Source organism: Pinus tabuliformis, chromosome 8 (genome assembly GCF_031772625.1).
Source record: "Pinus tabuliformis cultivar Carrire ecotype Pingquan chromosome 8, CPIR1, whole genome shotgun sequence".
In the NCBI taxonomy this organism is placed as follows: Eukaryota; Viridiplantae; Streptophyta; class Pinopsida; order Pinales; family Pinaceae; genus Pinus; species Pinus tabuliformis.
This window is the reverse complement of record NC_142294.1, coordinates 66,491,054-66,563,142: the sequence shown is the minus strand read 5'-3', so window position 1 is coordinate 66,563,142 and position 72,089 is coordinate 66,491,054. Positions and strand designations below refer to the sequence as shown.

The 72,089-nt window shown below is 39.0% G+C and overlaps 2 protein-coding genes across 3 annotated transcripts; one reads left to right on the top strand and one right to left on the bottom strand.

The window, feature by feature from the left end:
• Nucleotides 1–17,974: 17,974 nt before the first annotated feature.
• On the bottom strand, nucleotides 17,975–23,315 carry LOC149234187 (small ribosomal subunit protein uS17z-like). 2 transcript variants are annotated; one of them, XM_089371788.1, is made up of 6 exons: nucleotides 23,211–23,315; nucleotides 21,113–21,153; nucleotides 20,922–21,022; nucleotides 18,647–18,791; nucleotides 18,468–18,557; nucleotides 17,975–18,374 (listed from the first exon to the last, which is right to left on the bottom strand). In XM_089371788.1, exons 1-6 carry the CDS (start codon nucleotides 23,220–23,222, stop codon nucleotides 18,281–18,283), a joined length of 483 nt encoding a protein of 160 aa, XP_089227914.1. In that variant the 5' UTR covers nucleotides 23,223–23,315; the 3' UTR covers nucleotides 17,975–18,280. The 2 variants fall into 2 exon arrangements, 1 of the variants encoding a protein (XP_089227914.1); XR_016246081.1 differs by lacking the exons at nucleotides 17,975–18,374; nucleotides 18,468–18,557; nucleotides 21,113–21,153; nucleotides 23,211–23,315 and adding an exon at nucleotides 22,113–22,933 and having other exon boundaries at nucleotides 18,705–18,791.
• A 15,247-nt stretch (nucleotides 23,316–38,562) lies between these two features.
• Nucleotides 38,563–41,651, top strand: LOC149234186 (protein NRT1/ PTR FAMILY 8.3-like). Its single transcript, XM_089371787.1, has 5 exons — nucleotides 38,563–38,785; nucleotides 38,957–39,062; nucleotides 39,223–39,440; nucleotides 39,894–40,450; nucleotides 40,665–41,651. Exons 1-5 carry the CDS (start codon nucleotides 38,708–38,710, stop codon nucleotides 41,494–41,496), a joined length of 1,791 nt encoding a protein of 596 aa, XP_089227913.1. The 5' UTR covers nucleotides 38,563–38,707; the 3' UTR covers nucleotides 41,497–41,651.
• The last annotated feature ends 30,438 nt before the right edge of the window (nucleotides 41,652–72,089 follow it).

Below are 72,089 nucleotides of genomic sequence, written 5' to 3'. Positions count from 1 at the left end.
TCATTAGATAGTGTAGGCATCGCCTCGGCCCATTTCATGAAATAATCAATGGCAACAATGATATACCCATGCCCCCCAGCCGAGCGAGGTTTACAGGTCATATAATCAATGCCCCATTTGGAAAAAGGGTCGACGGTAATGACAGGGTGCAAAGGAGCAGGGGGCACACGCATCTTCCATTGGTAGATTTGGCACACATGACAAGAGCGGACGACGAGAATGCAATCCTTGAAAATAGATGGCTAAAAATAACCATCACGGAGGATGTTTTGAGCAATAGCATATCCGGACATATGACCTCCACAGGCACCAGAGTGGCAGTCATTCAAGACTCATTTGACCTCCTTGAATGTCAAACAACGGCGGAGAACAGAGTCAGCACCGACCCAGTACAGGGTGTCCCCAATAATGCAATAGGGTTGATAATGATGGCAAATACGTCGCTGGGCATCCTTAGATAAATCAGAACAAAAGGAGGACGTCTGAAGGTAAACAATAATATCCCCGTACCATGGATCGAGGGTGCTAATCAAAAATAGAGACTCGTCCAGAATATGGTCCTCTGATCAAGAAGGCGTAGATGCAGATGGTAGGGAGTAGAGCAACTCAGCAAAAACGAGGGATTTCTTAGACTTGGCTGTAGTGAACTCCAAGTCAAACTCTTGAAGGATGACAATCCATTTTGAGTATTTGTCCCCCAGTAACTGGCGCGACAAGATGTACGTCATCGGGTTGCAATCAGAAATCATTGTCGTAGTGTGCAACAATATATAGTGACGGAAATGTTGGATGGCATGAACGGCAGCCAAGGCCAACTTCTCGACATAGGCGTATCGAGTTTCCATATCGAGTAGATTGCAGTTGAGATAGTAGACAACGTGCTCAGTACCATCATCATCGTCTTGGACCAGAACCATGCCGATAGTAGTATCGGCGGCGGCTAAATAAAGAGTATAGTCACAGTGATAATTAGGCAGACGTAACAATGAAGCAGAAACAAGGAGTGCCTTGAGCTGCTCAAATGACTCTTGTGTAACAGCATTGCAAACAAAAGGGGTATCCCATTTTAATAACCATGTATAGCCTTTGGCTACTTTAGCATAGTTTGGAATAAAATGGCGTAGAAAATTAGCTTTACCCTGCAAACTCTGCAACTGCTGTAAAGAAGCAGGGGGAGGAAGATTCAAGATGGCTTTGACCTTAAGAGGATCCAAGCAGATACCCTCTTTGGAGACGACAAACCCAAGAAGTCTGTCGGATTCAACGCAGAAGACACATTTATGTGGATTAAGGCGAATACGATAGTGCCGACAGCGAAGAAATATTTCACGAAGGTGTTTTGGATGGTCCTGACGCTTTGCTGAATGAGCCGAAAGGTCATCCAGGTAAGGTTGTACAATGTGCCGGATATCGTGAAATGCATAAGACATTGCACGTTAGAAGGTAGCACTGGCATTTTTTAGACCGAAAGGGAGTTTCTTACAGGTGAAAGTACGCCACGGACAGATAAAGGCTATCTTGTGTTGATTTGCAGGCGATATATTGATCTGGTTGTAACCAGAGAAACCGTCCATAAATGAATAAATCTCACTCCAACACACTCATCAATGAGTTGGTCAATGAAAGGTGTAGGGAAATTATCTTTGGGACAAGCACGATTAATGTCACGATAATCAACACATACCCTAATAGTGCCCTGTTTATTGGTCACAGGGACAATATTAGAAACCCAATCCATAAGCGAGATAGGGTAAATAAAACCAGCTTTAAGAAACTTTTCAACTTCCGCTTTGATAATTGCGGCCTTTCGGGGTGCACGGGGAGTAGACGCTGTCGAACAGGTTTAGCACACGGATATGTAGGTATTTCATGCACCACGATGCTAGGATCGATGCTGGGCATCTCTTCATATGACCAAGAAAAAAAATCTCGAAATTCTCGAAAAATATCAGTGTAAAGTTGAATCTCCTCCGGAGTACAGGTTACTCCGACGTGAATATGCTCGACAACCCCTAGATTAACAGAGATGTCAATAGGTTGAGTTTGCGTAATGTTCCCCATATTGCCTTCAGAGAAAACTTGATGGACCTGTATAGGTGTCTGAAGGGGTTGGAAAGGGAGACAGGAAGCAAACCGCTCAAGACAAGTAAGCATATCCCCATGGGTAGGGAGAAACGAGGAACGATGATAATGATCAAACCAAGGGGGTTCCTTAGAAGACATAGTCTCAATAATCACTTCATTAGAAGGAAAGGTTTCCTGTAAGGGGTCCAAAGAAGCTCCATCTCCAAACCAAGGGGGTTGGGCATACGAGTCGAGAGCCCTACTTGAAGCAGTAGGTTCAGAAAATGAAGCCGATGCAGAAACAATTTCAACGTAGTTGAGCTCGGCAGGACTCAACGGCATAACATCACCCCAAGATTCTATTTGATCAATGGGAGGAAGAACCCATGGATCAGAATGAATTGAAATCATATTGATGGGAGCGAAGTTTGAAGGTGGGAGTGAAAAAACACCCATAAGGGCAGGATCTTTAAAAAGTCCAGCACCCACACTCTCATACGGAATGGAGGTATGATCCATGAAAGGCACGTTGCCATCAGAAGAAGAAGAGGTGAAGAAGGACAGCTGGTCTATTGTGATAATCTTCCCTTGATGGGGAAAATGAAGGACACGAAATAGAGATGAGGCCATGGCTCGCATGGCATAGGTCCAGCTTCGCCCTAAAAGGAGGTTGTAAGTCAAATTGGCATCAACGACTTCGACCTCAACTTCAACCATCTTCCCTTCCAGAGTAATAGGAAAACATGGGAGTATACCGTAAGGGCAAGAATCTCTCCCATCGAAACCTTCCAAGGTATTGGGAGACTGGCTCAAGGTTGGAGAACCAATAGCCTTCCAACAAGCAACAGACATAATGCAAGTAGAAGCGCCTTCATCAATAACAGTACGGTGAATAGTCTTAGAATTGATGATGACTTGAATAAGAAAGGCTATTTGGTGAGGCAGTCTCGGTACATGATTTTCCAGGTCAAAAGTGATCAATTCCGAGTCAGTCGGGTCAATGCCACCGATGGCCGATAGCAACGACTTCCTCTGGGAGGGACAACTCTGGAGGACTTCTAATGCGGACATAGCCGAAGGAGCTTGGGCTAAGTCCTCAACGATGCTATAATGCTGAGCAGCACGAGCATTAGGGTTGTAAGAAGACTTCTGGAGTACTCCTTTAGGAGGAGGTTGAATGACCGTCTCAATACTAGGTCGCTCAATATGGAGCGGACCCGAACTGGGCGGAGGAACACTAGAGGGGACCTCAGTTTCCTTCCTGGAGAGTGAAGGATACTCTTTTGACCATGCACTGATATGGACGGGGATCGTCCCAGCCATAAAAACTTGAGAGTCGAAGGGAGAAGAGGATTGAGAAGGATCAGCGACCATTTGAGTCTGCTGGGAGGGAAAAGGCCCTTTGAGCATAGCAGGAGTCCCAGGGGCACCTTTTAACAAACGACTAACCTCAGAACGCCTCGGGCAGTCCTTAGTATAGTGATCCTCGTCGCAAATAAGGCAAGGATACTTAGGTTTGCGCTTGGCACCTTCCTCGATCGGAGGCTTAGGGGGATCTTGCTTAGGTTGATCAGCTTTATTCTTTCCTTTTCCCTTCTTCTTACCTTTCGAGGTTTTGTCCACTGAGGTGGACTGAACGGTGTTAACCTCGGAAGTCTTACTAGAATTAGACGAAGCCTGGGAAGCATTTTCATTTGGAGCATTAGATTTTTGCTTCGCAGGGTTGGCAGGAGCTTTTCGAGAGGATGCGTTAACGGAACCTATGACACCATCAACAGATGGTGTTGATGGAGCTTGGGAAGTTCCAGGTCGCAGAGCATCCGGAAAAATATCATATAACGTACCAGACTGGGAGTAAACCAAGTCAAGGTACTAAGCACGCGCAATGGCCTGCTCTTCAGTTACACTTGCCCCCATAACAATGTCACGGGCTATCAGAGCAAAAAACGAGGTCATAAACCAGTCGGTTAGAAGCTGGTAGGGGATCTAGAACTTAATTAAATGACGACGACGTCTCCATTCATGAATGTGATCGAAGATATGCGTAGCCGTGTTTTGTTTCAAAGATTTTAGGAGGTGTGTACCCGTTTCATATCGAATCAGCAACTGAAAATGAGTTAAAAATTCCATAGCTAGTGAGTTAAAGTCCTGAAAAGTTCCACGAGCCAACTCAATATACCATTTGGCAGCAGAGCCAGTGAGATTCCGTTGAAATAGGCAGAGCCAGATTGAATCATCAAGCCATGAATTCGATGAACACCATAGGTGATAGGTCATGACATGAGCTTGGGGATCTTCTCCAGCTTTACCATCGAATTTGGGACAATCACCAGGAATCTTAGTTGGAACCGGTGGCCAATACGGATTATGAAGAATAGGATCATTAGTCAGTTTGGACACGTCCGGTAATTCCAATGTCTCCAAAAAGGGTAATTGAGGGTTGAAGGACATCTAAGGCCGTAGATAAGAAACAACACCAGAGTTCCATCTAGTTCCCTATTGCCCCCATTGATTTTTTCCAGACGGATTTGGCTCATGGAGATTTTGTCTATAGGGGTTATAGCTATAACTGGATGGTTGACCCTCGATTTGACCTCCTGCATTCCACTGATTACCAACCTGACCCACAGGAGCAACATATGGCTGCTGAAAATTCTGATAAGGGTTCACCTATGGTTGTTGATAATTTTGGTATGGGGCAAATTGACTTTACCCTTGGGGTTATTGAAAACTATAAGGCGGCTAGGCTCCAAACTGGGACTGGGAGCCAGGCTGCGCTTGATAAACAGGTTGGGTCTGGGGCCCAACTTGAGTTTGAAGACCGGATTGGATCTGGAGCCCAGTCTAGGGCTGAAAACAAGGTGGGGCTTGAGAAGCAATGAGCGTTTGAGTGCCCGGTTGAGCAGTCCCAGATGGATGTCCTTGGGATAACTGAGGCTGAGCCATCTGGCTAGAAGGTTGACCTAGTTGAGATTGAGGTTGACCCATTTGCCCAGAAGGTTGAGCTTGCTGGGTATTGGGTTGACCTTGCACAACTGAGGGTTGTCCTGACTGACCAAATGGTTGAGGAGACTGGACAGTTGGTTGGCCTGGTTGGATTTGAGGCTAACCAATTTGTCCAGATGGTTGACTAGGCTGGATAGTGGGTTGGCCTTGCTGAACATGAGGTTGACCGACTTGCCCAGAAGGGTAGCCTTGCTAGATACCGGGTTGGCCTTGTTGTATGTAAGGTTGTCCCAAATTACCAGAAGGTTGCCGGAAGTAGGTAAAAGATGAACCCCCAAACACCGTAGGTTGTCCCTAGAAGGGTTGTCCTTATGGGCTGCCAGGCTTCGCTGGGTAAGGTTGTCCGTAATACAGCTATCCATGAGGGGGCTGCCCGTAAGACAACTGACCTTGATAGGGTGGTCCTTGAAGATTTGAAGGTTGTGCTTGGCCACCATGATAAGCGGTGGTGCCCCAAGCAACAGACAACGGAACTGAGACCTCAACTGCAGGTTGAGATGGCATAGGTCCGGGGTAATAAATATGAGCTCCTTGAGAATCATAATAATGAAACGGATTTTGTGGATCCAGATTCTGAAGAGCTTGTAAATATTGATCATATGCCCCCCCTGCTGGAATGGAACCAGAAGAAGGTGGGGCACTTAGGGTAGGATTAACAACTCCAGATGTAGATGCCGATGGACCACTATTTGCAGGTCCAGGTGAAGGTCCAGCAATAGTGGTCACAACTGAAGATGCAGTGATAGCACTAACAACAGGGGCTGAAGAAGCCACACAAACGGTTGGAATAGTCAGAACTGAGGTGACAGACACATTGTGAATCTGGGGGGTAAAAGGCCCCGAAGTCAGAGTGACGGTACGAGACCACATGGAACTCGTAAGGGGAGATCTAGGACCCATAATATTCGCCAAAGCATTGTAGCATAAAGGCAATGTGACACCAAGAGGGGTGACACGGAAGGGTGAAGTTTCTGGCGATACAGGGATTTCACCACTGGCCATGAGGGTTTCTTCGCCCGGGATGGGGTTCATCTCATCCATGTCGGAAGAAGACATTGAGACCAAAACACTAGGAGGATAACGGGAATATCTTCTTCGGAAGGCTCCCAAATGGGGTTCCAACGAATGTTGTAAGACCGTTATGAACATGGGAACATCGCGTATATTAAGGGTTTACTCGCGACGAGGCAGAAAATTAGGGAATGAGGGTCAATTTGTAGCAACAGAGAGCATTTGCTTTAATCTTCTTGCACAGTGAGAAGATATGAACATGTTGACTTGACACATGACACAGTATAAGGACTGAAATGAGGACAATGACAAATTACTGTGTAACACTTGTTGACCGCGCGATATGCACGACAGCCATTAGATCTGGCGGGAATGATCTAATAGTGATGATTGATCGAGCATGTAACATTGGTCGAGTGAAGTGTGGGCTGTCGAATCTACGGGAAGATCAATGGTGGGGAATACAGAGGTACGGGATGTCCTCGAGAAATGTGCAAAGGGCGTGTATGGGCAGAAAGGTAAGGTGTTTGGGGCAAAAATGGGTTAATTTACGTAGGGCCAAGGCGAAAGTGGGTTTTTTTAGGATGTGGGGGTTGGGTTAGGATATGAGCGAATGAGAATGGGAGTGGAAGGGTGAGGAGAGTGGGGTGATGGACCATGTGGGGACCTTTCCATGACAGCAAAAGAGACCATTTCCTTCCTTTAGCCTTCAAAATAGCAGCGCTACACCTTAGGGTTAACACTAGCTCCTTATGGGGATGAAAGCCTCCCTGTGAGGTTTCAAGAACTACAGACTACTGCCTTTCCAGTAACAACCAAAACAAACTCATCTCCTAGTGTTCCATTGGGCATGGAGTTTATTTTCATAAAAACAAAAACTGAAAAACCTATTACAATATTAAGGCCTTAAAGCCTCATATAAAGTAAAGTTTCAAAAACCACCCATTGACTAAGCCATCAAAGACACCTCCCCCCTCCAAATTGTGTAGAATGAAAGTATTGTTCATCTGAACTTGAGCAAAGACAAATGGTCCAATCCATAAGGCATCAAATTTAACATGGTTGCCCTTCTTTTCCTTCAATGCATCCCATTTGAGAACCCAATCACCAACCTGAAAACTGTCCATTTTTGCCTTTTTATCAAAGGCTTCTTTGATCTTCTTTTGATGAATTCTTGAATTCTCAACCAGTTTTTCTTTGATCTGTTTTTATTTAACCAAGTTATTCATCCTCCTTTCCATGTCATTCTCTTCATCCTACTCTTCTTGCAAGAATTTGGCCACAGGGAGAATCAGCTGGATAGGAAAAACAGCATCAGTGCCATAAACCAGCTTGAATGGAGAATTTCTTATGGACTTCTTGTTGGTAACCCTGTCAGCCCACAATGCAAACTTCAACTTGGAATCCCAGCTCTTTTTGTTATCCTCCAACAATTTTTTGATTATCCTTACAAGACTCTTGTTAGATGATTCTGCCAAGCCATTGCCTTGAGGATAATATGAGGTAGAATGCACCAACTGAATGCCCATGGATTCACACATGTCTACCAATTCTTTTGCCCTGAAAGCTACTGCATTATCAATGACTAGTTTGGTTGGGCAACCAAATCTAGTGAAAATATTCTCATTCAAGAATTTCATGACAACCTGATGATTAACATTCTTTGTGGGTATAGCCTCAATCCACTTGGTGAAATAATCAGTGGCTACCAAGATCCATTTATGCTGGCCACTGGAATGTGGATTAATCTCACCTATGAAGTCCAAGCCCCACTGCTGGAAGGGACCATTGGCATGTACTAGCTTCAAGGGCCCATATTTTAGTTGTTGTCTTCCTGCAAACCTCTGGCATTTGTCACAAGATGTCACAAAATAAAACACATTAGAGAACAGAGTAGGACAATAATACCCAGCTCTCAGGATCTTGTGGGCTGTGGTTTTCCAATAATGATGCCCTCCACAGATGCTAGAATGGAGTTGGTGCATGACTTCCATAGATTTTCCTTTGTCTAGACATCTTAAAAGGATCCCTAATGGGTCAGGTTTTTAGTAATGCAGAATTTCACTTATCTGAGCTTAATGGCCCGGGCTTGACTTGAGCTATGCCCTGGAGGGACTTCTAGCTTCTGCAAAAAATGAACTATATTGGAATACCATTCACAGGTGGCTAGATTTTTAGCCAAAGACTGATTCTGCTCTTGCTCTTCTGCTGCTTCCTCTATTTGCTCCCCACCTGAATTCGAACCCATGCAATTGATGTCTAGCAAACTGCAATTTTCCTCAGCCATAAGCTTAGCCAAGCCCTGGCCTTTGACAAGCTTGGTGGGCTTCACCTCTATGTTGAACTCTATGAATTTTGCAATCCATTTAGCTCTCTTTCCATCAGTATCTGACTGAGTTAAGACATCTTTTACTGAGGCCGAAGGTACATACACAACCACTTTGTAATGCAGAATATAAATTATGAATGCCTTTAAAGATTTTATGAGAGTATAAGCTTGTTTTTCAATAAGGTCATACCTTAGTTCAGCATCCCTCAGAGTTTTGCTAAAAAAGGCCACAGGGTGCTCTACACCTTCATCATTTTTCTGCAATAGAACTGTTGCAAGTGTATCATAAGAGGCAAAAGAGAAGATATAAAACTCCTTGGTGTAATCTGGGCTAATTAGAGTGGGAGCTTCCATGATAGCTTGTTTGATGGCTTCAAAAGAGCTTCTTGCACCATCTGTCCATTTTATTTCTGATCCTTTCTTTAGCATGGAAGTGATGTGCTTCACTAGCTCTGCAAAGTTTGGAATAAACCTCCTTACAAAGTTAATCTTACCCAGGAAAGATTGGATGTCCCTTTTTGACCTTGGGATGGACAATTTCTGAATTACTTGAACTCTTGCTGGATCAATCTTCACACCTTCAACAGAAACAATATGTCCCAGAAGTTTGCCTTCTTCTAGAGAAAACCGTGACTTCTTTGGGTTCATAGAAATTCCAAACTGTCTACACTTTAGAAACACCTTCTTCAAATGCTGCAAATGGTCCTTGTGACTGCTGGAAAACATTGTTATGTCATCAAGGCAAATAAGGACAAACTTGTCCTTCTCTCCCACAAAGGCTATGTCCATGGCCCTCTAAAAAGTAGCCCCAACATTCATCAGTCCAAAAGGCATCTTGGAGTACATGAAAGTGCCCCAAGGAGTAGTGAAGGCGGTCTTTTCCTGATCTTCTGGATGTAAAACAATCTGATTGTAACCTGAAAATCCATCTAAGAAAGACATGACTCTAGCCCCTGAAACCTTTTGAAGCAAGTGTTCCATCTTAAGCAGGGGGTAGTTGTCTTTTCTAGAGCATTTGTTCAGATTCCTGAAGTCAACACAAAGCCTGATTTCTCCATTCTTATTTCTTACTACCACAAGGTTAGCTATCCACTTTGAATACCTTAGGCGAACTATGATCTTGGCATCCAACAACTTCTTGATTTCCTTTTCAATCAAAAGCAATAAGAGAGGGTTGATAGGTCTTAACTTCTGCTTAAAGGGGATGGTGTTCTTCTCCAGTGGAATCTTATGTTGAATGATGTTGGTGTCATAGGTCTTAAGATCAATGTACTCCCAAGTGAAAATATCAGCAAATTGTTTCATCAGGGTGCAATACTCAGAACTTTGGGCATAAGACAAGTGGGTGGACAGATTTATGTACTTTGGATGGTCTAGGCTCCCTACATTATGTTTATGAATTGCAGACTCATTTTCTTTTTTAGCAGGCTTATAAGGTACATCATTATGATCAAACAACGTCTCTAGAGGTACCAATCCTTTGGGTATATGGTTACTAGGCAGCTGAACAATGTTATCCTGACCAATTTTGTCCTTTAGCTTGGACTAGTTGCCTTCTTCAATGGTTTCGTTTTCTTAGTCAATGTGCATTTTAGAAAATTCATCAATGACTTGTAAAAACCTATTAATTTCATCATCATCTTCAAAAAAATTCCAGTATTTGACATTGTCAGGCAGAGATGGTCTATATTTCACTTGAACTTCATAAGTCAATTTAGGAGGCAAAGGAGGGCTAAACGTGCTAGCAGACACAGCAAGGGAATCAGCAAGCTAATTCTTCATTCTAGGGATGTAAGAAATGTTGAAACTATTAAAAGAACCCTTGAGCTTCCATACCTCATCTCTGTATGCTTTCAGCCTTGGATGCTTTGCTTGGGAATTTTTGTTCACCTGCTAAATGATAAGGTCTGCATCTCCAAACACCTTCAGTCCTTTGATGCCCATTTCTTTAGCAACGTTTAAGCCCAATATCAAAGCTTCGTACTCTGCTATGTTATTTGTGACCTAAAAAGTTAACTTGAAAGATAAATGAATGCATGCTCATGTAGGGGACACAAGGTCTACACCTGCCCCTGCAGCTTCCTTAGAGCAAGCTCCATCAAAGAACATGTCCCAAATTTGTGGGCCTTCTTCCTCTGTGATCTGGAAAACCGGTTTTCTACGCTGCATGGAGGTCAACTGGGATTCTTCAATCTGAAGAATACAGGCTCCAAAATCAATGTCAAAAGCATAGATGGGATGATTAGTGGGATTCTTTTCATCACTGATGATATAAGCCAACTGAGCTTCTCTGTATAATCTCCTACTCTCACCTCCAAAAACTGGGACAGTAGCATAAGACAAATCATTTTTCAATGTTCCACCTAATCTCTTGATCCAACCTCTTGAAAGAAACATGCCAAACTTGGGGGGTACATCTTCTACCACAATATCCATCATCATGCTCTTCATGGGCAGTTGGGACAAGGTGATGGCTAGGTCTTTGATTAATCCCAAACATTTCACTTTTCTAGAGTCAAAAGAAAACAAGTCATGATAAGGCTTGGTAATGTCGAGACCCAACTCCTCCATAACAGCCTTGGGTATTAGATTATGGTTGGCTCCTGTGTCCAGAAGGTAGTTGTGAAGGATTTTGTCATGAATAGTCAAAGAGACATAGAATGATGGGGAGTTGTCATCATAATTTTCAATCATTGGGTTGAAAACAACAGCTGGTTTTTCATCTTGCAGATTTACATAGTCAGTGGAGGCTTGGATGGGATTAGGCTCAAGGGCCTCGAGGATAGATCTCTTGAAGGACTCATTCTTCACTAGTTCAATCAGAGGTATAGGTATCCTTAGCTTCTGAATTTCTGATTGAAAACTGAAAGGAGAAGGAGACTTGTCAAGGCTTCTTACCTCATGAGCTGGAGCTTTGAGGATGATGGGATCAACTGCCGATCATTTTTGCTTATTAGCTGGTTGTATTATAGGGACAGTGGCTCTCTGAATAGGAGTTTCCTTGGCATTATTCATCTTTGATCTTAGATCATATCTGTACCGATCATCAGTTTGCAGAACAGCTTCACCATCCCACTCTAGGCTGATCTGGTCATTGAATAATGACCTTTCATAGGCAGCTAAGGTCAAAAAGGAGGCACTGCCTTTGTCTTCCATACAATGGATCTCATCATCTTCTTCAAACTGCTCTTCTTCCATGACTACATTTTGAAAAGGGGTCTTCACCCTTTGGTCTTCATTGGCATCTTTGCTTCTTTGCAGAATCTGAAACTGCTCATTAGCTCTTCTATATGGATTTGGATTTCTAGGAGCAAAGGTATTAGGAACTCTTCCTTTCCCAAGGTGTTGCTCAACCTTTAATTTGGAGATTTCAGAGGCTAATGACTCTATCATCTTGGTCATTTTATCTATCTTGGGATCTGAAGATGATGAAGGTTCGCCCCTCTGTCTCCTCTCAACATTCCCCTTGAGCTTCTCTGCAGCCATGATGTTTGATTCTACTTCCAAGGCTGCATCCTGCATATCAGCCAAGGTAGCACATCGCCTCTCCCTCAACAGTAGACAGAAGTCAGAGTCAAATGCACTGGCATAGGTGAGTTTAGCAGAGGTAGTGGTGGGTTTTACTTTAGCTGGTATCTTGCTATACATGCAGTTAAACCTCTTATTGAAATCAGACAACAACTCACCATTTTCCCTCTTTAAGTTGCCAAACTCGGTGTGGTAGTAGAGTAGATCTTTCTTATCCCCCCAATGCTTTAGGAATGCATCATCTGAAGCCTCAATATCCGCTACAGACCTTGGGGTCAGTTCTCTGAACCATTTTCTAGCCTCTCCATCTAGGCTTTGGACAAAGACTCTCATCCACACATCATCTTCACTAATGTCCAGGTTATTAGCATAGCTACAGAATGATTCAAGATGTTCCTTAGCTGTAACATTCAGTCTTAGTAAAATTAGGCATATACTTCTGATATTCTCCAGTAGGCATGGCATTTACAGGAGTGGGCAGTACTAAAGGTCCATACCTAGCAGCTATGATTCTTTCCATTTTGGTAGGTGCTTGTGGTCCTGCCATAGCTGTGGTGGTTATAAGGGTACTGGAAGTCTGAATGACAAAGGGTTGAGGAGTGAATGATAAGACTAGAGGGGTATGATGGGTAGTAGGAGAGGTTTCTTTTGGGCTTACAACAAAAGAAGAACCTAAAGAATAAGGAGCTCTATGGATTTCTGAGATTTTTTCTTCACTGCTAGTATTAGATGCTATACTCTCAACATGTATTTGTTCTATTACAGGATTTTCTTGAAGAGATATAGAATATTGTTTAGAACTACCTGAACCTGATGCTCCTTTCTACAACGCCTTTCTTTCTTCGATGATTCTTTCAGGGTCAGGTACTGGGTCAGCTTGTGGCTTCTGAGGATTTCTCTGAGTATGCCTCCCAAACTAAGCCAGAACTATGGAGTGAAGTCGCCAAGAGGTTCATCCTCCAATAGAGTCGCTAAATAGATGATTACAACCCAAATAGTGTCCAGACTTTGTCTATCATCGAAGCTGGATCTGTGTTGTTCCCCAGGGAAGCTGAGCTTCAATCTCCTCTCCCCGGCAACAGCGCAAATTATGTTATCACTCCTAGGTTGTAGCTCGGAGATTCCTGGTAACATATAAATCTTCAATATTGTTCTCTGAACTATTGGAATGGATTAAGGTTTGGATCAAGTCAGATGACTGTTTCAACTCTGTTTTCACTCCAAACATGCATGAACACCCTCAGCTTGACAAGGCTTTAAACCACTAATGCTCAATAGTTTATAGATTGAATGGATAGATGGAGATTACTGATTGTACCAATAGATGCATACATAAACATATATGAATGGCTAGCTACAGAAAGTAAATGAAGCTTGCCAATCTAATTTATCAACGTAGAGATAAGATGACAGTTATCTGGCATTAGACACAGAAGAAAACATGAATGACCTATTCATGTGCAAGCTTAGAACAGAGGAGAAGATGGCAATTAAACATGTAACAACAAAAGAAGCTTGTATTACTAGAATGAAGATGAGATGCTGAGAGGAATAGAGTATCCACAGTCTCCAAAAGTTGAACCCTTGTTTTTTCTAACTTTCAGCCATTTATAGGCTTTTTACAATGCTCTCAAGTTCTCTAGGGCTCGAGATGTCTTAATCTATCCCATCTAGCTTCTAACTACTTGATGCCATAACTAGGCAAACATGAGCTCAGAGGTCTCTTTTCCTAACAAACACAGTGACCCAATTTTGGTAATTTCGCCGCGTTGTCAGGTGGCTCGCTCGTGCCAGCGACGTTCCATGACCATTTCTGTTGGTTCCGCTGCATCGTGCTGTTTTTTCCCCTTTCGACCATGCCTTCCGTTATTTCAGTTCAATTTTTCAACTGTCACAAACACTGACAGAGCCAACAACTTTCCTCCCCAGGTGACTGATGGGAAGTGGGGTATGAGGGCATATGGGCCGTTGGATGGGATGGATCAACAGTCAGGGCGTCATCAGGTGATGGAGGACGAACTGAGGTGATCATGAACGAAGGTCGTTGGATCGAGAAAGATGGACGGAGGAGATCAATCGCCGAAGGCCTAGAGTCGTGGCAGAAGCGGAATAAGTCTGAGCCGTCGGATCTTGGATGGGCAGATCAGAAGGCTATCGGGCGGAGGAGGTGCTCAAAAGATAACGCCCGAGAGCAGTTTCATTTGAGCGGAAATGGTTTCTATTGGGCGGTAAGCGGTAAAGGTCGGAGCCCTCCCAATTCCATTCATCGGGCACCACGTAGCAGCAGAGGAGAGAGAGGAAACTGCCTTTATCAGGCAGGTATCCCTCTCGCTTGTTACCCATGCGATATGCGCGACAACCGTTAGATCTGGTGGGAATGATCTAACGGTGATGATTGATCGAGCATGTAACGTTGGTAGGGTGAAGTGCGAGCCATTGGATCTGCAGGAAGATCGACGCCGAGGGAATACAGAGGTATGGGATGTCCTCGAGAAATGTGCAAAGGGCACGTATGGGCGGAAAGGTAAGTTTTTTGGGGAAAAATGGGTTGATTTACGTAGGGCCAAGGCAAAAGTGGGTTTTGTTAGGATGTGGGGGTTGGGTTAGGATATGAGCGAACAAGAATGGGAGTGGAAGGGTGAGGAGAGTGGGGTGATGGACCGTGTGGGGACCTTTACATGACAACAAAACAAACCATTTCTTTCCTTTAGCCTTCAAAATAGCAGCGCTGCACCTTAGGGCTAACAGGTACTATTGCATCCTGGTGCATATTTTAATATAAATTTTCTCATTTTAATTTTAAAATAATAATAATAATTAATCATTAAATAAAAAAATTAAAACCTTATTTTAAACTATACAACATAAATGCCCCTTGTGTAAGGAAAGTAGTGAATCTATTGATCACCTCTTCGTCTCATGTTCCTTCACTCAACAGATTTGGAATGACTGTAGGGCCCTCTTAGGACTAGAGTGCAAATGGGAGGGGCCAAATTTTGCAGATGCCTAGCACAGTTGGTTACAGGACAGGGTCAACAGATTGATATGTGATCTCCCTCTCATTGTTTCCTAGGGAATATGGTTAGCGAAAAACAAAGAAATCTTTGAGGGTCATCCCTCTTATCCAGGTAGGATTGCTGCTGAGAGCATAGCCATTCTCAACCATTATCCGCAAGTCAAAAGTCAATAAGTTTTAAGAATTGTCACGGAGGAAATGCTTGATAGGTCTATGCCATGGATGTACTTTAGTGGGGCCTCTCAGGAGGAGGGGAAACGGGTTGGAGGGGGTTTCATTCTACATTTGTCTGACATCCATGTCTTTCATGTAAAAATTGGAATGGAGCCTAGAACAAACAACTGGGTCGAGACCCTTGCATGCAGATCATTGTTTGCCTTTAGTCTAGAGAGGGGTTGTGATAAAATACAAGTCTATGGGGATTCCTTGCTGGTGGTAAAATAGGTCAATGTATTTCAACACTGTAGGAGCATACATCTAGTTAATATTGTGGAGGATATTCAAATAATCAGCCTTGATTTTGCACATTTCTCTTGGAGGCACATCTAGAGGGAAAGGAACCACAAAGCCAATAAATTTTCTAAAGAGGGCTCTCTTCTGGACTGGGGTGTCTAGCAGATAAAGGAATATCATGAGGCATGCCATTTTGAGTACTTCCACTGACCATACATGGATGAGGCACGAATATTCTAAGGCTTGGGTTTTCACTAGGCCATCACTACATATTTTAATCAGTTATCCTATGTTATTATTGTTTGTTGCTTGCAACGCTAGTACATGGTGTTTCTTCACTGTTATCTAGGAGACTTTATAGCTCTGCAGAGCTCTACTCTCGTGGCATTACATATTGGTTTTCCCTCTTGGTTATCGTGAAACTGTTTTCTCTATTGATGCTTTTTGGGCATTGTGTGTACTTTATTTTATATGTAGACCTACGTTTTTATGATTTCTAGTGATGGACTCTGATAGTTGATTATAGACATCTCTTTAAGAAATATATTTTTTAAATGTAGATATTAAATGTAATTTTGTTTAAAATACAAATGAAATTTTTTAAATGTAGATATTAAATGTAATTTTGTTTAAAATACAAATGAAATTACCATTTTTTAGAAGAAAAAAAATATATACAACAAATATAAAAAAGCATAGTATATACAACTTGATACTCTTAATACCACAAATCATACTTTTATAAATGGAGTATCTTTAGTGATCATATTATTTCTGAAATTCACCCGAATAATTAATAAATAGCATCTTTAATAATCATAATACCTCTGAAATTAAATTGAAATAACTTTTGTTAAAAAAAATCTATTATTATAATGATTCAATAACATTATAATGAAAATAACTCCAACGTATAATATCAACTAACTTTTCAACGCTACTTATTCACTGACTATATACACAAATGTCATACTTTTATTAATGAAGAATATCTTTAGTGATCATAATACTTCTAAAATTGAATTAAAATATTGGTTATAATTCTAGAATTATTGTGATCCTTCTTATCCAAGTTAGAAAACCTAGGCTAGTAAATATTGTAACTAAAGAATAAATTAACTTTGTTTCACTCTCCATAAGTAGTAACTAAAGAATAAATTAACTTTGTTTCACTCTCCATAAGTAGTTTACAAGAGTGAAAAGACATCAAACCAAAACCACATGTACGGCAACAAAAATATCCACTGTACCACACAGCAGCACTTCTGCTTCAGTCACAGTTGTACCATACACTGGCACACCTGCTGCTTCGGTCACAGCTGGTGAATAATCACATGAAGAATAATGAGTCTAATAAGTTGCTGTTGGCGGAGGCCCCCTTCTTATCAAAAATTGATAAAATCTTATGACGTTTCTATTTTTAAATTGTTTGTCACATGACGTTTAATATATATTTTTATTTTGGGTAATATATTTTTCTTATTAAATTATAATCGATAAAAATGTATATTTTTTATTTTTTAAGACATTTTTTTAATATATAATATTTATATAATAAAAATAAATAAACTAGCATTTGCACCTTATGTTGCAAAGGAAACGCTGTAAGGCATAGAGTGTGGAAGAATAGGTAATCAAATCCATCAAAATTAAGATTAAATTGATCTATTAATTTTTCATTTACATACACTGAAATCGTATGCAGCGTGGGATAAGAATCTCAAGAATCTCAAGTTATCATTTAGATAAATTTCTATAGTCCATGTTCTATTTTAAATATTTTACTCTTTTGTCATAACTGGAAGAATCTCAAGTTATCATTGAGATAAATAAATCTCTATAGTACATACTCGTTATATATATATATATATATATATATATATATATGAATGAAGATCTCTGCTATGATTTATATTACTTTCTATAGTCCATGCTCTATTTTAAATATTTTACTCTTTTGTCATAACTGGAAGAATCTCAAGTTATCATTGAGATAAATAAATCTCTATAGTACATACTCATTATATATATATATATATATGAATGAAGATCTCTGCTATGATTTATATTGGCAATGCCATTTTTCTCTTGCAAAGTTGCATCCATTGGTTTTTTTTAAGACATTAAAAGAATCTAGCTGCTATGGTTTGTTATGATCGATGGGTTATCTTTCAGATTATATTGTAGATGATGTTAGATACATAAAATCATTTTGAAATAAACACAGACATGCCATTGGCATTGATTAGCGGCATATGCTACAATAACTTATTCAAAATGCAATTTCTATGTTTTCTTATAGTAAAAATATCATTATTTGATCTTTTACTCTAATTTCTCTGATTGGTTCTCATAGATCTCTGGATTTTCTACTCTTCCAGATTCGTTTAGCATTTCGATACTCTATCAATTCAGTATTTTGGTACTCAGCTAGTTCAGCGTCCCAGTACTCAGGAAGCTCAGTGATCCGGTATTTCATCCAATACTCATTCGACAATCTTGCACTCGTCAACAGCTTAAAGCACACGAATGTCACCTCCTAAAGAAATAATTAAAAGCGAAACTCCTTGCCATATATAATAAAATAAATATGACATCGTCATATTTGGCTATTGGAAAATATATATATTCGAAGAATATGCCTTCAAAGGTTTACTGGATGCTAAAACCAAAACAAAAGTATCCAAGAACGGTGGACTTTCAACCACCAAAGAGTAAACATGCGCCGTACATCTTTTTCAAAATGCAACACAGTAACCAAAAGAAGGATTAAACTAACAAAATTAATTTTGACCAAATGATAAAATAGTAAGTAACCCTCAACTCTGTAGAAGCCCACTCTATCACACTTAATGGAAGAAAAAAAAAAGGATTCATATTGCAGTGAAGGCTTTCTTTGCAGAACCACTGCTAGAACCCGTAGGAATCACCTTTAGAACATTAAACCTTACAGTCTTGGACAAGGGCCTGATACAAGCAAATCATATAAAATGTTAACAACCAATAAAAACACAAAAAAGAATCACAGGTTTTAGTGGATATTCCCATAAATAGATTTACCTGCATTGCCCAATGATAACATGATCCCCTTCTTTGACACAGAAACAGGGTGAAATATGGGCTGGTATGTTCGAATGTCTCTTTTCATATCTGTTAAGTATGCAGACATTCAAAAATTACTACTTAAATGGAACTGTATACAAATATAATTGCAATTCACTATAATGTTCTCTAGTTACCTCTGATATTTCTTGACAAAATGGAGATAGTCCCTACGGACAATAATTGTCCGTGTCATTTTAGCACTGTAACATGTTCCAGCTAATATACGACCTCTTATTGAAACAGTACCAGTGAATGGGCACTTCTTGTCGATGTAGGTCCCTACATAAAAACCAAGAAAACCTAGTTCACACAATCAAGTGGAGAAAGACCCAAAAACATATAACGGACAAATACGTGTATTGACAATCTAGTTGAGAAAGACTGCAGCAATATAAAATAATATGCACCAATCAGAAAATATTTGCACGAATCAGTGGAAACCGAAAGACCAAAATAAAAATTATAGATAAAAATAAAATAATAAATAAATAAATAAAACCAAGATGATTGCACAACTTCTAGTTCATGTATCAGAATCAAGAAAAAACGAAAACTAATCATAAGAATGACATCTTGATTATTCTTAAGATTCTTAATTTTGCTTTTATTATCATATGTTAACGATGAAGGAAAAAGAAAAAAATTAATCAGTGCATATAGATAATATTAAAAATAAAAACAGTAGGGCAATGATCATTCAACTGCCTCTCAGCACCAAGTATCATAGCTTCTTGAAATTAGTTCCAAAGCTTTGAATCTTTCAGGTAAGATCGGATATGCAAAACGGAGTCTGTAAAGAATACCATCTTTCTCTGTAAAGAAATAATTAAAAGCGAAAATCGAGTCTGTAAAGAATACCATCTTTCTCTGTAAAGAAATAATTAAAAGTGAAAACCGAGTCCGTATTATTTTTATGACAGTAACCCCGCAGATGGTTTTCCTGCATCTGGAATGATTGTTTGTTGGCCACAGCTGTACAGGGCAAGCATGGGGTTATCTTTGCAGTTGATGATTTCTTGCTAAGTTCCCTGCTAGTAGTGAATTTAATTAATTGCCTTGGCACTGATTGACCAGATAGTAGAAGTTGGTTCTGTTGGCAAACCTATGATGGAGGGAGTTCCTACTTTCTTTGAAAATGCTCAAAAGGTGCCTTAGAACACAAGATATATTGTAAACGCAAGAGATAAAACTGTTGCAAGTTGGTTTTGTTGGCAAACCTATGATGAAGAGAGTTCCTACCTTCTTTGAAAATGCTCAAAAGGTGTCTTAGAACACAAGATATATTGTAAAAGCTTTAGACAAGACTGTTGCATCATTACTTATGCTATTAGAATTTGGTACTCAAAAAGCACTTCCATACCTGGCATGCTACTTTTACCACTAACGTTCTTACTAAACAGGGGCTCTTCAGCTACAGAGACCTACAGAACGTGTGTTCAAAGAATTCAAAACATCCTACAAAAAGGATTTTTATTGTATCAATTTGGATGATTCATCATATAGCTATTTTTGAATCACAGCAGCTACTTCCCTGACTTCACAGACACTATATATTCTGGTAAACAATAAGAAAGAAATGTGATTCTGCATTCAATTAATTCATATGGATTGATAGTTGAAGATCTACAGCATAGTGTGAGCCTGGTAAGTGATTGATGCACGTATTGGGCATGAGAAGTCTGTTCCAGTCTATACTAAATTATAAAGGGCTCTTGTTGACAGGTTTAATTGTGTTTTTATCATGATGGAGTCAATTTTCAGTCTTAAATATGAAGACTTAAAATGTATTTCAACCTCAAATGTATTTATGGGAAACAACTAAAAGGCAGTGTTAGAATTTTCTCCAGAGTCCAATACACATGGATCAAGTAAGTTACATTTAAATTGGCAAGCACAAAGACATTTCAAATGGCACCAGGATCCCTGCTTTCCAGACGGTGATAATTTTCAGTCTTATGGGTGGAATCATGGTAATTTCCTTGCATGCAGGTGGCATGCAGCTTCAGTCTTCTCGGGAGAAACACCAAGATGGTCGATGCCCACATAGGAAACTAAAATGTCTCCAAGTAATGGGTAGCACTAAGATAGTCACAAGATGTTCGTTGCCACAATCAAGCATTCTTGTCCCATCGAGTTCCCAATATATGTTGTTAGTAGAGCAGATATGATCTCAACCATTATGAGTTCATTCAACCATACCCCCATACTAACAAACAATATTTTGGGAATTCATAACAACTACACCATTTCTATACCTGGTGTGTCTTCTTACTCGTGCAACCTTGCTACAAGGAAGCATTTTGGCATTCAAATGGATAATTTAATAGAAACAACAATTAAATGCACAATAATATATACAAACAAAATATATCGCAATAATCAAATCTGCCCAGAATTTAATCACCATACCTTGAATAGCTTCTTTGGGGGTCTTGAAGCCAAGACCCACATTCTTCCCAAACCTGTTGCCACCTTTTCCAGGACGTTTCCCCTTCCCAGACTTCTCAGAACTGCAACAATATAAATTAAGGATCAAAAGAGAAGCAAATCAAAAGATTCTAAACATGAAATAAAATCAAATAATACTGCAATATGATTACCTGAGAAAGACTTTTGGTTGCTTTAGAAAAGCTCTCTCAGTCTATGAAAACAATACAAGGAATTTGTATCAGAGATGTCCCATTAGTTGATAACAATGACAATACTAACAACAACGTTTTCACTGTTCACCCACAAATACAAGCTTCAGAGTGGCATAGAATATTGCAAAAAGGCGTTTGGCTTCTATTAAAAGGGCTTGTTATGGTTAACTGCTTTTTTATAAATAAACCCATCTACCAATATTTGAGCATAGCGATAGAATAATAGAATGGATGATCGGAGAGCCTATCCCAATATTACATATAACTTGGTGTTGCAGGGGTTAGATACATTAGCTCACTTGCATCACATGCATACAGTTCCCATGAGATTTTTCATAAAATTTTCAGATGAACCTATTTATGTCCCCATTAAAGGCTTCATCAAATTTATAGATGAAACTATTTATGTCCAATATTAAAGGTTGTTGGGCGATGGGGATACTTATGGATATATTGGATTAAGGTTGTAGTTGGTGTTGCAGGGTATCTTAGAGTTCTTACTATTGAGTGGTGAGAAGTTGTTGGAACATACTCATTATATTCTACAACACTTTACTCTAAAATTCGTATGGTTGTTGAATCTACTATTGTTGAGTAACAAGGGCTGCCAGCGAGAGACGAAATCACCTTATGAAGCCCAAGCCCTAGCTCAACAATCCAGTAGCGTACTCGGCACTTTAGGTACTCAATTAAAACTCTGCAATACATACACACAGCTATGCATGGTACCATTAAATGCCCTCTACTGCATACAAATCTTAGGAACATTGAACCTTCAGATTTCTCCGAAACATAACCTCAGGAGATAATCTCTAACCACAACACTCAGCACATACAGTAGCATATCCACCACAATGCTATATGCAACACCAAGTAAACCTTTGCAGTCTGATCTAATAGTAGCCTATGTAAGAACTCTTATTCATCTACACATACTCATATCAACAAGCCATCGTACCTTAGCGTCGTTCTTAACCAGCTTCTGTCTCGTCCTCAAATAGCCTCTGTCTTGTCCTTAACACAGCCTTAGGGATGATGGAATTTGTGCCTTAGGAAGGCCGAATTCTTGTCAAACCTCTAATCCGACCCTGAACTGTTGTACCATGCAATTTATCTTGTTCCTTCAAACAGGCCCAAATTAACCCTTACAAATGCTTCAAGAGGCTTCCTGATTAGACCTTCTTCTGTGCCTTAACAAGACATTCTTTATGCAGCCAAAGCAGCCCTAGATCTTGCTTCTGTGACAGGACCGATCTTGCTTCACTGAGACTCGCCCTAATCAGGTCGCTTTGACAGTGATTTAATGGCTTGCTACTGCAGCCCTAATTAGGCCTTAAACGTTAGCAAAAATTGAGCATGATCAACAACTTGGAGCTCGTTTTCAACAGGCTATGTCTTACAAATTCAGCTTCAAAATTCTCCTCAGAAACAGCCTTAGCGTCGTTCTTAACCAGCTTCTGTCTCGTCCTCAAATAGCCTCTGTCTTGTCCTTAACACAGCCTTAGGGATGATGGAATTTGTGCCTTAGGAAGGCCGAATTCTTGTCACAGAAAGATCAAATCTGTCTCAGAAAATCTCAGCAGGGAGTGAATGCCCCAACGACTAAAGCCCTGGATCCTTGCCTTATTGCATATAGCCAGAACGAGGGACTATGCAGAATGTTGTCCACAAACAACGGAACCTTCTCACTTTCTAAATAGGGCAGATAGCAGTTCAATGCGAAATAGCTGGTAATTGCAATGTATGTCACCTTGATCAGCGCTAGAGTCATACAAAACAAAACCGCTGCAAATAGCTTAAGCCCCAATCCCACGTTTTTCATAGGAAGAGAGACAGGATGAAAAAGAAGGGTTTCCTTAATAAAAACTGGATATTGTGGGCCAAACAAATGTAAGAAAAACAACAGCTACCATAAAACGACATGAATCTGAAAGAGCTCAATAAACCAAAATCTTCTTCACTCCAGAAACTCGCTTGTTCTTCCGCGGAAACCCTAAAAAATCCAAAATACATAAAACAAACCATAAAAAGCCTTCAAGGAATAGAGCTGGAATACCTGTTCTGCCATGGCTGCAGGAATTCAAGACTTCTAACTTCGCATTTCAAGGCCTCGGCCGCTCCCGCTCCTACCTGAGAAGTTACTAACATTTTCGATGGAAAGATGCCGATTTCATTTTTCTGGGAGGATTTCTTCTGCTTCATCATCGTGATGGTCTTTTTTTTTGGGCATGAGGCAGTGGTTCAGAGCTGGAGTCAGGCAGAGCCCTTGTTGGCAGTGCGAGCCAAGCACATGTCAGCTGCAAAACGAATGGCTCGCTGGCCGTGCGTCCGTCCGGCTTTCTCATTAACCGTTCAGTTCTGGATCAGTGTTGGATCAACGATCACAATTCATTCAATCGTCTAACACCACAAATCCACGGTCAACAATAGGACACGGTGGCGGCTGGGGCAATTCATTTCAAAGGGAAACGCCTTACGGGGTAATTAGATATATATGAATTTCACTTCAAGCCAATGCACCAGATTCATAAGATATATGATTGTTAAGTAATAGTTGTCAAAACTGGAAACTCCAGCCAACCTCACCATTTTATTTTCACTGGCAGCGTATGCTATAAAATTTAAAATATTATAAACATTTTAGCTAAATCTTAAAAGCAAAGGAGAAACTTTTCTTTTTTAAATTAAATATAAAAAAATATAAATGATTCAAAAAAAATTGAAAAGAACTTTCCTTATTACTTTTGCCATCAAAGTTGTCTAACCAAAACAATATTTAATAAAAGTTTTTTCCCTTGAAATTCAGGTTTAAAAGTCATATTTCAGAAATTCAGAAAATCAAACATATTTGAAGATAAAGAGGGAGAAAGCAGTGCTCGGAAATATGACATTCGAGTTTCTTTTATACTCAATCAACATCACTATTTCTATATTCTTTTTTTTTTTCTAATGCAAGAGTCGAACCTACTATTCATTAATAACAAATATAATACAGTGAGTAGTACAAAATTCTTAGATTCTGAGAGAAGGACGACTGCTAAACAGCGTTGCAACTTCCCAGGCCCAATAAAACAAACTTCCAAAGAAGGAAGGAAGAAAAAGGAGAAGGATCGAGAATAAACCCCTAAAAAAGCATCAGAAATGGCCAGAAACTCGCCCAAAAGCAAAGAAATGGGTTCTGAGGCCCGATAAGAGAACCTCGGATCCTCCGAAGAACACCGACACCGAAAGATAGTCTCGTCCACTAAAAGATTCAACCATGGGACGATACCAAACCAACAAACGGTGAAAGAACCAAGCCGCCGGAGCAAACAGCCCGCCAAAAGCCGTTCCATCTGCACCGTTGAAACACCCCGAAGAGATCTGACGGTGGAGAAAAATATCGCACCAACCAAAATACGCGGAAGATAGCGTGTGATCACGGTGGTATACCACCCGACCCTAACGCCATGTGCCACCTCCTGAGTGTGATCGCTCCCAAAAATCTGAAACCGCTTACCACTCGAGCGAGCCGCGATCAATGGAAAACCATGCACCAGAAAAAGAAACCGGCTCGTCCATAGCCGGTCAATCCGCACCGTTGAAACACCATAACGAGATCTGACGGTGGAGCACAATATCGCACCCACCATCCTACGCGGAAGATAGCTTGCGATCACGGTGGTAATCCTCTCAACCCCGACGCCACATGGCACCATCTGAGTGGGATCACTCCCAAAAAGAAGAAACCACTTACCACTCGAGCAGGCCGTGAACAACGGGAAACCACGCAAGTTGCGGAAAGAAAGACCAAGAAACGACAACACTGGTTTCTCAGTTGACAGGGATCCTCTGCTCCCCGATGTATGCCACTTAGACCTATCAAGATCCGAAGTACTAGGCATACAGCTCCCGCCTGTCGGCTTCCCGTGAAGCACAATCCTTCTTGTCAATACCACTGTAGAACAACAGGAAACCTCGGTAATATTATTCAAACCAGAATCAATAAACCCCATTGTGAGCATGTTGTTGAGCCGACCCCTGCTGGTTGACCATACTCGTCTCCATAGCTCTCTTAAGGAACGTAGTATTGTCTTCAATAGCTTGGTTCTGACAGTCCATTTTTAGCCTATTGTTAGGGAGATCACACCATTTCATTACAACCCTGTTATCTGTGCAGACAACTCCTTGGTTAGCTAGCAAATCCGCTAGCTTGTTGGCCTTTCTTCTCACATGTGCAAATCTAACTGTTCTCAGGCTCTGTAGATGATTATGAATTCGTTGGAAGACTTGAATAAGCCTCCAATTTGAAGAGGCTTTTTCCGGTCTTGTTCCCCAGCTTATTCTTCTGACAGAGTTGATGACGATTTCGGAGTCCGCTTCAATGATAGTGTTTTGCCGATTTTCCTGAACCAAGAACTCGAGACTTTGCTCCATGGCCATTACCTCTGCCATGTTGTTGGTAGTTTTTCCTAAGTTGCCATAAAAGATGAAATGAATCTCTCCTTTGTCGTCTCTTAACACCCCTCCATGGCCTACCTTGCCTGGATTACCTTTGGAGGCCCCATCGATGTTGAATTTGAGAAAGCCCTTTGGTGGAGTATGCCAGAAATCAAGTTCTGGGTCCCCTATTGACCCAATCCTCACAGAGCCCTAAGGAACCAGCCCCTACAAGTCTAGCCTGCAGAGAATTCTCCAAACTGAGGCCGAGGGAGGGCTTGAGGGAAGATTTCTGATGTTGATACTAACCGTTTCCTTAATCTGTTTTAGGATTCTATCAAAGATGTTCTGGGAAGAGTTATTAACATTCTGCAATATCCTGTTGTTCCTTTCTTTCTAGACATTCCAGATAATGAAACCTGGAGTAAGAGCCTAAGTAGACCCGAGCACTGCATTATCTGAAAATTTCTTTCTCCATTTGGTAAGGGTATTGAAAAGGCTTCCCATATCTCTGTCAGAGTGTTGGAAGATAGCTACAAAAGAATCCCATAATCCAGAGGTGAAAGAGCAATTGTTGAGAAGATGCTCAATGGTCTCCTCTTGGGCTTCACAGAGCTGGCATCTGGAAGGCCCTAGAAATCCCCTTTTCCTAATATTATCCCAAGTCAGGATTTTCCTTTGAAGAACCAGCCACAAAAAGAGTTTAATTTTCATCCAACCCAGATGCTTCCAAAGGTTTTGCCAAAGCCTATTAGGAGCATGGGGATCGAGCTCAAGGAGAATGAGTTTAGCCTCTTTAAGATTGAAGTTCCCTTCATTGTTGCTGCCCCACCTCAGTTGGTCATGCCCACTAGAAACCAGGATTTTCCTTTGCTCCAACATTTTCTTCAATCTTTCAGCTTTGGTTGAAAGATGACTGTTCTCTTGGAGGTTTAAATTTCGCCAATTTCTCCACTTCCCTACATTGTTGATTGGATCCCAAAAATCCCTGACTTGGGTGAACTCCTTGGCATCAGTCTCTGCCTTGAGGTCCTTCAAGTCCTCCTGTAAGAAAATGGGTTCTTGTTGCCATCTGTCCTCCCAGAATAAGGCCAAGTCTCCCTCTCTAATTTCCCAAAAGCTATGGTCTTGAATCAATCTTCTGTTATCCCAAGCTTTGTTCCACATATGAGATCCTCTTATGTTCCCATCCATCCGTATGCGTTCATTGACAGTCCAAGTGCTTGCATATTTTTCCTTCCATGTGATGGCCCATTGTACTTCTGGTTCCTTTATCCATCTCCACTAAAGTTTAGCCCCTAGAACCTTACCAAGAATCTCGGGATCATCTAATCCAAGGCCCCTGTGGTTTTTGGGTTTGCAAATTTTGTCCCAGGCAACCAAGGCCCACTTCTTCTTGTCCTCCCCTTTGCCCCAAATGAAGTCTCTTTGAATATTTCTCATTTGATCTAGAATACCTTTGGGAGCAGGGATGGCCGAAAGCATAAAGACTAGGATTGATTGAAGCACAACCTTTGTGAGGACAAATCTGCCCGCCAAATTTAAAGATCTTATGGTCCATTTCTTGGTTTTTTCATGCAACTTGCTTATGACCAGTTCCCAAATACTTTTATGAAGTGGTTTAGCAGTTAAATGCACCCCCAAGTATTTCGAGGGGAGAGAATCTCTTTGGAAGCCCAAAATTCTGGAAATGTTCCTCTGAATAGCAATATGAGTATTAAAGAAAAAGATTTTAGATTTGGAAAGATTAACTTCCAAGCCAGAAGCCTTGGCAAAGTCCTTGAGGATTTGTTTGTAGGCGAGAGCTTCTTTAATAGTAGGTATTCCTTGCAGCATGGTATCATCGACAAATTGTTGATGGGTTAAGGCTTGACCATTGTCAGAGAGTTGTAAGCCCCTGACCTTACCCGCATCCTTTGCTTCCTTTATGGCTCTGCCTAGACCTTCCATCATTAGAATGAAAAGAAAGGGAGAAAGGGGATCACCCTGCCTGAGTCCTCTGGACGGGGTGAAAGTCTCCGAGGGAGAGCCATTGACAAGAATTGAAAAACTAGAAGAGGTGATCAAAGCCAGGATCCATCTTACCCAATTGTGATCAAACCCAAAAGCGATAAGAACCTTCCTGATATAGTTCCAATTCAGTTTATCATAAGCTTTGGCGATGTCAAGTTGCATGATCATACCTGTTTTTTTCTTACTAGTCAGCGAGTGCACCACTTCATGAGCCTGGATAATATTATTAAGAATTTGCCTACCTTCCACATATCCTGCTTGCTCCCCCGAAACTAAAGCAGGTAGGAGGGGTTTGAGCCTGTTTGCTACCACCTTTGATATTATCTTGTAAACTACATTGCATAGGGCTATTGGCCTGAACCTATCTGGGGTTTGAGCCTGCTCCTGTTTAGGGATCAGGGCTATAAAGGAGGAATTCAGAGCTTTCAGAATGGTTCTATGCTGCCTTGAGTCTTCAACTACCTGCAAAATATCCAGTTTGACAATATTCCAGCAAGCTTTAAAGAAATCGACATTGAAACCATCCGGGCCCGGTGCTTTACCCATTTGCATTTCTTTGAGAACCCCACTAACCTCCTCTTCCGTCACAGGCCTGTAAAGGTTAACATTGTCCTCTCTAGAGACTATCCTGGGAATGTTCTTGGTGATTTTCTGGATATATTGTTCTCTGTCATAACAGGTTTCCTGAGCTATGTTTCTGAAGTGCTGGAGAAACACTGCCTCTATTTCTTCATGAGAGTTGAGATTGTTTCCTCTTTCATCCTTAATCATAGAAATTCTATTATGTGCTCGATTGGCCATGGTGGATTTGTGAAAAAATCTGGTGTTGCGTTCTCCTTCCTTTAGCCATTGAATTCTAGATTTTTGTTTCCAAAAAATTTCCTCTTGACAACATAATTGCTCCCATTGCTGCTGATATTTGGTAGCTTGATCCTGTCTAGCTTTGTCATGGCCTTCTTTAATAAGGCCTTGGTTAAGTTCCTGCAGTTTACTCTCAATCATCTTTTTTTCCTCAAAGATATTGCCGAATACAGTTTTGTTCCAATCCTTGAGCTTTAGCTTGATATGTTTTAATCTTTTCTGAAGGATGAACATTTTGGAACCCTGAATATTTAAATCTTCTTCCCACCACTTGGTTACATTGCTGATGAAATCTGGGTGGGAGAGCCAGATGTTTTCAAATATAAAAGGTCTATTTCTGGGTTTACCAAAACCCCGCAACTCCATTTGTATCGGCCAATGATCAGAACCCCCATAGGGTAGCACTCCAGCCATCATTTCCTTGTCATTAAGCATAAGATCTTCTAAGATTATGAATCTGTCTAATTTGGAGGCTACTTGAGACTCTCCTCCTCTTTTGTTGTTCCAAGTAAAGATGTCATTGTGCATTTCAATGTCCACCAGTTTCATTTCATCAATAAAGGTCTGAAAAGCCACAGAATCTTTGCCTGGAACTCTGGTTCCCCATTTTTTTTCCATGATTGATCTAATCATGTTGAAGTCTCCCCCTAAGATCCAGGGTATACCTGCATGTCTATTTCTGAGAGTCTCCAAAGAATTAAGAAGCTTTAGTTTAGCCTCCATTCTCTGTGGGCCATAGACATTAGTGACCAGATAGGTTTCCTTAACTCCTACTGGTTGAAAGATTGCAGATAGGTAATCTCTTGATGCCTCCGCATCTATCAGGTCAATCTTTTGTGGATTCCATAGAGTGAGAATCCCTCCTGCCGTATTCTCTGCCTTGACTTCCAGAAACTCAAATTTATTGAGCCATTTACTATGCATATCTCTTATCTTCTGAATGGAACATTTGGTCTCCTGTATGAAAATCACATCCGAAGATGCTTGTTTCATTCTATTACTCAGCAACCTTTGTTTTCTTCTGCTACTTAGACCTCTGATATTCCAAGAAGTGAACTTCATAATTAAAGATTAGTAAAGGAGTAACTGGATAGGTCTTTCATCTTACCTGAATCTATCATCAGCTTTCCGCATTCCATCAACAGCTCATTCTGCTTCTTCCTACCCCTTTTCTTGCCAGGGATTCTGGGTGCTAGTCCTGCCATATTTTTCATCGTCTTCACTCCTTCACTGCCTTGTCTTTCTTTGTGATTGAGTCTGTTCACCCCTTTCATTTGGGTCCTCCATAAAAACAACTGCTGAACTCTGTTGAACTCCTCTGCAGGTAATGAGTCTAGCCCTTCTTTGGTTCCTTGATTCAAAAAACTTTCTAAATCTAGGTTTTCTTTCTCCAGGATTTCCTGGAGATCATGGTCCTCCATTTCTGTCTCACTTTGGGTCATGTCAAAATCCATCGCCTGTTCAGCATTACTCATAATAAGTTCTTTCATATTGTCATTCTCTTGTATTTGCTCCTTTTCTTTTTCTTTCTCCTCCTCCACTATGTTTCCCGCTTCTGTTTTATCAGTATCTGTAGGATCTTCTTCTGTTTCAAGGGTTTGGAATCTGTTCTGGTTAACAGGCTGCTCTTTAGCTTTGCTTGTTCTTGGTCCTCTTTTGTTCCCTTTGCTTTTGTTTACTACCTTGAAGAAGCTTTCTGGATCCTTCATTGCATTAGCTTTACTTTTCTCCTCTACCTTATTGAGGGGGCATTCTCTAACCAGATGTCCATGCTCGTGACATTTGCGACATCTGAAAGGAATGTGTTCGTAATCTACCATTTGTGTCCATTCCTCATCAAACACTTCCAAAATAACCTCATCCGACAATGCTCCAGAGAGATCCATCTCCACACATATTCTTGCAAAGGAGGTATACTTTCCCCTTCTTGTGGCCTGTGATGCTTTGACAAAACGCCCTAACTTGTTTCCTATTGCTGATAGTGATTCCATTTGCCAGTAATCGAGGGCAAGGAATAGAGTCTTACCCAGACTGGGACTGAGGTGAATGTTTCGCGTTCCAGAACAAAGTTCATGATCCACGGCCTCATATAGAGGCCTGCAGCCACAAAGAAGTAGGGGCCTCCTTCAAACACTCTGTCTTTGTCTTCAATGTTAGCAAAAACTACAGTGAAAAAACCCTTGGATCCAAGATGTAGGTCAATGCTGCCTTTTGGTTTCCAGTGGTATTTGATCCACATTTGTAAAGCTTTTTCAGTGGGCCATAGCCCCATGAATTTACAAATGATTGCATATGTTTGCATGTGCTCCCTGTGCTCCTGCAACACTGGGTCATTTAAAATAATTCTGGGAATAACCGCCGCTTTGGGTTTGCAGGGTCCCATGTGTGCTTTGTCTTTAGTGCTTTGCTCCCTGATGTCTTCCACATTCTCCACTGCTTCATCATGCTCCCTTGCTTTGGTTTCCTCTTGCTCTTCTTCATTGCTTCTCTCTTTCCCTTTTGAAGACTCTCTTTCATTTTCCATGGGCTTTTTCCCCCTGCCAACCACCGCCTGCTTGAAGGAGGGAGTGGCGCTCCCCCCTGTATGTTCTTTCATGGCGGATAGCCTCTGTGATCGATATCAAGCCTGGTTTTTCCTCCCGCTCGTTTTCGCTCCATCACTATTTCTATATTCACTTAGCAAGAAATTTTAAATAAATTTTATATTTTTAATTACACATTTTTAAAATTACAAAACAAATTTCACAAATATTATTATCAAATTATACACAAGCAAGAAGATATTGAAAGGGATTAAATTGTGGGTTACCTTAAGAATAAACAAAGTTAAAATAAATAAACGAACAAAATACTGTCATAAATAAATTCCCTCATGGGGAGGAGAACCGTAAAATTTAACCCCCAAGACTCAAATCTACAGTGGAGTTACTATCACAGAGCTCATTGATTTCAATTTACTCACTTATATATATATATATAAAAGAATTTTTGAATTAATATTGTGATAGCACATTCATTGATGTTCAGATTTACAAAGATAAAAAGGCCAAGATTCAAAGTTCTTTGTATTTAATATTTTCAATATTTGAGATAAATTTCCAATTTTTAATATTTGAGATAAATTTCTTACCTGCAGTTTTTTCAATCAATTTTTTTCAATATTGGAGAAATTGAGATAGAAATCTTATATATTTAATAAAAACCGATTTAAATTTAAATTTTATTTTAGTTTCTTTTGAGATCCAATAAATATAGATATATATGTTAGAAATTCTATTTTAGTTTTTTTTTGAGATAGAATAAATTTAGATATATATGCTAGAAATTTCTCAACCAGAAGCATTTGATGTATATTCTTTGGCACATGTAATAAATTTGCATTTGTGTATTATAAGTTTCAACAATTACTATAAGAAGCAATTTCAATTTCAATTTTTGATATAATACCGGTTTAGAATTTATGTGAATTTATATGTTGTGAATTTCAAGAAAAGTAGTTTCAATTTGTCGATAGTCATACCATGAATTTGAGGATGCGTGTAGCAAGAAATATGGCTTCCAAAACTCAGAAATTAGATCGAGGTATGAAGTGGCCTGTCCGCCACTATAAATTTGAGCAGCCGCCCCCCTCCATATTTGTTGACCAAGATTGGCTGAAACGAAACAAAACAAGAGAGATATTCTCACCGAATATGTTGGCATTGAAAGTGCTTTGATCTGACATTAGAAGTAATTAGATTTTTCCGGGTTGCTGTGGGTTTGTAGCAAGATCACCTGGTCGGTAGCTTCCACCTGTGCGGTGTGGTCACTACTTTTATTTTATTATGTTGGAATGAATGGAGCCTAGAGGTGGCTCTTGTCGAAGATAATGGAGAATATCCTAGAATAGGTAGAGTTGGTTCACGTAACCTCAGGGTAGGAAGTAGTTTCTATTTCTTAGGATGTTGTTCTAACTTCCCTAAAACCATGTTTTCTATTTAATGTGTAATGTGTATGAACAATGTAGAGCGTTATGCAGAGCCAGACTCTCCTAGTTCAGACTCTCTTTCGTAGAGTTGACCAGTGGGTTTTATTAATACAAACATTGCCATTTTTATCATGGTATCAGAGTGTCAGGGCTGAGGAACCTGTACGCTGTCTGGTGGGTGTGATTAAACCGAAATCGTCACAGGTTTTGAGTGGATAAGCACGACGATAGCACTACCACACTTCCCGAATATTTTATTTTTCGACCGTCGCAGGTTTTCAGTGTACATCTGCGACAGTCTCATAAAATTGGTGTATATTTGCGACCGTCTCGGATATTAAGCGTACATCTGCGACGACGTCTCAAAAAATTGGTGTATATCTCAATCGTCTCAGATATTGGGCGTATATCTGCGACGATCGTGTAAATCAAAGAAGCTACATGGGGAAGCCAAGAACAAGGTTGTAGTTGTCAGAGAAGCTGCATGGGGAAGCCAAGAACAAGGTTGTAGCTGACAACAGAAGGTTGTCTGGAGGCTGAGAAGAAAGCCACGGTGATCTGCGGGTGTGCTGCGAGATCAAATAACATTGAAGAACAGTGATCTGTCTCTGTCACAGATCTGGGGTAAATTTAACATCTTTTACCTGTCGATTTTTTTTTTCTAAATCGCCAAGATGAATAACAATATATTTGAAGCATGCATGAACGAGCATAACAAGCTCGATGGTTCCAATTATGCAAATTGGAAGTTCAAGATGCAAACTCTGCTAGAAGTGCAGAGTGCTTGGACGATTGTGAATGGGGATGAGCCAAAGCCTGCGGCTGGATCAACATCGATCCCAGATTGGGAGAAACGAGAAAGTAGAGCAAGGACAATGTTAAAGATGTCAGTGAAAGACTGCATTATACCGCACATCAGAGAAGATAAGTCAACTAACGAGATCTAGGGAATTCTAAAGGAATTGTACGAGATCAGGAATTCAAATCGTCTTCTGTTCCTCAAGAGTAAGATATTGTCCCTGAAAATGGAGGAGAATGAAACAATTGCTTCATTCGTAGCAAGGATCAAGGATCTGAAGAACAAATTAGCAGACATTGGTCATACAGTTGACGATACAGATCTTGTAACCATTACAATGAATGGTGTCACGATGATTACCAAATGTTCATCACTGGGATAAATGCCAGAGAGAAGATCCCGCATTTTGAAGAGCTAACAAGTATACTGATGCAGGAAGAAGAGAGGAGATCGACTCTGAAGCCCTAGAGTGTCGATCTTGCGTTGATGGCAAAGAATAACTTCTACAAAGGGAAAGGGAGTCCACAACAACAAAATGGAGCAAGTTCACAGAAACGACCAAATCAGACCCAAGGTATGCATCCGAATAAAAACTACTATGCAACTAAATGTTTTTATTGCGGAAAATTGGGTCATATTGCCAGGGAGTGTAGGAAAAATAAATATCATGAAGAACAACAGAAGCCAGAAAGACATGCAAATCATGTCGCGAATGGTGATTAGGTGAAAAATTTCAGATTGTTCATGGCAGATTGTGATGAAAATGTTGATGCAAACATCTGGTATGTAGATTCAGGAGCATCAACACACATGACAGGGAATAAGCACTGGCTCGAGGACTTTAAAGAAATCAACGAAGGCGCACAAATTTACCTAGGTGATGACAAAAGTCATCAAATCAAAGGATGTGGGAAAGTTTCTGTCATTCTACCTAATGGTAATATCAAACAAATTTATAATGTTATGTATGTGCCTGGCATAACAAAGAACTTGATTTCTGTATCCATGATTACAATTCAAGATTTGGAAGTTGAATTTTTAAAATCTAACTGTTATATTAAAGATCTGCTAGATGGCATGAAGACAATTGCTACAGGGATCCGAACAGGTGGTCTGTACAAGTTGGATGTGAGACTTGACAGTAGCGAGCTTGACTACAGAAGAGCTTTGGCATCAGAGATTTGGCCACATCAACTACAATAATTTGTTGTTATTACGAAAGAAGGAAATGGTAAGAGATCTTCCTATGCTAAAGCAAGTACATAATGATTGTGATGCCTGTACTTTAGGAAAAATGCATAGAGAAGAATTCCCTGTAAGAGTAGAAAAGAAACAAAGGGATATACTAGAATCAGTGCACACAGACCTTTGTGGACCCATGCAGACAAAATCATTAGGAGGTGCACTATATTTTCTACTGTTTATTGATGATTGTACAAAGTTTTCTTGGGTGTATTTCTTAAGTAAGAAGAGTCATACATTCGAATACTTTAAGAAGCTTACAAATATGATTGAAAGACAAACAAGGAAAGAGATAAAAATTCTTTGTTCTGATCAAGGGGGAGAATACAGGAAAGATGAGCTTATCAGATATTGTAAAGATCATGGAATTTTGTAACAGTTCACAGTACCCCATACTCTACAACAGAATGGAGTAACAGAAAGAAAGAATAGAACACTAGTAGAATGTGCTAGAAGTATGCTAAAAGGTAAGAATCTTTCAAATGGTTTTTGTGCTGAAGCAGTGAATACTGCGGTTTATTTGAAAAATAGGAGTCCTACAAAAAGCCTTGAGTCTAAAACTCTTTTTGAAGCATTATATGGATATGATCTTGCAGTAAAACACTTAAAAATATTTGGATCTAAAGCATTTGCCCACATTCCAAAGGAAGATAGAAGAAAATTAAACTCAAAAGCCATCAGATGTACTTTTATAGGGTATTATTCGTCATATAAAGCATATAGATTATTTAATCCCTCTACTCATAAGATTTTTGTTAGTAGAGATGTTAAATTCCATGAGTAGGATCATGAAGAACCTGATGAGCACTATGAGGAATGGGACATTCCGTACTTTGTGGAAGAAGAAGCAGAGAACAATCAGGGTCAGCAGCAAACAAAGGCAGAGGATGAACAGCAACAACAGTAGCAACAACAACAACAGGAGGAAGAAATAAATAATGATCAAATAAGGTTTGAAACCACCACCCCACCACTCAGGAGATCAGGTAGGAAAGCTCAAATGCCTGCAAGATATAGGGAAAATGCTTTTATAACTAGTATGATGAATGTGGTTGAACCGTCTAGTTATAAAGAAGCAAATGAAAGTAGTGAATGGAAAACAACCATGGAACAGGAATATGATTCAATAATCAGAAATAATACTTGGGAATCGGTTGAACTTCTTAGAGGAAAACAAACCATAGGTTGCAAATGGTTATATAAACTGAAAATTAATGAAGATGGAACTATAGAAAAACTGAAAGCTAGGTTGGTTGCAAAGGGGTACACAAAAAAAAAAAGGGATAGACTATGAGGAAACCTTTGCCCCTGTAGCTAAATTGAACACCATTAGAATGTTAATCACTTTAGCTACTAAGAAACATTGGATGATGCACCAACTAGATGTAAATTTTGCATTTTTGAATGGGGAACTAAAAGAAGAGGTTTATCTAGAGCAACTGGAAGGGTTTGTCCAAAAAGGAAAAGAACATTTAGTCTGTAGATTGAAGAAAGCACTTTATGGACTAAAACAAGCTCCCAGGTTGTGGTATGAGAAAATTGATTCATTTTTTCTACAAGCTGGCTATAATAGAAGTAAGAATGACCCTAATCTTTACACCATGAAAGATGAACAAGGGTGCGTAGTGTTGATTTCATTATATGTAGATGATTTGATAATTACAGGTGATGCTACATATCTAATTGATGAAATCAAGCAATAGATGTCACAAATGTTCGAGATCTGGAGAGATTCAGGTCAAACATTTCTGTCTCAAGCAAAGTATGTCAAAGGCCTGTTAGAAAAGTTTAGAATGGATCAGTGTAAGCCTGCACCGGTACCATTGCAGCAGAACATCAAATTGCAGTGTGAGGATGGCTCAAAAGCGGTGGATGCAACACTTTACAAATAGTTGGTTGGGAGTCTAATCTACCTAACCACCACTAGACATGATTTGGCTTATGCAGTCAGTGTGCTAAGCCAATTTATGTCTAAGCCACTTGAAAGTCACTGGAATGCAGCGAAGAGTGTTTTGAGGTATCTACAAGGTACTGTAGATTATGGTATTATTTACACTGACTCTTCTGATGTTAGATTGGCAAGATTTGCAGATTCAGATTGGGCAGGAAATGTAGATGACCGCAGATCTATAACAGGTTATGCATTCAATCTTGGATCCGGGGTGATCACATGGAGCAGCAAGAAGTAGAACACAGTCTCCTTGTCCTCAACCGAAGCAGAGTATCAAGCCATGTGTGCAACAACGTGTGAGGCGGTTTGGTTGCGGAGACTTCTCCAGGATGTTGGGGAAGAACAGACAGTCGCAACAACAATCAGATGCGACAATTAGAGTTCAATCAAATTGGCCAATAATCCGGTGTTTCACAAAAACACTAAACATATTGATACTCAATTCCACTTTGTCAGGGAGAAAGTGCAATCCAAAGAAATTCATTTGGAATATTGTAATACATGTGATAATGTTGCAGACATTTTCACTAAGCCTCTTGGAAAAGTTAAGTTTCAAATGTTTAGGGAGATGTTAGGCATATATGTGAACCCATTCTCCATTAAGGGGGAGTGTCGAAGATAATGGAGAATATCCTAGAATAGGTAGAGTTGGTTCACGTAACCTCAGGATAGGAATTAGTTTCTATTTCTTAGAATGTTGTTCTAACTTCCCTAAAACCATGTTTTCTATTTAATGTGTAATGTGTATGAACAATGTAGAGCGTTTTGCAGAGCCAGACTCTCCTGGTTCAGACTCTCTTTCGTAGAGCTGACCAATGGGTTTTATTAATACAAACATTGCCATTTTTATCAGCTCTTGCTCCCTCACGGAATCTGAAACACAGGCTCCAGAAGGCACAGTCAAAACTAAAAAATGGATCCCCAATTTCCCCACCATCACAAGTAGTGTAGAGCATGTTACTTCTCTATTGCAATTTCAAAGGATGATGTCGAGGCTATGCATCGCCTTGATTTGCTTTAGTACAGAGAGGAATTCCTCGAAATTATTGTCGTCTTTATGCCTGCAGGGTCGCTTCAGAATTGGAGGCCTTCGACTCTGCCTCCATTTCTAATCCAACACCATCTGCGTTCGCCTCTGCCTCCATTCCTAATCCAACACCATCTGCCCCTACCTCCTCCTCCGCCTCCATTCCTAATCCAATGCCAACGTTGTGATGATGACTCGAGAGGGTGCTTCATTGCGGTTTCCATGGACTCTTCCATCACCATTGACCAGTGGCAAACGAGGATCGATCTCAGAACCTATGAACAGTGATTATCTCACGGGCTATTCGGGCCTGTGAAGAGTGGTGAAAGCATCCTTATCATTTTTAGGGTTTATCAAATGAAACCGGAAAGTCCAACTTGTTAAGTAAATGAATCAAACTTGTTCTATGGAATCAGTGATGGAACATTGTCGACCAAAAGGTGAAAATGAATAATTATAGACAAATTTTACACCCTAAATTGAATTGTTTTTAAGTAAATCCAATCTCCATATCCATTTAATTGCACGACACCTTTTACTATAATAAATTTCTGTCTAATCCATTGTCATCGTCGTGAATGTGAATGCTTTTACTATAATAAATTTCTGTCTAATCCGTGAATGTGAATGCTTTTACAATAATAAATTTCTGTCTAATCCATTGTCATCGTCGTGAATGTAAATGTGAAGCGCACACCACTGTTGCACCATAAATGAAATGCATGAGTTGTGCCACTTGAAACCTTATAGTAATAAGTGATATATATATATATATATATATTCAATTATTTGCCGGTTGACAATGACGTGTTTAATTTAAAATCCACTGTATTCAATCCTAAAAAAGAGAAAAACAGGTAAAGAGGCGTCAAATTTAACCCCGGCAGAGGCAGTGGTCAATAACTCCAGCGGTTCGTGCGCTAACATTCTGACGATTCAATGGTTGACGGGATGGTGTTAACAATCTGTCGATTGACCGTGGGGATTGAAAAGAGGCACCGCAATTGGACTTATCCACACCGTCCAATCGGCGTAAATATTCCAATCCATTTACCTAATCTCCCATTCATATTTTCTAGTTGTACTTTATCTTCGTTGAATATTCTCTTGCTGTTGTGTTTTCTTTTCCCTCTGCCCCTTCCAAGTCGGGACAGAATGGTTTGTTGTGGGGGGCGAATCCTAATGTATACAGTTCATTACATTCATTCATCCAGAATGAATATTCAATAGATTCTTTGATGCACAAACAAACAGATATCTGATCCAGTGCTCAGATGGATGTGAACGCAGAGCAGTCATCACGAGTGAATTTGCTGGAAAATCAAGATGATCAACCTCTCCTGCCACTAGAGGTAGCTAATTCTTCAATCTTCCCCAAGTAAAATAAGGTTTATTCATTTTTCTAATAGTATAACTAGTATATACAGTCTGGTTCATATTGCCAATACAAGAAGAGTGGATTTAACCTTTTTCTGCAGCCCGCCTGTTGGGAGTATTTTGATTTCTTGAAATATATGCTTCAGGAGGGCCAAGAAGGGGAACACACTGGGGATGGCTCTGTGGATATCCATGGAAGGCCGTCTGTGAGGCAAAACACAGGCAATTGGAGAGCTTGCCCATTTGTTTTAGGTTTTCCCTCACCCTTGTCCTGTTTGTGTTTTAGTATTTACGTCAATTGGTTCCTGTTTGTGTTTGAATTTGGGGAAATTCAGGAAAATATTTCCACACTATATCGTTACGGCATACCCATTACGGAATTACTTAGAATGTGATCTGATATGCACTGCAGGGAATGAGTGCTGTGAGCGACTGGCATACTATGGTATTAACATAAATTTGGTGACTTATTTGATTACAAAATTACATGAGGGGAATGCGGATGCTGCAAAGACTGTCAACAATTGGTCAGGCACGTGCTATCTCACTCCACTTTTGGGGGCAGTTTTGGCTGATGCATACTGGGGCCGATACTGGACAATTGCTGTTTTCTCAACAATTTACTTTATTGTATGCTTAAACCTTCCCAACTTTTGTCTGGTTTCAAAGCATTTACTTTACTGTATGTTTGAATCTCGCCCAATTGTGTGGTTTTCAAAGCATGTACAATTCTATTTTTCAATCTTATTTATCTTTTATTGTTACAAAGAGTGGACATAGATTGGGCTAAAGTGCCAGGTATGAGGGATATCTATTTATCTAAGGTGCCAGAGAGGTAATTATTTGCCTAAGGTGTGAGTTCTGAGGGGATTAGGATATCTATTCTGCGAAAGTTGCTTCGGACCTATACTCAGTCTCACCACATTGAAACTTACGTCATGTGCTGATGGGGTAGACCACAACAAGAATGGAGCCTGGTGGATGTCTTTGTTGCCTTGAACGGTGAACCAACTCCCTGTTGGCTTATTTGTCTATTATTAATTGATTAATATCTGACTGATAACCATACTTTAATATTTGCAGGGAATGGCAACCATGACAATTTCAGCCACTGTTTCTGCCTTGCAACCTCCATCCTGCACAGACAGTGTCTGCCCAAAGGCAACAACACTTGAATATGCTGTATTTTTCCTTGGACTTTACCTTATTGCATTAGGAACTGGAGGCATCAAACCCTGTGTGTCTTCTTTTGGGGCTGACCAGTTCGATGACACCAATCCAACAGAAAGGAAGAAGAAGGGCTCTTTCTTCAATTGGTTTTACTTCTCAATTAATGTTGGGGCTCTTGTTTCCAGCAGCGTTATTGTATGGGTCCAAGACAATGTTGGGTGGGGATGGGGTTTTGCTATCCCTACCATTTTTATGGGATTAGCCATAATAAGTTTTTTTTCTGGGACACCATTATATAGATTCCAAAAACCTGGAGGCAGCCCCCTCACACGGTTATGCCAAGTAATAGTTGCATCACTGCGTAAATTGCAAAAGGAAGTCCCTCAAGATAGTTCAATGCTGTACGAGGTGCAGGACAAGCGTTCTGTTATTCAAGGAAGCCGAAAGATAGAGCATACAAATGATCTCAAGTACTGCTCTTACCCTTTTTTTTAACTATGAGGGCTGGTTTTATATGATTCTTTTATTTACCAAAAGAATTGCATCGAAATAAGCATTATACATGAGAAAGTTTCAAGAGTCTAGAACTACAAGTTGAAATGATTGCAGTATAAGTAAAACGATAATTATATATATCTTGATTTCGCCCATTAATATTTAGGATCCGGCTTAAAATGGTTGCAGATGTCTTGACAAAGCAGCTATAATAACAGATGATGATATTCAGGAGAGTGGATTTTCCAATGCTTGGAAACTATGTACTGTAACCCAAGTGGAGGAGCTGAAGATTTTGGTCCGTATGTTTCCCATATGGGTGAGTGGCATTGTATTTTCTGCTGTTTATGCTCAAATGTCAACAATGTTTATCGAACAGGGCATGACCATGGACACCAGCATTGGTTCCTTCGAAATTCCTGCAGCATCATTGTCTATATTTGATATACTGAGTGTCATGATATGGGTTCCAGTTTATGATCGCATAATTGTGCCTATTGCTCGCAAGTACACTGGAAAAGAAAGGGGGTTTACTGAGCTGCAACGGATGGGTATTGGGCTGGTCATATCAATAATTTCTATGACAGCAGCTGCCTTGGTTGAAATCAAGCGTTTGGATATTGTCAGAACTCTGGATTTGGTCCATGATACAGTCACACCAGTTCCCATGACCATTTTTTGGCAAGTTCCCCAGTATTTCTTAATTGGTGCTGCAGAAATTTTTTTCTTTATAGGGCAGCTGGAGTTTTTCTATGATCAGTCTCCTGATGCAATGCGCAGCTTGTGCAGTGCTCTTTCTCTTCTTACATCATCATTAGGAAGCTATTTGAGCACCTTAATTGTTACTATTGTTACTTCTATCACCACTAAAGGAGGAAAACAGGGATGGATACCTGACAATCTCAATGAAGGCCATTTAGACTATTACTTTTGGCTTTTAGCTTCCCTTAGCTTTCTGAACTTCTTGGTATACATCGCTTGTGTACGCAGATACCAGTACAAGAAGGCCAACTGGGGCTAAATTCCAAATTATATGTGTGATGCATTACAGTTATCCATGAGTCATTTCTCTCTACCGTTTCTCTCTACCGTGTTTAGTTGAATGTAATTACCTTTATCAGTGTTACAGTGTCAGATATAGCGGTGATAATACTAGCTTTTCATTAATATTGATCATGCCCTTTTCTTATTTCTTTACTATCAGGTTCTATTTTTAAATTGAAACAGAAAAGGGAACTTAAGATAAGTTGGAAACATCGAAATGAATTGGAGAATGGCCTAGAGGATAGAATGACTTTGCTATTAGATGTCACGTTTAGATTTCAGGAGCGATATTTGAATGTTGAGAAATGTGAGACAGCACTAAGTGCACACTGCACAGAGACAAGATGAGAAGAGGCAGTTTGATCTCGGATATCATTTTCATTTGTGTATTCCACTTTTGTTCAGTAGATTTCTGGATGTTTGTTTTGACTTCCAAGTCAAAACAGTATTAGCCTCCTCCATGCTCCACCATCTTGGATTCAGTGCACAACTTGCCCTTTACTCATTTTGGCAATATAAATGATTGCTGATCAAAATTATATTATTGACATATATTGTAATAACAGTATATTATCAAGATCGTTCCTGGAACCTAATACAAATGTTAAAATTTTAATAAGTTTATGTATAGTATTTAAGTTATGAAACCATATATGTAGCAGTGAATAAGTAGCACAATTTTCAAAGAGATAACAGAAATATGTTACGCAATAACTTTTTATAAAATAGGAGAACTTTCTCTAAGTAACTCCAATATATCCAACTCATGTGTTCATCAATAATGATTAGGTTTACATCAATATATCTATATATATTCATTGCCATGTGATTCTTTTATTAAGATGAGATGTAGCTCCATATATGCATCCCTCAGGATCATATCATAGTACCTTTTTTCAAAAAGTTTTATCATCAAAGCTTTGCAATCAAAGATTTTCTATCTATAAATGTTGGATTAACAGTCCTCACATCTCACATCTCACCAACGCGGATCTTCTAAAAATAAAATTTGGTCTCTATTCTTAGTATCACGCAGGCATTGCTATCTTCAAAATCGATCCCAAAGCCTCTATTCCCAATTGGTTCATTATTCTTAAGTTAGTTTTTAGTATCATGGACTTCAAAATTGATCCCAAAACCTCTGTTCCCAATTGGTTCACTACTCTAGGTTAGTTTTTGAGCTATGGAAAGTCAAGACCGAAGTTGGTCACCAATTCCAATGCACTCTTTACCATTGAACTATCAATCTATCAAAGCTAAGATCTAAGCCTTCTTATACACAAATGAAGTAGTGTGTATGGATGCATTGTACCCGCTGTTAATGCTCAATGCTCAACAATAGAACCAACCCACTTAAATAGCTGAAACATATTTTGTACTAGAAATTAAAATAGATACCTATAGGTAGATCTCCTCTGGTAATTTGAGTTTAAGTTTTGAACATTTCAATTTATTTATGCAAAGTATTGTTTATTATTTATGTGAAAGAATGGTTAAAGTTGGCTATGTGTTATATTCTTTGCACGACTAACTCGTGCATGATTAGTTTGCATCAAGTACGTAGTGGGGGTCACAAACCGGGTAAATTTCACAATTAAAAAAACGTTGGGTTGTTTTTTGTGTTCGTTTTTAGTATTTTTTGCCACACTATTTTTGCTTTAGCAGTTTTGTAATGCATAGTGGTTTATCCCATGGTTTTATAATTCATGTTAAGAAAAAATGGTTGTAATCTAATCCAAGTTAATGGATTAGGGATTTTTGGATGTTGCAGGACCATATGTACTGTATTGTAAACAATGAAATTGATTAATGATAAAAATTAAAATTGCAGTTCTAAACAGTTAGCTAACTTTCCAGATTTGAATTTCCTTGGTAAATATCTTTGTAATATTTTTTTATTATTGTGTTACTTTTCTATTTATTAAAAACCTATGTATACATTACAATACTATGTAAGGTTTAAAACTTATACATTACAATACTATGTAATCTATAAAACTTATAGACTGCTGTTAAATTTGGACAACTAGGTCCAAACTCCATGTTCTGATGCTCAGATTAAGAGGCTAATATTTTTGTTGGATTCCTCTTTCTGAGAGGTGTAAAATCCATATAAAAATAGTCTTAATCCGATGAGCAGAACTTATATTTTGAATTTATTATTCTTAATAAATTATATGTGCAAGGTCAGCCAGTTTTGTAATGTAGGCTCACATGCCCAACAGATGTGTCACACACCCTCATTGATGGATATATATACAGGAAAAGTTGGAGAGAATTTCAACACAACAAAACTCACATCTTAGGGTTGTTGTGACACATGCTGGGCTGACTGACCAAAGGAGACTTTGCTGGTTGAAGCATCCTGTTGACCGCCGAAACGATCACATACATTTTTCTTGTTTCTGATTTGTCTTCTGTAAGATCTGCTTATATGTTCTATCTGCATTTTGCTTATCTACTTGTATGATTGCTGTGAGAAAAGTGAAATTGCTCTTAGCATAGAACATCTACAAAACTTAACATGGTATCGGAGCCAAGTTGAAGACAAACTCTATCTATAACAATCATCTCTTGTGATCTCTCTCCACTTGTCTTTGGGTTTTGGTGGTGTGAGAGATCAAAAGGGATACGCTATCCTAAAGGATGCCCTAACTAATACGCGGTCAGGGAGGAAGGTTTCATAGCGCAGCAAGGGAGTGACCTAAACACAGGTCTAATGTTCCGTTGATTGGTTTGCATATCTACTTGTTCGTGGAATATATAAGTTCGCAAGACTGTCTCACATATGATATGACCGCAATCCCTTTTCGCATAAGGTATACCCGTGTATGTCACAATCTCTGGCCCGCATATGGAATAACCGATGACTCGCTGAAAAACACAGTCACGTTATCAAATTGCATTATATATTATCACCACATTGTGTATGGCAGGGTATGGCAAACAACGTATGGCAGACAATGTTTCTTTGACATGGCAGACAATGTCATGGTATGGAAAACATCATGTTGAAACATGATATGGCAAACAGTTCTTTGACATGGCAGACAATGTCATGGTATGGAAAACATCATGTTGAAACATGATATGGCAGACAGTTCTTTGACATGGCAGACAATGTCATGGTATGGAAAACATCATGTTGAAACATGATATGGCAGACAGTTCTTTCATGGTATGGCAAACATCATGTTGAAACATGATATGGCAAACAGTTCTTTGACATGGCAGACAATGTCATGGTATGGAAAACATCATGCTGAAACATGATATGGCAGACAGTTCTTTCATGGTATGGCAAACATCATGCTGAAACATGATATGGCAGACAGTTCTTTCATGGTATGGCAAACATCATGTTGAAACATGATATGGCAAACAGTGCTTTGACATGGCAGACAGTGAACAACATATATATACACGGTATGGCTGACAGGATTTTGGTATGGCTAACAATATATATATATATATATATATATATATATATATATATATGACATGGCAAACATAGTATCCATGACAGGGTAGTCTCCCTAGTGACATGATATAGTGGACGCAGTAATAAAAGGACACAGTCAACCGCAATCTAAATTCCACAGTCCTGAGGTGTAGCTGGAGTTATTTATACGCTGTGCAATTATACGCTGGGCAGTCATGTCATACATTGCAGTTATGGTTATATACATTCGCTGGACAGTCCTGTACACATCACATGAGGATATATATATGCACGCAGAGATCCTGTACACGTCGCAGAAGTCTTGTACGCATTGCAGAGGAGTTATATCAGCCGCAGAAGTTTTATACAATATTATATAGGTCACAGAGGTCCTGTACACGTCGCAGAAGTCTTGTATGCATCGCAGGGGAGTGATATTAGCTGCGGAGGTTTTATACAATGTTCCTGTACACATCGCTGAGGTTATATATACACGCAGAAGATGCCAAAGACTTATATATACAAACAGAGTATGCAAATGTCCCTTATGTATATTCGCCGAGGCTGCGGAGGTTTCATACAATTGCATTGGTATATGGTCTCACATTCGTCTCTTTGATGTGGTATGACATTCGCATAATATCCCTGGTTATAATGGCAAATGATATGATCGCGATACTGTGATGATATGTGATATTGCTCTGGTGTGAAAATTGATACAAGATGTATGGCATCAGCGTTATATGACAGGGTCTCGATATATATGATCTTGCTCCAGCAGTATATAGGGTCTTAATATGTATCTGGTCTTGATGTGTATGGTCTTTATATATACGGTACACTGTACTGACGATGGGCAGTAATCGCTGGACAATATACGCTATAGTACATAAGTTATATATATATGCTGGACATGTATATACACCAGGCAGTCATGATTATATATATACACTTGTCATGGTTATTAATACCAGGACCAGAAATACCAGGTATGAGGAGTCTAATGTTGTTGATAAAAGAAATAAGTTCAAAGACTTTTGCAGAGAAGCTGGCATTAAGAGGGAGACTACCACTGCATATACTCCTGAGCAGAATGGTGTTGCTGAACGCAAGAATAGGACTATTGTGGAAGCTGCCCGTGCCATGCTATGTGACCAGGGTCTTCCAAAGTTTCTGTGGGGAGAAGCTGCAAATACTGCTGTGTACATTCAAAACCGATGCCCTCATTCCGCTTCGGACTCCAAAAACTCCCGAAGAGGTTTTCTCTGGTAAGAAACCTGATGTCTCACATTTTAGAATTTTTGGATGTCCTATCTATTTTCATGTGCCGAAAGAAAAGAGAAGTAAGCTGGATGCTACTGGGAAGAAAGGAATGTTTGTGGGCTACAGTGAGACTTCTAAGGCATATAGAGTCTATGTACCTGGTCAAAGGGAAGTAGAGATAAGCCATGATGTCACTTTTGACGAAGATGCTTCCCTGAAGAAAGTAGTAGATCTTCCTAGATCTGAAGAAAACCATGAAGAAAGACCTGGAAATCTGGAAGAACCCCAGGATGAGACTATGCCTGATGTTGAAGGGCCAATGGATCCTATTGATCCTTCCCCTTCTCTAGGAAAGAGGCCATCATGGCTCAGGGTCACCCTCGAAGATGCTGAGGGTCATGCTGCCCCAAGGGGAACATTCCGAGAAAGCAAGAAGCCGTGTAGATACCAAGGGTATCTAGCTGCCATGAGTACTATTATACAATCTGAACCTGGATCTTTTGAGGAAGCCATCAAGCATCAAGTCTGGAAGGATGCTATGCATGAAGAATATGAGGCTATTATGAAGAATGATGTCTGGGATGTGGTCCCGAGACCGAAGGACAAATCTGTTGTCACCGCTAAATGGCTCTACAAGATTAAACATGGATCTGATGGGAGTGCTGAAGAGTTTAAGGCAAGATTTGTTGCCCGTGGCTTCCCTCAAAAGGAAGAAATTGACTATGACGATATATTTGCACCTGTGGCTCGATATACCACCATCCGATCCATCATAGCCCTTGCTGCTACACAAGGATGGAGTCTTCATCAGATGGATGTCAAGACCGCTTTTCTGCATGATGCAATAAAGGAAGAGGTGTATGTAGAACAACCTTTGGGATTTGAAGTTCAAGATCGAGACACTTATGTCTGCAGGTTGAAGAAAGCCCTCTATGGGTTAAAGCAAGCACCCAGAGCTTGGTATGAGAGGATGGATAGTTACTTGATGAAGCTGGGCTTCACTCGAAGCAATGCTGATCCAAACCTTTACTTTAAGGTTGTGGAAGGAAAGCCTCTCATTCTAGTGCTGTATGTGGACGACCTCTTCCTGACAGGTGATGACCCTCTCATTCATCAATGTAAGAGGGAGCTTGCTGCTGAGTTCGAGATGAAAGACCTAGGACTGATGCACTATTTCCTAGGCCTGGAGGTCTGGCAGAGACCTGGAGAGATTTTCCTTTCTCAAGGAAAGTATATTGTGAAGCTTCTGGAAAGATTTGGGATGGTGGACTGTAAGTCCGTGTCGACACCAATGGAACTCAACTTTAAGAAGTTGAGTGGCAGCGCTGCAGGGCCTATCTTGGCCAATCCTACTGAGTATCGTCAACTCATAGGAGCTTTGATGTTCTTAGTAAACACCCGTCCGGACATATGTTTTGCAGTGAATACTTTGAGTCAACAGATGGTTGAGCCTCATCATTTTCACTGGGTTGGTGCCAAGAATCTTTTGAGATATCTTCGGGGCACGATAAACCATGGGCTGAGATACACTGCCGGGAGTGTGATACTCCGGGGATATACTGATGCCGATTGGGCTGGCAGTGTGGTGGATCGTAAGAGCACATCTGGATGCTGTTTCAATCTTGGTTCTGCTTCGATCTCATGGATGAGCAGGAAGCAGAAGTCGGTGGCTTTGAGCACCGCGGAGGCCGAATACATTGCTGCTAGTATGGCCTGTTGTGAAGCAGTTTGGTTGAGGAAGCTCTTTAGTGAGCTGTTCCAACATGTGCTAGATACCACTGTAATACTCTGTGATAATCAGAGTGGGATTCGTATGACTGAGAATCCTGTGTTCCACGACCGATCCAAGCATATTGATATCAGGTACCACTTTATCCGGGATATGGTACAGCGAGGCGCCGTAAGGCTCGATCATATAGGAACTGATGAGCAGGTCGCGGATATTCTCACTAAGCCCCTGGGGAAGGTCAAGTTCCTAACCTTCCGTGAGAGTCTTGGTGTCGTGGAAAGACCCTATGATGTGGGTCCTGTTGGACGATGAGCTCTAGGAGCTCTGGGGGGCTTTGGGGATAGCTTCTCAGAGCTATAAGCACTCATAATGCTTCTGCCCCACCCTTGTGATTATTGAGCTGGTTCGCCACTCATTTAATCTGTGCCCCGTATGCATCCTACCCATTGAGTTCAGGGCTCATGGGAAGTACCTCTCATTTGGCCAATGAGGTGTGGAAAAGCTAGAGACTATTAGCAAAGACTGATGGACGCATCAGAGATTGCCGTACTCTCTATCTAGGATGGCATGGTCCAACCACTTGATCTGGGATCAAGATTTGTGAGGTCTGGGACCTCTGGACTGATTATGTCAGTCGGGGAATGATGTCTTTGTGACTGACCCACTTCTGTTCTGAAATAAAGAAGCCAGCAAAGCAAGTTTCGGCGGGATGACTCACGATGTTAATTGCACTAATAGATGGAGTTCTCCCTAGTTGAGAGGGAGTGTTAAATTTGGACAACTAGGTCCAAACTCCATGTTCTGATGCTCAGATTAAGAGGCTAATATTTTTGTTGGATTCCTCTTTCTGAGAGGTGTAAAATCCATATAAAAATAGTCTTAATCCGATGAGCAGAACTTATATTTTGAATTTATTATTCTTAATAAATTATATGTGCAAGGTCAGCCAGTTTTGTAATGTAGGCTCACATGCCCAACAGATGTGTCACACACCCTCATTGATGGATATATATACAGGAAAAGTTGGAGAGAATTTCAACACAACAAAACTCACATCTTAGGGTTGTTGTGACACATGCTGGGCTGACTGACCAAAGGAGACTTTGCTGGTTGAAGCATCCTGTTGACCGCTGAAACGATCACATACATTTTTCTTGTTTCTGATTTGTCTTCTGTAAGATCTGCTTATATGTTCTATCTGCATTTTGCTTATCTACTTGTATGATTGCTGTGAGAAAAGTGAAATTGCTCTTAGCATAGAACATCTACAAAACTTAACAACTGCCCATGTAAATTTTACTTGTAAAATTGGTTGAACCATTATCTAATAAACCCAATGCCTATTATTTTAATTTCCAACTTTAATAAAAGTACACCATTATCTAATGAACCCAATGCCTATTATTTTAATTTCCAACTTTAATAAAAGTGATTTTTTACCAAAACTTTCTTAGCAATTTTAATTTCCAACTTTAATAAAAGTGATTTTTTACCGAAACTTTCCTAGCACTTTCATACCTCATTAATCAAATGAAAGAACAATTATGTCTATCATTCAATTAGACAACAAACATCACAATGAGCGCTCTCCTTCAATACAACATTGACTTAGTTCTTTATTTCTTAATTGGAAAAGAAAAATTGAATCTAAATAAGCACTTGGTTTGAACTATGGTACGCAAACACCAACGTTACCTACACCAAGTTTCACCCAGCGCCTTTTCCCCAATACTCCAATAGCAAACTAAGTATATAACTCCATTAATAAAAACATAAACGCTTTAGAAGCATATCGCTGTAGTGTTAAACAAGGCTACAGGGTACCGCATGGTCCCCGCCAGGTTAAGTAATAAATAAATGTATTTGCTACCTGAATTGCATATCGATTTTTATTCTCTTTTCTGAAAGTGTATGGCAATCAATAATTCATAACATACAACTATGTTAACCTACATAAATAATTAAGAGATTCAACATAAGAAATAATTCAGCCTGTACATAATTTTGTATGCTCTAAAAAAACATGGCCACAAACATTTAAGGTTTTAACCTTCACGGGCTAGCTAATAGAATCGGGCAGAGATTTGGGGTGATTTGAAGCAACATCTAGACTCCTCTGATTCACCAGCAAATCGTGCATTTGAGAAAGCGCTGTGATTTCCATGACCAAAAATATAATAATAATAATGCAGTGAACTACAATAATTACTGCCCAATTATTATTCTAGAGATCCGACTTCACAAGGGCCGAAGCCAACTGTATCTAATTTGGCACGTTAATCAGTTGAGGGCTGCTTAGGTCAAGCTCGGTAGCTACTTCATATATGGTAGAGGTGACATTCTTCTCGTTCTCCTCCACGAATTATTTAAAATGGTAAAACCCTAGCATGTGGCCTCCATCCGCCAAGTATGTTGTATCAGTTGTTTTTGCATCTTTCAGAATGTTTCCTGGATCTGGTGCAGGTGGTGCAGGTGGGAGATTTATTTAATATATTTTTCGGGGGGTTTTTCTTGCTTCAACTCCTCTGGCGATTCATCGTAGAGTGCATTTGAATGAAATCAGTGTCAGATTCTACTTTATGCGTTAATTCATCGAAAAGAAATTGAAATGACTAATGTCTTGATGGGATAGAAAAAATATCGAAACGATTAATGTATGGGAAAGAAATCAAAATCATTAATCCATTAAAAACGAAATTCAAATGATAAATCCACTGAATTTTGAGATATGTAGGGAGTGGAATTTGAATTTGAAATGATCACTCCACTGAATGTGAGATATGTAGGGAGTGGAATTTGAATTTGAAATGATCACTCCACTGAATGTGAGATGGGTAGGGAGTGGAATTTGAAAACTAGTGAGATATGGAGGGAGTGGAATTTGATAACTAGTCATAAAGTCGATTGTTATCGCCATATTTTGAAGAAAGAAATATGGAGAAAAACAATTAAGCAAATAGAGATTGAGATTCAATTTTTTTTGAAGGACAATAAACCATATTCAATTTTTGTTAAATCCCAACTCTATAGAAATCCCTATTCTAAAAGGGAAGCTATTTGTCAACATAATTATAGATATCTTCTGATATAATGGATAACTATAATATCTTCATGGTTATTTAACTTATATTTTAACTTATATCTTACAGATGAACTATTGAATGGAACCAATGTCAAACATGCAAGTCATTCAACAATCACTCTTCCAAGTGGCAAGCACTCTAAGACGTAAGGAGACACAAGGGATTTGCACTTTTATCTATCTGCCTGGTTTTTCGTGATTATTGACCAGTTTCATTTGGCTATCAATCTTAGAATGCACGATTAGGAGTTCTAGGAGTTCTAGGTGGTGATAACCTAAAAACCAAACCAGTAGTGTTTCACTGATGCCTTTGGCCATTGTAGGGTTAGAAATTATGAAGAACACGAAGAGAATGGATGCTTCATAGATTTCGCAAACCAGATTGCCCTCCCATCCGAAGGTGATGATGGTTGTTGAGGTTTTTCCGTTACACCAAATCCTGCCCGCATTAGTAAACTTCCTACCTATTATCATTACTTTTTGAGTGGTCCCAGAGTGGGTTCATCTGCACTTTTATCCTGGCCGCATTAGTAAACTTCCTACTTATTATCATTACCTTTTGAGTGATCCCAGAGTGGGCTCATTTGCACTTTTATCTATCTACCTGGTTTTTCGTGATTATTGACAAGTTTCATTTCTGTCCTGATGCTTGCAGGGTATCAATCTTAGAATGCACGATTAGGAGTTCTAGGAGGCGATAACCTAAAATCCAAACCAGTACTGTTTCACTGATGCCTCTGGCCATTGTAGGGTTAGAAATTATGAAGAACACGAAGAGGATGGATGCTTCACAGATTTAGCAGACCAGATGGCCCTCCCATCCGGATGGATGGGAAGGAAATGATGGTTGTTGAGGTCCTCCTTTTGAGTGGTCCCAGAGTGGTGGTTAGCCCACGTGATCGATTCCCAACGAGGTGAGTATGAAAATCCAACAACCCCTAAACGCAAATCAAATCGGGGAATTGAAGTTTGAGGTTTTTTGTTACACCAAAACCTGCAGGCATTAGAAAACTTCCAACCTATTATCATTACCTTTTGAGTGGTCCCAGGGTGGATCCCTGGCTAGTGGTTAGTCCAAGTGAAATTCCAACCTATCATCATTATCTTTTTTGAGTATTACCTTTTGAGTGGTCCCAGGGTGGATTCCAAAGTCCACTTGATGGATTTCCAACAAGATGAGTGTGATGAATTCCCAACAAGATGAGTGTGAAAATCCAATCGATTCCCAACCAGAAAAGATTAGAGGGCACCGTTGAACTACTTTATATATTCTTTCATTGAACTACTTTATATATTATCTATGGAAGGTATGGAAGGAAATATGAGAGGGAAAAAGTTGTGTTAAGCCTGGTAGCCGACTTGTTGATGCCTGAAGCTTTTGTAGCGCGATATCAAGTTCCTAAGCTAGTGTTATTCTTGCGCTACAACTCTCAAACAACAAATCCTTGTAGCTAGCTCTTGTAAGGGATAATGGAGAATAAGCTTATTTCTGTGAGCATGCTAGACCCACATTCAAGCTTCATTTTCTTTGGCCTTTTTGGCTTTTGGTCCATCTGTTGATAAGAATATAGAGAAACTCTCTTGGATTTTTCAGTTTTCATTATAAATAGTTGTTACAATATTCGATCTGTGCATATTGATTTGCTTTAATCTCAAGTTTTATGATGGAAATTTCTTTATATAGGAAGTTTCTGGGCTTATGGGCTTTCATATATGTCTCAAATAAAAGGCTATGTTTCATTGATGAACTTTTTCTTTATTTTTCTTCATATTTTGCCTATGGAGATTTTACCTTTGGAGCCTCGCCTCAAATTTTTCCTGTGGAGATTTTACTTTTGGAGCCTCAACAACAATGTTGGATATGGGAAATTAGAAATCTCACTTTCCCAGACGTTGTCATTCCTTGGTCAATCTACAACTCTAATGGGGGAGAGAATGTAGGTGGTTATTACTACTACAGGAGTTCAATGTTACCATCATTGACAAGCCTAGAAAGAGTAATGTCGTTGCAGACTTCCTTTCAAGACCTACAAAGGATATTGTGACTGGTATGGATTCTAGGATAGCTCGATGGAATCCTTGCACAAGCCTTCCGAGGAGGACACTTCGTCTGTGGGAGCTGAGCGTGTAATCTCATATGAAAGTAACTAGATAGAGTAGGATTTAGGGTCAGGTCCCCAGTCCAGCCACCCGTAACCAGATAGATCCGGATAGAAATATAAAGTGTTAGTGCCAGCGATCATTCTTGACTTAAATAAAGCAGTGGATTGAGCTGGGGAGCTTTATTCATTTTAGGACGAGACAGGTGATTCCAATATGCCAGGCTTATTAATACCTGATATGTGGCCACTGTTAAGCTCCCTCTCCCAATGGCCGCCGATAATCTAGAAATTAACTGCAGTCATTTCCTTAAATTATGGAAACCAACTTTATTTATTTCCTTCAATTATGGAAACTATCTTCAGTTAATTAATTTCTTGTTGGGAGCTCCTAAAGTGGTCCATTACTCCCTCTGCAGTTCTCTACCATGATCTGTGGAACACTTGACACATAGCTAACAGAAGCTTGATGGAAGCTTGGCTATATATACTTCTGTTTGGTCCCCAAGCTCACTCATTCATTTTTAATCTCCTTCAGCCTTACACCATCAAGTTAGAGTGAGCAGAGCTTGGAAGTGCCACATGGATGAGAAATTTTGGGTGAATTTTGTAGATTTAAGGGCGGCGTTTGCAAAGCTGTTGGAGTGCCAGACTCTTGGTTAATTTTCAGCGCTCCGCTTCTTTAACCCTGGTTGCTGCTCCTTTTGCTAGCTAGTTGGATTCGAGGTCGCCAGATGAAGACATAAAGAAAACTATCATTGAATATCGTTCCCTCAATCATCAATTGAACTTTGCAGGGTAATGTCTGTGCGTTGTTTATTTTGACGTTGATATAAGCAATACATGCCGATGGAGTTCCATTTGCGATCCGCTATTTTCACCACAGTCCAGCTCTCCTAGTTGAGCATCAAGTTGGTGGCTCTCAATCAAGTTGCTGGTTAAAGCTAATTATAACTTCATCTTGATTTGCTCGTAGTCGAATGAATAAGAGAAGTGGACTGCCTCAAGCATAGCAGAAAGTTTGGTTTGGAGTGTGAGCAACATCAATGGCCGGAGGTATGATTTCAATGGCATTCAAGTTTTCGATTCTTTTAAGTGTTTATTCCGCATTATAGAATCATTAATAAGCGAACATTTGGTATCAGAGCCATTTTTTATCTCTACCTTGGTGTTTATAGACATGTTTGGCAAAATGTCATATTTTGAGAATTTTCTGAATTAAGGCATTTATTTGGAAATATGTCTAATTTTTGTTTAATTTTTATGCTTATAATATTTATTTAGTTTAATTATATGCAATTTGGATAATTGTTGTGCAAAATTTATTAATTATGCTTGTATTTAATTTGCATGAATTGATTATTTCTGCTCTAATTAAAACATGCTAATTTGGATAAGTATACGAGACCCATCGTTGAATGTTATGCATGAATATTATAGTTTTATTTATGCAATTTATAATTATTCTCATATCAAGTTAATTTTTTTTTTGCATAGAAGAAATAATTTCTAGTGATCCATATAATTTTTGATTGATTAGAGAATAGCCACAGCATCTCTAATTAAATAATATTATATATTATGATTGATTAGGATCACATAGAGAATATTTAAATATTAATTGTAATTAATCATACTAAATATAGTAAATTTTATCCCACATGAATTTTTATTATATTTATATAATTAATTAGGACAAAATATCAAATTATTCATAACTTACCCACATGAATTATGAATTAATAGTTTTATCATAAAGTTCAAATCTAAGATAGAATTTATATCAAATTATAATCATAATATTCCTTAGAATTATGAATTAACTGAATAATTTGATAAATTCTATCATAAAGAATAATTGAATCTGCTTGAATTGGAAATTTAGCCCACAGGGAATTTTTATGTCATTAGATTCAATTTTAAGCATGATTTACATTGGTAAAGCATGAATTTTTTTTTTAGGCCTCAATTTTTAACATAAGCATGTGATCTTTAATTTTATGCAGTTATACAACCTGCAAATTTCTTTGAAATTCGTTGTGATATCCCTGAACTTAAGGGAGATAACTATAAGGTTTGGAAGGAGAGGGTTCTCCTTCATTTGGGGTGGATGGACATAGTCTATACTATTAGAAAAGATGAACCATCGATACTCACTAATACCAGCACTACAGCGGACATCACGCTTTATGAACGATGGGAACGATATAATCGCCTAAGCATGATGTTTATTAAGACTAAAATTTCAGCTGGTATTCGTGGTTCCATTGATCAGCATGAAAAGGTCCGAGACTTACTGAAAGCCACTGATGATCAATTCATCACTTCAAACAAGGCACTAGCAAGCACCCTAATCATGAAGTTCTCATCCCTAAGGCTCATCAATGTGAAAGGTGTGTGCGAGCGCATCATGCAAATGAGGAAAACATCACAATAATTAAGAATTTCATTAAAATAACATTGTCCATACAATGAAAAACTACATAATGGAACCAAGTCCCATATTCATTACATGATCCTTGAATTTAAACGGTGGCATGCCCTTAGTCAAAGGATCAGCGATCATCAACTCAGTGCTAACGTGCTCAATGACCACTTTCTTTTCTTTAACATGTTCCCTTATAGCTAAATACTTAATGTCGATGTGTTTATTTCGACTCCCACTTTTGTTGGTTTTAGCCATAAAAACAACAATTGAATTGTTGCAATACATTCTCAATGGCTTAGAGATAGAATCCATAATTCTAAGCCCAGAAATGAAACTCGTAAGCCATACACCATGTAAAGTAGCCTCAAAACAGGAGACGAACTTGGCTTCCATAGTGGAAGTGGCAATCAAGGTCTACTTGGCACTCCTCCATGATATCGCTCCATCGGCCATCATAAACATGTATCTTGATGTTGATTTGCGTGAATCAACACATCCAGCAAAGTCAGAATCTGGGTAGCCAATTACTTCCAAATTGTCTGTCCGTCTATACATAAGCATGTAGTTTTTGGTTCCTTGAAGGCGTTTCATTACTTTCTTTGCAACTCTCCAGTGGTCTAAACCTGGATCACTCTGATATCGTTCAAACATTCCCACAACAAATGCAATGTCAGGTCTTGTGTAGACTTGAGCATACATTAGGCTTCCGACAACAGAAGCATATGGAATGTTCTTCATTTGTTCCCTTTCAAAGTCGTTCTTCGGGCATTGGTTCAAATTGAACCTATCACCCTTCACAATGGGAGCTACACTTGGTGAACAATCCTTCATTTGAAATCTATCTAAAATTTTATTAATATAGGTTTCCTGAGACAGACCCAAGATGCCTCGAAATCTGTCTCTATGGATCTTAATGCCAATGACATAAGATTCCTCACCCATATCCTTCATATCGAAATTTTTAGAGAGGAATTGTTTCACCTCATGCAGTAAACCCTTATCATTGGTTGCTAGCAAAATGTCATCCACATATAAAACAAGAAAACAGATTTTACTCCCACTGACTTTCAGGTATATACATTGATCCATAATGTTTTCTACAAAACCAAATGAAGAAATTACATTATGGAATTTCAAATACCATTGGCGGGATGCTTGTTTTAAACCATATAATGATTTCTTGAGCTTGCAAACCAATTGCTCGCCATCACTAGAGGGGAATACTTCAGGTTGTTTCATGTAAACCTCCTCCTCTAGATCTCCATTGAAAAAAGCCATTTTCACATCCATTTGTTGCAACTCCAAGTCAAAATGGGCTACTAATGCCATAATAACACGCAAGGAATCTTTCTTAGATACAGGAGAGAAAGTCTCCGTGTAATCGATTCCTTCTTTCCGAGTGAATCCCTTAGCAACGAGTCTTGCCTTGTATCTCTTAATGTTGCCCAATGAATCTTTCTTTGTCTTAAAGACCCATTTACATCCAATGGATTTTGCACCATTAGGCAACTCAACAAGATCCCAAACTTCATTACTCTTTATAGAATTCATCTCTTCCTTCATGGCATCGTACCATAATTCTGATTCGTTGCAACTCATGGCTTGTGAAAAGGACTCAGGATCATTTTCGGCTCCAATGTTGTAGTCAGATTCTTGCAGATACACAACATAATCATCAGGAATTGCTGATCTCTTTGGTCTAGTAGATCTTCTTAATGTTGTACCATCATCTTTCTGAGAAGTATGTGGTTCAACTCGTTGTTCAAAAGTTCTTGGCAACTCTTGAACTACCTGATCTAACGTTCATGTTGTCAACAGCTTATGGAACTTCAATAATTGGTTGTTCAACACCAGTTTGTACTTGAGGGGTGCTGTGAACAATAACCAATCTATCACTTGAGGTGGAAGGTTGAGATTCTGAATGATCCTTCTCAGAAACTATGTTCCTGGTTTGATCACTCCCACTGATCAAGTCATTTTCAAGAAACTTTGCATTTCTTGATTCCACAATCCTAGTGTTGTGAGATGGACAATAAAATCTGTAACCTTTAGACCTTTCAGCATATCCAATGAAATACCCACTAATGGTCCTTGGGTCCAGCTTCTTCTCTTGTGGATTATATATTCTCACTTCAAACGGGCATCCCCAAATGCGCATATGTCGCAAACTCGGTTTCCAACCTTTCCATAATTCAAATGGCGTTTTAGGAACAGCCTTGGTTGGAACTCGGTTTAATATATACACTGCTGTCTTAAGTGTTTTAGTCCACAAGGATTTAGGAAGATTGGAGCTGCTAAGCATACTCCACACCATGTCCAATAATGTTCGCTTTCTTCTTTCTTCTACACCATTCTGGTCGGGTGAACCAGGTATGGTGTATTGGGCAACAATCCCATGCTCTTGAAGAAATTTTGCGAATGGCCCAGGTGCTTGTCCATCTTCTGTGTATCTACTATAATACTCTCCACCTCTATTTGATCTCATGATCTTAATTTGCCTGACGCATTGTTTCTCTACTTCAACCTTAAAGATCTTAAAGGCATCTAATGCTTCGTTCTTTTTATGAAGCATGTAGCGATACATATAGCGTGAGTAATCATCTATAAAAGAGATGAAGTATCTCTGACCATGTAAGTCTATGTCTGGACTACATATATCAGTATGTATGATCTCTAATATGTCCGAACTCCTATTGGCACCTTTCTTTGACTTGTTGGTCTGCTTTCCTTTTATGCAGTCCACACAAGTCTCAAAATCAATAAAATCCAGAGTATTAAGTGCCCCTTCATTTATCAATCTTTTAATTCTTTCTATGGAGATATGACCTAATCTCTGGTGCCATAATTTAGAGGAATCTTCATTAATAACACATCTTTTAGTGTCAATGTGAACATGCATTGAATCATAAGTGACATTGTTTTGTAAATTAATGCAGTAAAGACCATTAGACAAAATACCATTCCCATCACAATCAAATTTATAAAATAAACTGAAAGATATTTCTAAAAAATTGAAGGAATATCTAAAAGGTACAAGCCTTGAAACTGAAATCAAGTTTCTAGAAAAACTTGGAACATAAAAGGTCTTTTCTAATTCTAAAACAAAGCCACTACTTAAAGTTAATAGTATGTTCCTATAGCTTCCACATGCGAGCCCATCTTGTTTCCTGATAAGATGCTTTTCTCACTTCCCACTGGCTTCCTTAGGTTTTGCAAACCCTGCAAGGAATTCGAAATGTAAATTGTTGATCCAGAATCAATCCACCAGGTGTTAATATTGACATTAACCATATTAAATTCATAACAAACAAACGAGATTGGATTATCTTTGTCCGCAAACCATTTATGAAATTTGGCACATTCCTTCTTCATGTTTCCCTTCTTTTTGCAGAAGAAACACTTGGAATCCTTCTTGATATTGGCTTGGGGAGGTACTTTACCTTTTCCTTTCTTATTGGCTTGAGATTTTCCCTTTCCACGCGTTACCAGCATTGCAGTTTCTCCTAGTTCCATCACCAGTCTCTCTTCCTCTTGAACACACATGGTTACTCACGATATATGTATCTCTACATGCTTCATAAAAAGAACGAAACGTTAGTTGATGATCGCTGATCCTTTGACTAAGGGCATGCCACCGTTTAAATTCAAGGATCATGTAATGAATATGGGACTTGGTTCCATTATGTAGTTTCTCATTGTATGGACAATATTATTTTAATGAAATTCTTAATTACTGTGATGTTTTCCTCATATTTATGTGCACCTTAATTTGATTTGAGAGAATTCATCTGTGTAGGACCAAAAATAAACATAAGGTTTATTCATTAAGAAATAGTTGCCACATAAATTTTAATAGAAATAAATACATAGTAATACATGGAAGATAATACTCGTCATTAGAGGACTTATCGCCATGATTCATGTATCTATTACTTAATATATATTATCAATGGGTTTTAAGATGAGACATTAAGATTGGAAGTATGGACCAAGTGGGAGAATGTTAAGCTCCCTCTCCCAATGACCGCCCATAATCTGGAAATTAACTGCAGTCATTTCCTTAAATTATGGAAACCAACTTTAGTTATTTCCTTCAATTACAGAAACCATCTTCAGTTAATTAATTTCTTGTTGGAAGCTCCTGGAGTGGTCCATTACTCCCTTTGCAGTTCTCTACCATGATCTATGGAACACTTGACACATAGCTACCAGAAGCTTGATGGAAGCTTGGCTATATATACTTATGTTTGGTCCCCAAGCTCACTCATTCACTTTTGATCTCCTTCAACCTTACACCATCAAGTTAGAGTGAGCAGAGCTTGGAAGTGCCACACGGATGAGAAATTTTGGGTGAATTTTGTAGATTTAAGTCGGCGTTTGCAAAGTTGTTGGAGTGCCGGACTCTTGGTTAATTTTCAGCGCTCCACTTCTTTAACCCTAGTTGCTGCTCCTTTTGCTAGCTAGTTGGATTCGAGGTCACTAGATGAAGACATAAAGAAAACTATCATCGAATATCGTTCCCTCGGCCATCAATTGAACTTTGCAGGGTAATGGCAGTGTGTTGTTTAGTTTGACATTGATATAAGCAATACATGCTGGTGGAGTTCTGTTTGCGATCTGCTATTTTCACGGCAGTCCAGCTCTCCTAGTTGAGCATCAAGTTGGTGGCTCTCAATCAAGTTGCTGGTTAACGCTAACTATAACTTCATCTTGATTTTCTTGTAGTCAAATGAATAAGAGAAGTGGATTGCCTCAAGCATAGCAGAAAGTTTGGTTTGGAGTGTGAGCAGCATCAATGGCCGGAGGTATGATTTCAAGGGCATTCAAGTTTTTGATTCTTTTAAATGTTTATTCTACATTATAGAATCGTTAATAAGCTAACAGCCACCACAAGTCATTTACAAACAACCTCGTGATCAGTAGAACTATAGAAATCAAGCTCAAACCCATCTATTACAACCTACCTTGTGTGTGTGTCCTGTCTGTCTCAATCTGTCTCAATAAAAGAAAACAAGCAAATCAGGCAACTCATTGTGAAATCGGATAGGGAGGAGCAGGAACAACAGTCAATGGTTGTCCCCGTTCTCCTCCCGGTAGTTAGCTACTACCGCGGTTACGGGGATCCCCCATTCCGAAAGGTTACGGGGCCGGCCCGTTAGGTCCGAAGTTGTATTTTCTTTCATTCCACGTTGCAAGCCTACATAAATTCCTTTTGGCAATTAATTGGTGTAAAGTTAGTTTGTTGTAATATAAAGGCAAGCACATAAGTGAAACTTAAGGTGGAATGCTTTGCAAGTTACATACCCGGCCAGCCAGTGATGACTAAATGGCTGAAACTAAACATGTGGGAGTCAATTGGATGTGGTAATCTGGTTGTTCAAACAAATAAATAAAAATGCTTTGTTCAACAAAGTAGCTATTGTAAGCATAAACTACCCGGTCATGGATTCTGACTCACAAAGCATTATTCCTCACTACTAATGGAACTCTCCCATCAATAACTGCTCCAGAGGACTTGGACATCTCAGTGACCAGAATAGGCATTGCAATAGATTTCCATATATTTCAGTTGAGAATTTATATTCTAGCCCAAAAATGCGGAGTGTAATGAAACTTAGTTTTAACGGTTAATTGCACCTTCTGGTGAAATACACTAAAACACAAAAGAAATGGCAGGGCCGAGTTTTGTCGTTTTTTCCAACAGAACCTCACATTACCTTGTGTTGTTGATAGCACAACAGCACGTTCCCTGCTTTTGCTCTAGCAAAGCCAGTAGGCTTCTTGAAATTGCAGATAAAAACCGATCCATGAAATGCTATGTAGAAGGTCCCAAGTGGAGACACCCCCTACCACAGAGTCAAGCACGTTCAGGTTAACTCTTTCTCCTTATTTTGTCCATTTTTCTTGGAGAAAGTAATGTATTCATGACTTTTGTGTGAAACATGGAAGTAATTGAAACCTTGTAGGAACTCTTGGATGAGGATGCCATTGCCTCATTCTCGAATGTAGGAAACCATATCGACAAAGCCTCAAAGGATATGGCCATCAGCTTCTAGTACACAGCATCGACAAACTTCCCCTGTTCATTAAGTATCATGTGTAACAATGGTTGAAAAAGGATGTTAGCTATAGGTATCTATATCAGGCTATAGAATATAAATTCATCATTGTAAAATTTGAAATATCTCTATATTGATACCGTTGTACTTGACCCATGACTAGTTGTTTATACTATTGATTTAGTTAGATATCCAGATATTGACCCATATATGTAAGAACTTACCTCTAGTTTGCAGCAGTGGCTAAATGGGTAGCTGGATGGATACTTCGTCTCTACAAGCAGAAAATTTATCGTCACATGGAAAGGATTGATAGACTTCTGTCTACAAGAAGAGGATTTATCATCACACGCAAGAAGCGATTGATTCGGAGTTTCACCTTCTTGGCGAGCGAGATCCTGATGCCTATCATTGTCCATCAAAGCATCAAATTGAAGAGGTTCAAACCTAGCTCACTGTGATATTCTCTTGGCCGAAACTGAAACCCTAGTCGTAAAGATGGGGAACAAGGTTTAAGAAGTCGTCCTAAGGCAAGGGAATAAGGAACGTTAGGATACTCAGATGAGGCACTTCCAGGAAGTAACATGGCGGCATCAGCTGATTAAACCTGGTAGAAGACACATTGTGGCATGAAGGTAGTGAGACAGGTAGTATCGTGGATGCGTGAAGGCAATGAGACAACCAGCAAATTAAAGATGATGGGAGCGAGCAGTGCCAACAGTGTGAAAGCAGTTAGGTCGTGCCAACAACATTCGAAACTTAGGTTAACCTTGGAGAAACTTTGGATATATGAAAGGCCTATGCTATGATCGCACACTGTTTTATATCGATGTTGTAGTAAATTTTGAACCATTTTTTATTAAAGTTTGGAAGTTTTAGAACTTAGGCTAACCTAAGATTTCCTCTCAAATAAATGCATCCAGACCCATGAGGAAGTTTGCAATAAGACTGTGAACCTATTCTCCAAGAAAATGTATATATATTTTTGTAATGTATATAAATTTTATAATAAAAAAATTAGTTTATCAATATTAAACATAGGTGATAGGTGATTGCAGAAATATATATAATCAACCATAAACTAATATTAAGTCAAAGGCCCATTGATGGCCATATTCCCTAGTGCCTTTGGCACAGGGACTAATAAGAATAGAGACACTTTCATCAACGTCAATATTACCTAATGCTAATACATTTATATATTTAGACAAGGGCCAACAATCATCAACGTCAATATTACCCAATGCTAGTACATTTATATATTTAGACGAGGGCCAACAATTTAGGAGCATTATAGAACACAACGTTTTCTTCCCTTTAACTCATTGATTAACAAGCAATGAGCATGATCTTTTTGCAAAGAAATAGAAGGATATAAAGTGAATTTTATATCCAAATTTGTTACGTCTTCTTTATGATTTATCTTCTCATGTTTTTATTGTGGGTAGGCTATAGTTTTAACAAATGACATATTATGAAATAGAAGAGTATTTAAGTTAAATTTCCAAAAAACTTTGTCAATTTGATATCATGTTTTTCTAGGTATCTAATAGTTTAAGAATGAATTAGATGTTAAATACAAGGAATAGAAAATTAACAAAAAAATGAGTTAGTTGTTAAAAACAAGGAATAAAAAATTAACAATCAAGTTGGCAAAATGTAACTATGTTAACAAATCTACTACAAGTTGAATCTTGTAGATTTAAGGGCGGTGTTTGCAAAGTTGTTGGAGTGCCAAACTCTTGGTTAATTTTTAGCACTCCGGTTCTTTAACCCTGGTTGCTGCTTCTTTTGCTAGCTAGTTGGATTCGAGGTCGCCAGATGAAGACATAAAGAAAACTATCATCGAATATCGTTCCCTCAATCATCAATTGAACTTTGTAGGGTAATGGCAGTGCGTTGTTTAGTTTGACGTTGATATAAGCAATACATGCCGATGGAGTTCCATTTGCAATCCGCTATTTTCACCGCAGTCCAGCTCTCCTAGTTGAGCATCAAGTTGGTGGCTCTCAATCAAGTTGCTGGTTAAGGCTAACTATAACTTCATCTTGATTTGCTCGTAGTCGAATGAATAAGAGAAGTGGACTGCCTCAAGCATAACAGAAAGTTTGGTTTGGAGTGTGAGCAACATCAATGGTCGGAGGTATGATTTCAATGACATTCAAGTTTTCGATTCTTTTAAGTGTTTATTCTGCATTATAGAATCATTAATAAGCGAACATTTGGTATCGTAGCCATTTTTTATCTCTACCTTGGTGTTTATAGACATGTTTGGCAAAATGTCATATTTTGAGAATTTTCTGAATTAAGGCATTTATTTGGAAATATATCTAATTTTTGCTTAATTTTTATGCTTATAATATTTATTTAGTTTAATTATATGCAATTTGGATAATTGTTGTGCAAAATTTATTAATTATGCTTGTATTTAATTTGCATGAATTGATTATTTCTGCTCTAATTAAAACATGCTAATTTGGATAAGTATACGAGACCCATTGTTGAATGTTATGCATGAATATTATAGTTTTATTTATGCAATTTATAATTATTCTCATATCAAGTTAATTTTTTTTTTGCATAGAAGAAATAATTTCTAGTGATCCATATAATTTTTTATTGATTAGAGAATAGCCACAGCATCTCTAATTAAATAATATTATATATTATGATTGATTAGGATCACATATAGAATATTTAAACATTAATTGTAATTAATCATACTAAATATAATAAATTTTATCCCACATGAATTTTTATTATATTTATATAATTAATTAGGATAAAATATCAAATTATTCATAACTTACCCACAGGAATTATGAATTAATAGTTTTATCATAAAGTTCAAATCTAAGATAGAATTTATATCAAATTATAATCATAATATATTCTTTAGAATTATGAATTAACTGAATAATTTGATAAATTCTATCATAAAGAATAATTGAATTTGCTTGAATTGGAAATTTAGCCCACATTCAATTTTTATGTCATTAGATTCAATTTTAAGCATGATTTACATTGGTAAAGCATGAATTTTTTTTTTTAGGCCTCAATTTTTAACATAAGCATGTGATCTTTAATTTTATGCAGTTATACAACCTGCAAATTTCTTTGAAATTCGTTGTGATATCCCTGAACTTAAGGGAGATAACTATAAGGTTTGGAAGGAGAGGGTTCTCCTTCATTTGGGGTGGATGGACATAGTCTATGCTATTAGGAAAGATGAACCACCGGTACTCACTAATATCAGCACTGCAGCGGACATCACGCTTTATGAATGATGGGAACGATCTAATCGCCTAAGCATGATGTTCATTAAGACTAAAATTTCAGCTGGTATTCGTGGTTCCATTGATCAGCATGAAAAGGTCCGAGACTTGCTGAAAGCCACTGATGATCAATTCGTCACTTCAAACAAGGCACTAGCAAGCACCCTAATCATGAAGTTCTCATCCCTAAGGCTCACCAATGTGAAAGGTGTGCGCGAGCGCATCATGCAAATGAGGAAAACATCACAATAATTAAGAATTTCATTAAAATAACATTGTCCATACAATGAAAAACTACATAATGGAACCAAGTCCCATATTCATTACATGATCCTTGAATTTAAACGGTGGCATGCCCTTAGTCAAAGGATCAGTGATCATCAACTCAGTGCTGACGTGCTTAATGACCACTTTCTTTTCTTTAACATGTTCCCTTATAGCTAAATACTTAATGTCGATGTGTTTATTTCGACTCCCACTTTTGTTGTTTTTAGCCATAAAAACAACAGTTGAATTGTTGCAATACATTCTCAATGGCTTAGAGATAGAATCCATAATTCTAAGCCCAGAAATGAAACTCGTAAGCCATACACCATGTAAAGTAGCCTCAAAATAGGAGATGAACTCGGCTTCCATAGTGGAAGTGGCAATCAAGGTCTGCTTGGCACTCCTCCATGATATAGCTCCATCGGCCATCATAAACATGTCTCCTGATGTTGATTTGCGTGAATCAACACATCCAGCAAAATCAGAATCTAGGTAGCCAATTACTTCCAAATTGTCCATCCGTCTATACATAAGCATGTAGTTTTTGGTTCCTTGAAGGTGCCTCATTACTTTCTTTGCAGCTTTCCAGTGGTCTAAACTTGGATCACTTTGATATCATCCTAACATTCCCACAACAAATGCAATGTCAGGTCTTGTGTAGACGTGAGCATACATTAGGCTTCAAATTGAACCTATCACCCTTCACAATGGGAGCTACACTTGTTGAACAATCCTTCATTTGAAATCTATCTAAAATTTTATTAATATAGGTTTCCTGAGACAGACCCAAGATGCCTCGAAATCTGTCTCTATGGATCTTAATGCCAATGACATAAGATTCCTCACCCGTATCCTTCATATCGAAATTTTTAGAGAGGAATTGTTTCACCTCATGTAGTAAACCCTTATCATTGGTTGCTAGCAAAATGTCATCCACATATAAAACAAGAAAACAGATTTTACTCCCACTGACTTTCAGGTATATACATTGATCCATAATGTTTTCTACAAAACCAAATGAAGAAATTACATTATGGAATTTCAAATACCATTGGCGGGATGCTTGTTTTAAACCATATAATGATTTCTTGAGCTTGCAAACCAATTTCTCACCATCACTAGAGAGGAATCCTTCAGGTTGTTTCATGTAAACCTCCTCCTCTAGATCTCCATTGAGAAAAGTCGTTTTCACATCCATTTGTTGCAACTCCAAGTCAAAATGGGCTACTAATGCCATAATAACATGCAAGGAATCTTTCTTAGATACAGGAGAGAAAGTCTCTGTGTAATCGATTCCTTCTTTCTGAGTGAATCCCTTAGCAACGAGTCTTGCCTTGTATCTCTCAATGTTGCCCAATGAGTCTTTCTTTGTCTTAAAGACCCATTTACATCCAATGGCTTTTGCACCATTAGGAAACTCAACAAGATCCCAAAATTCATTACTCTTTATAGAATTCATCTCTTCCTTCATGGCATCGTACCATAATTCTGATTCTTTGCAACTCATGGCTTGTGAAAAGGACTCGGGATCATTTTCGGCTCCAATGTTGTAGTCAGATTCTTGCAGATACACAACATAATCATCAGGAATTGCTGATCTCTTTGGTCTAGTAGATCTTCTTAATGTTGCACCATCATCTTTCTGAGAAGTATGTGGTTCAACTCGTTGTTCAAAAGTTCTTGGCAACTCTTGAACTACCTAATCTAATGGAATGTCGTCAGCAGCTTATGGAACTTCAACAATTGGTTGTTCAACACCAGTTTGTACTTGAGGGGTGCTGTGAACAATAACCAATCTATCACTTGAGGTGGAAGGTTGAGATTCTGAATTATCCTTCTCAGAAACTATGTTCCTAGTTTGATCGCTCCCACTGATCAAGTTATTTTCAAGAAACTTTGCATTTCTTGATTCCACAATCCTAGTGCTGTGAGATGGACAATAAAATCTGTAACCTTTAGACCTTTCAGCATATCCAATGAAATACCCACTAATGGTCCTTGGGTCCAGCTTCTTCTCTTGTGGATTATATATTCTCACTTCAAACGAGCATCCCCAAACGTGCATATGTCGCAAACTCGGTTTCCAACCTTTCCATAATTCAAATGGCGTTTTAGGAACAACCTTGGTTGGAACTCGGTTTAATATATACACTGTCGTCTTAAGTGTTTCAGTCCACAAGGATTTAGGAAGATTGGAGCTGCTAAGCATACTCCGCACCATGTCCAATAATGTTTGCTTTCTTCTTTCTTCTACACCATTTTGGTCGGGTGAACCAGGCATGGTGTATTGGGCAACAATCCCATGCTCTTGAAGAAATTTTGCGAATGGCCCAGGTGCTTATCCATCTTTTGTGTATCTACTATAATACTCTCCACCTCTATCTGATCTCATGATCTTAATTTGCTTGCCGCATTGTTTCTCTACTTCAACCTTAAAGATCTTAAAGGCATCTAATGCTTCGTTCTTTTTATGAAGCATGTAGAGATACATATAGCGTGAGTAATCATCTATAAAAGAGATGAAGTATCTCTGACCATGTAAATCCATTTCTGGACTACATATATCAGTTTGTATAATCTCTAATATGTCCGAACTCCCATTGGCACCTTTCTTTGACTTGTTGGTCTGCTTTCCTTTTATGCAGTCCACACAAGTCTCAAAATCAGTAAAATCCAGAGTATTAAGTACCCCTTCATTTACCAATCTTTTAATTCTTTCTATGGAGATATGACCTAATCTCTGGTGCCATAATTTAGAGGAATCTTCATTAATAACACATCTTTTAGTGCCAATGTGAACATGCATTGAATCATAAGTGACATTGTTTTGTAAATTAATGTAGTAAAGACCACTAGACAAAATACCATTCCCATCACAATTAGATTTATAAAATAAACTGAAAGATATTTCTGAAAAGTTGAAGGAATATTCAAAAGGTACAAGCCTTGAAACTGAAATCAAGTTTCTAGAAAAACTTGGAACATAAAAGGTCTTTTCTAATTCTAAAACAAAGTCACTACTTAAAGTTAAATAGTATGTTCCTATAGCTTCCACATGTGAGCCCATCTTGTTTCCTGATAAGATGCTTTGCTCACTTCCAACTGGCTTCCTTAGGTTTTGCAAACCCTGCAAGGAATTCGAAATGTGAATTGTTGATCCAGAATCAATCCACTAGGTGTTAATATTGACATTAACCATATTAAATTCATAACAAACAAACGAGATTGGATTATCTTTGTCCGCAAACCATTTATGAAATTTGGCACATTCCTTCTTCATGTATCCCTTCTTTTTGCAGAAGAAACACTTGGAATCCTTCTTGATATTGGCTTGGGGAGGTACTTTACCTTTCCCCTTATTGGCTTGAGATTTGCCCTTTCCACGCGTTACCAGCATTGCAGTTTCTCCTAGTTCCATCACCAGTCTCTCTTCCTCTTGAACACACATGGTCATGAGATACTTCATCTCTTTTATAGATGATTACTCACGATATATGTATCTCTACATGCTTCATAAAAAGAACGAAACGTTAGTTGATGATCGCTGATCCTTTGACTAAGGGCATGCCATCATTTAAATTCAAGGATCATGTAATGAATATGGGACTTGGTTCCATTATGTATTTTCTCATTGTATGGACAATATTATTTTAATGAAATTCTTAATTACTGTGATGTTTTCCTCATATTTATGTGCACCTTAATTTGATTTGAGAGAATTCATCTGTGTAGGACCAAGAATAAACATAAGGTTTATTCATTAAGAAATAGTTGCCACATAAATTTTAATAGAAATAAATACATAGTAATACATGGAAGATAATACTTGTCATTAGAGGACTTATCGCCATGATTCATGTATCTATTACTTAATATATATTATCAATGGGTTTTAAGATAAGACATTAAGATTGGAAGTATGGACCAAGTGGGATAATGTTAAGCTCCCTCTCCCAACGGCCGCCCATAATCTGGAAATTAACTGCAACCATTTCCTTAAATTACGGAAACCAACTTTAGTTATTTCCTTCAATTACGGAAACCATATTCAGTTAATTAATTTCTTGTTGGGAGCTCCTGAAATTAACTGCAGTCATTTCCTTAAATTACGGAAACCAACTTTAGTTATTTCCTTCAATTACGGAAACCATCTTCAGTTAATTAATTTCTTGTTGGGAGCTCCCTCTGCAATTCTCTACCATGATCTATGGAACACTTGACACATAGCTAACAGAAGCTTGATGGAAACTTGGCTATATATACTTCTGTTTGGTCCCCAAGCTCACTCATTCACTTTTAATCTCCTTCAACCTTACACCATCAAGTTAGAGTGAGTAGAGCTTGGAAGTGCCACATGGATGAGAAATTTTGGGTGAATTTTGTAGATTTAAGGGCGGCGTTTGCAAAGTTGTTGGAGTGCCGGACTCTTGGTTAATTTTCAGCGCTTTGCTTCTTTAACCCTAGTTGCTGCTCCTTTTGCTGGCTAGCTGGATTCGAGGTCGCTAGATGAAGACATAAAGAAAACTATCATTGAATATCGTTCCCTCGGCCATCAATTGAACTTTGCAGGGTAATGGCAGTGCGTTGTTTAGTTTGACATTGATATAAGCAATACATGCTAGTGGAGTTCTGTTTGCGATCTGCTATTTTCACCGCAGTCCAGCTCTCCTAGTCGAGCATCAAGTTGGTGGCTCTCAATCAAGTTGCTGGTTAAAGCTAACTATAACTTCATCTTGATTTGCTTGTAGTCGAATGAATAAGAGAAGTGGACTGCCTCAAGCATAGCAGAAAGTTTGGTTTGGAGTGTGAGCAGCATCAATGACCGGAGGTATGATTTCAAGGGCATTCAAGTTTTCGATTCTTTTAAGTGTTTATTCCGCATTATAGAATCATTGATAAGCTAACAGCCACCACAAGTCATTTACAAACAACCTCGTGATCAGTAGAACTATAGAAATCAAGCTCAAACCCATCTATTACAACCTACCTTGTGTGTGTGTCCTGTCTGTCTCAATCTGTCTCAATAAAAGAAAACAAGCAAATCAGGCAACTCATTGTGAAATCGGATAGGGAGGAGCAGGAACAACAGTCAATGGTTGTCCCTGTTCTCCTCCCGGTAGTTAGCTACTAACGCGGTTGTTGTTCGGGGATCCCCCATTCCAAAAGGTTACGGGGCTGGCCCGTTAGGTCCGAAGTTGTATTAAATTCTTTCATTCCACATTGCAAGCCTGCATAAAATCCTTTTGGAAATTAATTGGTGTAAAGTTAGTTTGTTGTAATATAAAGGCAAGCACATAAGTGAAACTTAAGGTGGAATGCTTTGCAAGTTACATACCCGGCCAGCCAATGATGACTAAATGGCTGAAACTAAACATGTGGGAGTCAATTGGATGTGGTATTCTAGTTGTTCAAACAAATAAATAAAAATGCTTTGTTCAACAAAGTAGCTATTGTAAGCATAAACTACCCGGTCATGGATTCTGACTCACAAAGCATTATTCCTCACTACTAATGGAACTCTCCCATCAATAACTGCTCCATAGGACTTGGACATCCCAGTGACTAGAATAGGCATTGCAACAGATTTCCATATATTTCAGTTGAGAATTTATATTCTAGCCCAAAAATGCGGAGTGTAAGGAAACTTGTTTTTAATGGTTAATGGATGCAAAGCTTGCACCTTCTGGTGAAATACACTAAAACACAAAACAAATGGCAGGGCTGAGTTTTGTCGTTTTTTCCAACAGAACCTCACATTACCTTGTGTTGTTGATAGCACAACAGCACGTTCCCTGCTTTTGCTCTAGCAAATCCAGTAGGTTTCTTGAAATTGCAGATAAAAACCGATCCATGAAATGCTATGTAGAAGGTCCCAAGTGGAGACATCCCCTACCACAGAGTCAAGCACGTTCAGGTTAACTCTTTCTCCTTATTTTGTCCATTTTTCTTGGAGAAAGTAATGTATTCATGACTTTTGTGTGAAACATGGAAGTAATTGAAACCTTGTAGGAACTCTTGGATAAGGATGCCATTGCCTCATTCTCGAATGTAGGAAACCATATTGACAAAGCCTCAAAGGATATGGCCATCAGCTTCTAGTACATAGCATCGACAAACTTCCCCTGTTCATTAAGTATTATGTGTAACAATGGTTGAAAAAGGATCTTAGTTGTAGGTATCTATATCTGGCGATAGAATATAAATTCATCGTTGTAAAATTTGGAATATCTCTATATTGATACCGTTGTACTTGACCCATGACTAGTTGTTTATACTATTGATTTAGTTAGATATCCAGATATTGACCCATATATGTAAGAACTTACCTTTAGTTTGTAGCAGCGGCTAAATGGGTAGCTGGATGGATACTTCGTCTCTACAAGAAGAAAATTTATCATCACATGGAAAGGATTGATAGACTTTTGTCTACAGAAGAGGATTTATCATCACACGCAAGAAGCGATTGATTCGGAGTTTCACCTTCTTGGTGAGCGAGATCCTGATGCCTGTCATTGTCCATCAAAGCATCAAATTGAAGAGGTTCAAACCTAGCTCACTGTGATATTCTCTTGGCCGAAACTGAAACCCCAGTCGTAAAGATGGGGAACAAGGTTTAAGAAGTCGTCCTAAGGCAAGGGAATAAGGAATGTCAGGATATTCAGATGAGGCACTTCTAGGAAGTAACATGGCGGCATCAGCTGATTAAACCTGGTAGAAGACACATTGTGGCATGAAGGCAGTGAGACAGGTAGTATCGTGGATGCGTGAAGGCAATGAGACAACCAGCAAATTAAAGATGATGGGAGCGAGCAGTGCCAACAGTGTGAAAGCAGTTAGGTCGACAACATTCGAAACTTAGGATATATGAAAGGCCTATGCTATGATCGCACACTGTTTTATATCGATGTTGTAGTAAATTTTGAACC

Coding starts and splice junctions, on each gene's coding strand:
- LOC149234187 (XM_089371788.1), bottom strand. Junction 18,558..18,646: donor TTTGTCAAGAAATATCAGAG/GTAACTAGAGAA, acceptor CATACTTAACAG/ATATGAAAAGAGACATTCGA. Junction 18,375..18,467: donor GTTATCATTGGGCAATGCAG/GTAAATCTATTT, acceptor TGCTTGTATCAG/GCCCTTGTCCAAGACTGTAA.
- LOC149234186 (XM_089371787.1), top strand. CDS start 38,708: ATGGATGTGAACGCAGAGCAGTCATCACGAGTGAATTTGCTGGAAAAT. Junction 38,786..38,956: donor AACCTCTCCTGCCACTAGAG/GTAGCTAATTCT, acceptor TATATGCTTCAG/GAGGGCCAAGAAGGGGAACA. Junction 39,441..39,893: donor TCTCAACAATTTACTTTATT/GTATGCTTAAAC, acceptor TAATATTTGCAG/GGAATGGCAACCATGACAAT.